At 33.9% G+C, this 72,089-nt stretch overlaps 3 protein-coding genes across 7 annotated transcripts; 2 read left to right on the forward strand and 1 right to left on the reverse strand.

Annotated features, from left to right (window-relative positions):
* The first annotated feature begins 8,145 nt into the window (after positions 1-8,145).
* LOC107951110 (rho GTPase-activating protein REN1) lies at positions 8,146-24,452 on the forward strand. Of its 5 annotated transcripts, none has more exons than XM_041085564.1 (24): positions 8,146-8,360; positions 8,626-8,685; positions 9,091-9,132; positions 9,274-9,351; positions 9,977-10,013; positions 10,220-10,296; positions 11,273-11,343; positions 11,454-11,532; positions 12,089-12,233; positions 12,616-12,735; positions 13,483-13,560; positions 13,950-14,005; positions 14,097-14,166; positions 14,549-14,633; positions 15,042-15,285; positions 15,971-16,195; positions 16,804-17,016; positions 17,200-17,249; positions 17,515-17,575; positions 17,659-17,742; positions 18,108-18,221; positions 18,309-18,472; positions 22,975-23,043; positions 24,044-24,452. In XM_041085564.1, exons 2-24 carry the CDS (start codon positions 8,647-8,649, stop codon positions 24,063-24,065), a joined length of 2,223 nt encoding a protein of 740 aa, XP_040941498.1. In that variant the 5' UTR covers positions 8,146-8,360; positions 8,626-8,646; the 3' UTR covers positions 24,066-24,452. The 5 variants fall into 5 exon arrangements, 4 of the variants coding, with proteins under 4 accessions (XP_040941498.1, XP_040941496.1, XP_040941493.1 ...); XM_041085559.1 differs by having other exon boundaries at positions 8,147-8,360; positions 18,315-18,472; positions 22,992-23,043; XM_041085557.1 differs by having other exon boundaries at positions 8,148-8,360; positions 22,992-23,043.
* Positions 24,453-31,393: 6,941 nt separating this feature from the next.
* Positions 31,394-34,189, reverse strand: LOC107951113 (putative DUF21 domain-containing protein At3g13070, chloroplastic). The gene is made up of 2 exons (XM_016886046.2): positions 33,210-34,189; positions 31,394-31,876 (listed from the first exon to the last, which is right to left on the reverse strand). Exons 1-2 carry the CDS (start codon positions 33,477-33,479, stop codon positions 31,844-31,846), a joined length of 303 nt encoding a protein of 100 aa, XP_016741535.1. The 5' UTR covers positions 33,480-34,189; the 3' UTR covers positions 31,394-31,843.
* Positions 34,190-51,177: 16,988 nt separating this feature from the next.
* LOC121211116 (rho GTPase-activating protein REN1) lies at positions 51,178-54,055 on the forward strand. The gene is made up of 4 exons (XM_041083419.1): positions 51,178-51,279; positions 52,330-52,482; positions 52,937-53,092; positions 53,558-54,055. The coding sequence occupies exons 1-4, from the start codon at positions 51,178-51,180 to the stop codon at positions 53,687-53,689; spliced, it is 543 nt and encodes a 180-aa protein (XP_040939353.1). The 3' UTR covers positions 53,690-54,055.
* The last annotated feature ends 18,034 nt before the right edge of the window (positions 54,056-72,089 follow it).

The raw sequence follows: 72,089 nt of genomic DNA on the forward strand, positions 1-72,089 counted from the left end.
TGATAGTAATATAGAGATGGGTAAATCCTCAGTAGCATCCAAGAAGTCTAGTTGGAGAAGGTTTATTCCAGCGAATCAGCCTGTTAATTGAAGGTGCAAAAGGGTGGGTGGGAAGTGGAAATTTCTAGAAGTTGCTGATGATAAAAACGTTGCAGAAGTGTCATATGAAGATGGAGAAAAAAGGTTGAAGATGGAAGATATGGTTGATCGAGGTGAGGTTCTAAAGGGTGTAATATTGGAAAATCCAGAACAAAATAATGTACCAAGCAATTTAGAGTCGGCGACTGCCAATAGGTCAGCCAACCGTGCACAATGAAAAACTTAGGCTGGAATGTCCATGGGTTGGGGAGTCCACGGGCGGTACAGAGGCTGCGGCATTTACTCAAACAGCATAATCCCCATATGATCTTCTTAATGGAAACGAAATTAGACAAAAAAAACGAATGGAAAGAGTTAGAAGGAGCTGTGGTTTTACGAGTGGAATTGAAGTAGAAGCTGAGAGGACTCGGGGAGGATTGTGCCTAGCATGGAAGGGTGACGTTAAGGTTGATGTGAAGAGTTTCTCAAAGTGGCATATTGATGTTTTGATTCAGGAAGATGATATCCAAGAAGAGTGGAGATTTACGGGGTTCTATGGATCATCATATCTAAAAAACAAGAATACTGCATGGGATTTGCTTAAAAGATTAGGCCAAGAACATAATCATCCTTGGCTTGTAAGTGGCGATTTCAATGAAATTTTGTATTCTTTTGAGAAAAATGGAGGAGTACAAAGAGATCAGAGGAGGATGGAGGCATTTAGGGAGGTTTTAGAGGAGTGTCAATTAATGGATATTGGATATTCGGGGGTTTGGTTCACATGGGAAAGAGGAAATTTTCCAGAAACAAACATAAGGGAGAGGTTGGATAGGAGGTCACAAATGAAAAATGGATAAACTTATTTCCAATGAGTAGCATTCAACACCTTCCTTATTCAACATCAGATCACTGTCCCCTCCTCTTTAATACAGCAAGTGATACTATTACCAAAAGAAGTCCAAGATTTCATTTTGAGGCCTAGTGGACCATGGAGGAGATGATCGAACGAGCAATCAAGGAATCTTGGGAGTTTAGCTCAGGACTGTTACTTGAGAAACTAGAAAGATTACAAGTTCGATTGGAAAAATGGGCAAGCAACATTAGAAGGAAGAGAGAGAGTCTAAAACGAAAGTTAACCAAGGAGCTAGAACATCTGTTGGAGAAGGAGAGGGATGATGAAACGTTAGCACAGATTATTGACACGAAAATTCACCTCAATTTGGAGATCGACAAAGACGAATTGTATTGAGAGCAAAGAGCTAGAGCAAATTGGATCCAATTTGGGGATAAGAATTTGGCCTATTTTCACAAGTGTGCTTCAGCTCGTAGGAGAGCAAAGACAATTTCTAGGTTGGTATTGGATGATGAAAGGGAAATTACAGAGGAGTCAGAGATTAATAAGAATGCCACTTGGTTTTTTCAGGAGCTATTCACGACAAAGGCAAGTGGGGATTCAATTCATTTGTTAACATGCATTGGAGGGTGCATCTCTCACAAGGAAAATAAAGTTTTATTGTCTCCCTTCAGGGAAGAAGAAATTTGGATTGCATTAAAAGGGATAGGACCCACCAAAGCACCTGGACATGATGGGTTTCCAGCAATGTTTTTTCAAAGGTACTGGCATATAGTAGGGAAAAAAGTTATTGAGTATTGTTTGGGGATTTTGAATAACAACGAGGAGGTTGCCTCATTTAATAACACAAACATTGTGCTTATCCCAAAACTCCTAAGGCCCACTAAACTTGTGAATTTTAGGCCCATTAGTTTGTGTACAGTCATGTATAAAATTGTAGCGAAAACTATAGCAAATCGCTTGCAAGAGGTTATCGGCAGATGTGTCGACAAGGTACAAAACGCTTTTGTCCCAGGGTGACTTATTTCAAACAATGTGATTTTAGCTTATGAAATTTTGCACACATTTCGTCAAAAGCGTATAGGGAAAAAAGGGCTTATAGTGGTGAAGCTTGATATGAGTAAGGCATATGACAGAGTTGAGTAGGGTTTTATAAAAGAAATGATGTTAAAAATGGGGTTTGCAAACAAATGAGTGGGGCTCATAATGAGGTGTATTTCAACAGCTTCTTATGCGGTCATTATTAATGGAAGGAGGGGCAAACTTTTTCAACCTACTAGGGGATTACGACAAGGTGATCCACTGAGTCCGTTTCTTTTTCTTATATGCAACGAGGGTCTCTTATCGTTAATGAGACTTGCAAAGAATGAGGGTCTGTGGAAGGGTGTAAAAGTGAGTAAGAGAGGGCTAGAGATAACCCACTTATTATTTGTAGATGATTGCATGATGTTTGGTGAAGCAACAAAAAGGGGAGCAATGGTCTTGAAAGACATACTCAAGGAATATGAAAGTTGTTCGGGTCAATGTGTGAACTTCAGTAAATCTACGATTTTTTATAGTTCGAATACTACAGAAGATAAAAAAGTGGAAGTATCTTCATTGTTAGGAGTAAGGATCTCAAAAAATCCCGAAAAGTATCTGGGACTGCCTAATATGGTGGGCATGAGGAAAAAAAGAGTCATTCCAGAATTTATTAGATAGAGTATCTGAGCATGTGGAAGGTTGGAGTACCAGACTGCTCTCTCAAGGGGAAAAGAAGGTTTTTATTAAATCAGTATTACAGGCTATACCAACCTATGCTATGTCTTGTTTCCTTTTACCTAACTCTTTGTGTGGGTTGTTTGAAAGTATTTTTGCTAAGATTTGGTGGAAAAGGGGTTTAGGAAGAGAAGAATTCATTGGTGTCAGTAAAGATACTTGTGTTGACCAAAAAATGAAGAAGGATTGGGGTTCAGAAATATGTCCCAGTTCAATATAGCTCTTTTGGCTAAACAAGGGTGGAGACTTCTAGTTAATCCGAATTCTTTTGTAGCACAAGTTTTGAAAGCGAAGTATTTTCCAGAAAATGATTTTCTTAATTCGCGTTTGGGGAATCGAAGTTCGTATGCATAGCGTAGTATATGGGTGGCCAAGGGTTTATTGGAGAAAGGATTGATTTGGAAGGTTGGTACGGGCACGAGTATTTCAATTAGAGATGATATATAGATTTCAGATTATAGGAATTTAAGATTATCGAATGCTAATTTTGATTTGCGCTTTGATACAGTTGTTGAGCTAATCAATAATAATGAAAGAATCTGGAATAGAGAATTGATAGTTAATACCTTTCCAGAAGATGTAGCTGAACTGATCCTTCGTATCCCTTTGGCGATGGAACCCCAATCAGACTTCCTGGCTTGGAACGAAAAACCTTCGGGCGAGTTTTCAGTTTGGAGCATCTACAAACTATTACAAAGTGATGATCCTAGAGCTTATGTTGTACAAAATGACTATAGGGATTTTTACAAAAATCTTTGGTGCCTAGATCTACCTACTAAGATTAAAATTACAATCTAGAGAATCGCCTAGAACTATCTACCTACGTGGGCAAAATGTTACTTAGGAGACTAGCAAATAACTTAATATGCCTTCGATTTGGCTCGGAAGCAGAAACAATGGACCATCTATTTCGGAAATGTTCTTTGTCAGTGGCAGTGTGGGAAGCATTATCTATCTCTAATTTTACACAGGGGACAAACTTAGAGTTTGAGCAGTGGCTTACCAAAGTCTTTGATTCTCTCCCTCGGGGTCTACGCAGAATTTTTTGTGGGGCACTTTGGGCTATCTGGGAAGATCGTAACGCTTGGATACATGAAAACACAAATAGATCAGGTTAGTAGATAGCAACATCTGTTAAAATTTTTTTATATGAACTTGATGGGGCTGGTAAAAATACCTATAAGGCTCATAAGGTTGATGTTAAATGGAATCACCCACCTGGGCAGGCAGTAAAAGTAAACTTTGACGGGGCTTATGATACGAGGAACCACCAATCGGCGTCAGGGGTCGTGGTCAGAGACAGTAAGGGTCATGTTCTCATCTCTTGCACAGAATTTCATAGAGGAGTGGCTTCTCCTTTTGATGCGGAAGCCATCACTTGTCGAAGGGCAACCCAGATTGGTCTTGCAATGAATCAACCAGAAACCATTATAAAAAGTGATTCTTTAACAATAATAAAGAAGTGCAAGGATATAAATCTAGATAAATCGCAAATAGGGGCTTACATACACGATATTCACGAGATGAAGTCCAGGACCAGAAATGTAACAGCCCTAATTCGACCCTAGTCGGAATGTGGTTTCGGGACCACAAAACCGAGTCATAAAATTTAGTTAAAATTTTATTTGCATATCTTATATGTGTGATAGTACTTGTACAAAAATTTGATGTTTTAATTTTATATTAGGAATGTGAATTTTGCTTGAAAGGATCTAGTTGAAAGACTTGGAAAATTATGATAGGTAAATAAGTAAGGACCAAATAGTATTAAAGTGGGAAAGTGTTGTCCTTGCATGTCAAATTAGCCAAACTAAAGCATAGTCGCCGGCCATGCTATGGGTGGAAACATGTCTCCAACATGTTATGCTAGTGATGTATGTTAAGAAAAATAAAATAATGAGCATGGTGATTAAATAATGAAAGGAAGGGTGATGAAAAAAAAATAATATGGTCTCATCCATACCCCCTTGTTGCCGTGAATTGAAGAAAGAAAACAAAAAAAAATGTTCATTCTTGAACATCTTTGGCCGAATAGAGGAAAGAAAGGAAGGGGAAAAGCTTGAGAAAATCGGCTATGGTGGTTTGCTAGACTAAGGTATGTTTGATGTTGTCCTTGAGATGCATGCATGTTTTAGTAATTGACTTGAGTTCTAAATAGCCCATGTTCAAATCTTGAATCTTGTTGGTAACATGAGCAATCGGTCATGAGAAAGTGTTCAAGAAATGGTTGTTGTTCATGTTATTTGGATGAGAAATAGTGAGTTTTGTTGTTTCATGTTAAAGTTAGGTGAATGATGATAGAGGAGTGTTTGAACTATAAAAAGAATTGGCTACCTTGTTATGAGCTAGGGCCGAATGTGAGTTTGGTTGTGTTTGAATATTACATGCTTGGTAGAATGGTGGATGAAGGTGCCGAATGTATGTTGGATTGATAGAGTCTCCAAATTGATTTTATGTGTGTATGCATGACCGAATATACGTGGTCACATGAGTAAGGAAATGAGTTATTTGATATGTGGTAAAAGTTAAGTACTAAATCGAAGGTTGCTAAAATTGCCATTTCTTTAGCCGAATATGTGTTTGATCAATGAAGGAATTGTTGAAGAATATAGGTGAACTTGGTGAGAGTATTCGGCTTAGTGTATAAATGATATAAAGATTTTAGGAAATTGTTTTGGTTAGGTGTATGTATGATTAAGTATATTCGGCAATATACTTAAAGTGGGTACATGATATTACATTATAATTATTGAGCTTAAGTATATGGATATGTGTATATGTGGTCATATAATGACATTTTGGTTTGAAAATTTAATGATATGTGATTGCCGAATGTGATAAATAAATTCATGTTATTGGGTTAAATATTGAATACTCTTATTTGTATTATTTAAGCTCAAGAACCTAAAGGAGAGGCGTCCAACAAGGGGAAATCGAAGGTCATCGAGTAGCCGACTCGGAATTATTTTACCCAACATAAAGTAAGTCATTAAGCATATAGTTGGTATTAATTCAAATGGTCATAACGTTTATGTAATGATGCTGAATGGAATGAATAAATATATATATATGCATGTACGTATGTGGTGATGAAAGTGTTGAATGAAAAGAAAAGAGGTGAGATGTATTGAGTTGTTGATCTCGGCACTAAATGTGCGGGTATAAACATTTATGACCATGAGATTGGCGCTAAGTGTGCGGGTTTAAATTGTGCAGCACTAAGTGTGCGAATTGAATATGTAGCACTAAGTGTGCGAGTTTGACTATGTAGCACTAAGTGTGCGAGTTGACTATGTAGCACTAAGTGTGCGAGTATGATTATGTAGCACTAAGTGTGCGAGTTGATTATATAGCACTGAGTGTGCGGACTTAATATGTTCTTGAATCATTATGGACACTAAATGTGCGACACTATTGAGTCGATCACGGACAGCGGATCGGGTAAGTATCTTGAGCTCATGGCTAATAGGTGCTATGTCTATATTTGGAGTTGAGCTTGGTAAGTTTGAACCCATGTGACGAATATACTTGAAGTCACGTACATAAGATTTATCGTGGAATGGGTGAAAGGCCGTTTAGTTGTATGATTGTAACGAAAATAAAATGATTTATGAAAATGCCTCGAATATCCTATTGATGAGTATATGGAATGTGAATGCATGATTTGGTATGAGATTGAACCGATAGGTCGGAGGAACTATGGTATGGTTCGGTATGGATGGAGTAACTAGCCTCGTTCCATTTTGTTTCCTCTTGTGATAATGTTATTAATGGATGGTAGTGTATTGCTTATGACTTACTGAGTTATAAACTCACTCGGTGTTTCCTTGTCACCCATACTAGGTTTCTTGGACTCGTCTCTTTTTGCGTGGTCGGGCCGTCATCGAAGTCATCACACCGGATAGCAAGTTTTGGTACTTTCTTCTTAGTTGGCTTAGGAGAACATTTCGGCATGTATAGGCTATTATGTTGTGTTTGAACTTTGGTATGTAACCTTTTAGCCATGCGAAAATGGCATAAATGTTCGGTTGGGTTTGGATTCATACGTTAGGTCGCAAATCTTGATAATTCGACCTTTTTATGCCATACGTCATGGTTGATTATTTTGGTGTTAAAATTCATGATATGGCAATAGTGTAGTAGGGGGAAGTTTGACAATGATTAGCCTTTGGCATGGTTAGTCATGATCATAATTTGTGATATGCATGATGAATTATTAGTTAGATCAAGGAGTAAACACGAAGTGGGCATAGTTGCTTTCGTAACAGATGTTGGCAGCAGCAGTGACATGAGATTGAAAAATCACTAAAAATAGTAGGAGTGGAATTAATTGATGAATAAATTATGTAATCGAAGTTCGATGAGTCTATTTTCATATAGAAGTAACGAAAGGATCATATGGACAGTATGTTAAGAGATAATCAGGTTCTCGTGGGACAGGGCCAGAACGGCTTCTGGATTCCCTGCTCCGACTTTGGAAATTCATTATAAATTAACCAGAGATAATTAGGAGTCATACCATATATGTATAGATTCCTCTCTGAGTCTAGTTTCTATAGAAACAAACGGCATCAGTATGGAAGTTCTGTACAGGGAGATATCCAGGTCGTAATGCGCAAAGGTCAGTGTAGTCGACCCCAGTAACATGGGAGACTTTGACTAATAAACTGTACTAATTGGCCCGACCAAAAATTCTGGAAAAAAATATGTAGATGGGAATATGAGTCTAGTTTCAGGGAAAATTCACAGAACTGGATTTTGAGTTCCAGAGCTCAAGATATGATTTTTAAAGCGACTAGTACGCAGATTGACAGCTTGTCTGGAAAAATTTTAATAAGTGGTTTGAAGTCTGTTAACACCTCGTGTTCGACTCCGGCGACGGCCTCGGGTTCGGGGTGTTACAAGAAAGATAAGATTTGTACATATCCGGAGATCAGCGAATGGACTAGCTCACACTCTAGCAACAGAATCGCTTAAGAGGAGAGAAGAGATGCACCTGGTAGAGAGCATCCCCAACTACGCAGAAGGCATTATGAGAAGTGAGAGTGTTCAAGAACTAAATTGAAGAAATGAAGAGTAGAGAGGAAGGATGAGAGTTTCAAAATGAATCTGAACAATTGACTTTGAGATTAGACCCCCTTGGTAAAGGACGTCGCCGTTAAAGATTGAATTGACAGTTGAGATGGAGAGTCAGACGTCAGTTTTTCTAATTGGGCAAGAGGGCAATGGTTTTTTAATGATTTCTTTAGTTTTTCTTTTTTAATAATATAAATTGTTTTATTTTCTTACGGGCCTATATGTGTTGGGCCTAATGTTTTGTTTGATTTATTTTGTAGACTTTATTTTAATCTATCTAAAGCCCAATCTAATTTTGATTTAAAAAAAATCTTAAATATATTTTTTGATTTTTTCAATTTGAATCGAAATTTTAGTCACCCGGGAAGAATTACAAGGGAGTTTTTTTTTTTGGAGGAAAAAGTGAGTTTAAAAAGCGCTAAAGAACAGGGGCGACGTGTACAACTGCCGCACAATTCCCCCCATTGAAGGGAGCGCTTTCAGGCTTTTCCTTTTCTTTGACCAAACGGTGTTTCCGTCGATCGAAGAATTCCGAGCCAAATCCCTTTCACAAGCAAAACAAACAACGATGAAAAATAAAACAGACGAAAATCATGTTTGTTCTTATCTTTACGCCTCTTCCGTAACTTTTTTTATTATTTTCCATTATCCATTTTCCTCAAATTACGTTTCAAATTTACGTAAAAAAAATTTAATCTTCTTTTTAAATGTTTTGCGTTATTTTGGTTTGAGCTTTGCTTCATTTTTTGTTTGTCTAAATGTTGCAAATAAGTGGCATTGTTGAAAATGAATATTGCAAGGTTTCCGCGGAGGCTGTTGATCCTTTGATTTTGTGACTCGGTTGAGATTTTCTTTTTCAGATTTTGAGCGATTAAAGGAACATGGCTACCAAAAAGAATGAACCATCTCAGAAACAACAGGTTTTGATCAATCTATCTCGAATTTGTTTTTATTGCATTAATTTTCTAGCTCGTTTCTAGAAGCCTTTGATATTCAGAAGCAGAAAAAAAGAGAGAGGAAGAATTGCTTTTTTTTAAAAAAAAAAAATTGTGGTAAGAAAGTCCTAGCAAAAAGGAAGAGCCATTTCAAGTGAAACAGGTTTTGATGTTTTTTTTTTCATTTTTGTTTTGTTAGTTTTCTATTTGTTTTTAGAAGAGTGTGTGATGTTCAGAAAACAAAAAAGAAAAAAAAATGTTGTGGTTTAATAGTAGGAGTTTTACATTATTGTTTTTAATGTGGATTATTTAATTATTACTTTTCGGTTCTCATAATAGTTTTATGGAAAGTTTGGACTGAAATTCTGTTTAATTTCTCATTGTCTGCAGAGGATGGTTTCCAAAAAGGATGAGCCCTCTAAAGGACATCAGGTGTAAATCAGTCTTGCCTTCTTTTCTGATTATTTTGAAGTAAAGGATTTAAATATTCAGTGAACAAAAAGAAAAAGGAAAACTTAAATTCTGATTTTTGAAGGAGGTTTTGTGCTGAAAATCATTTTGTTTTCTCTCAAGGGAGATGCTGCAGTTGTGGCTTCTCCTGGTCCTCTTCCAGAGGCTCCACCAACTCCAAAATCTCGTGTCAGAAACTCGGTAAACTTCTCTCTCTTTCTCCCTCTCTTTTAATCGTTTTGTAATGTTCTAAATTTGAGTTGTTGATTGAATTCCATAAATCCTTATATTATCTTTTTTGAATGTATCAGACATGCATACATGCCTTATTCGGGAATGTTCAATTTTTTTTCTAAGTTGTATTTTGAAAGCGGTATCTCTATACTCATGAACTCAAGGACATGGGTACTTCTAGAAAAAAATGATGAGCCAGAGTAATATAGCTACATACATCTTTGTCATCATTGAGGTCGTGTTTACAATCATTTTTGTCTACCATTTGTCTACATCTTATGTGATTTGGATTTCAATTAAACCTTTTGGACCATTTTATGGAAAGGTTTCCTATATAGCAGTTATTCTCGTTGGATAATATGAAGCATATTGTGGCTGTTACTGACCACAATAAGCTTAGATTTAAACTCTTAAGTTACCACGAGGAATTTGAATGCTAAAGAATGAATTGTTCTGTATTTTAAGTCCATTGCTAGATTTTACCTTCCTGAGACCATTGCTTACATTGTTCTGCATTCACTGTTTCTATTAAGCATGCAATTTATGAAGTTGTAGAAGTTAATGCTTTTTAAGGTTTAAAACTTCCTTGCAGGTTTTAAAGAGTGGGCCACTTTTTTTATCTACCAAAGGTTTGTTTATTTTGCTTGGTTTTATTACACTTCCCAATTTAATTCAGTTGCTCATTTGGCTTTCATTTTGTGAATCACAACTTGTACTCACATTTTACCAGAAAAATATACATTACGAGGTTCATGCTGAAAATCAGACTCCTGGGGCTTGGATTCCTCTGGGTTATTTTTTTATTGCCTTTTCCCTATTTTTCCTTTGATTACAGGAATTGGATGGACATCATGGAAGAAAAGGTGGTTTATTTTGACACAAACTTCGTTAGTTTTCTTCAAAAGTGATCCTGTAAGTATTTGGAACCTATCTGATTGTCAGCCTAAACATGATGTATGTGCTTGTTCATCCATTATTACATTGTTTTCTTGGCACAATTTAATGATCCTAAGCAAACTTTAATACGACTTTAAAAATAAAAAAAATAAACAGTGAAGTGATACGAGGTCAATCAAAGTGATGTTGTTTTCCTCACTATAAGATTTTAAGATCTTCATGGCCAGGGGTAATGCTTGTTTGTTACAATTGTCTTTTATGTTTACTAGTTCTCTCAATCAAAAAGGTGAGTGAAAATGCAAATTTTGTCTCAGATGCAGCGGTCTTGTTACTGGTTTTACGGTTTTTAGGTTGTCCGGAAAAAGCCCAAGGAAACTGGGAAACATGACAAAAAATTAAGTAATTAGTATGGTTCTAAATCAAGGAGAAATGAATGCTCTAGAGTGACTCATTAGCAATCTGTAGAGATTTACTTATTTATTATAGTAAAAGTTGTTATTTAGATTAAAAAAAGAGTGGGTTGTTAATAAACATTGCTTAATTTGACAACTGTGGTATTATAGTTTGATATCAGTCCATTCGCTGGTTCTTCGATTCTCCAGCAGAGTGACCCTAAAAGTGAGAGATGGACCCCCTATTTGTAATTGGGTGAAACTTTATTTAGTTGCACTATAACACATATGGGGCCTGTTCTAAAGGGTGTGATATTTGGGAGCTTCATCTCAAAGAATAAAATAGAAAAATGATTTAACATTGCTTGGGTTGAGGAAAGGACTTGGGTTTGGATATTGGGGAAGAACTCCAGTGCGCAGTCCCTGAGGCAAAAGTAAAATTCTATATGGATTGATATTTATTGGTTAGATATTATTATCTTGGTGGTATCTTGTTCTCTTCTCTTCACATACCATGCCTGGATCATATCTTTTTCTCTTGCCGCATTTTTTATACTTAAGATTTTAAACAAGTAATGTGATATCATTTTACTTCTTAGAATGCCATTCCTCAAAAGGAAAATGAAGTGAATTTAATTCTTGGTGGCATTGATCTCAACAATTCAGGCAGGTAGGCTTGCTTTTCTGAATAGATTGTCAGTTCTTAATCTTTTCTTCAAGTTGCAAATATTACAAAAGTTGAAAGTGTTACTAACTCATGGAACCTTTCAAAATTTCTAGTGTGGTTGTCAAAGCTGATAAAAAACTCTTAACTGTACTATTTCAAGATGGTCAAGATGGACGGACGTTCACACTTAAGGTGCTTCCTCCCTATTATCCATCTATATAATTCTCCCATGATTAATTTTTTTTCCATTTTGTATCATACTTTCTACTAAATTGTTTAGCTGAAATGGGTTTTTAGATCCATGATTCTTTAGTTCTATATGTTTAAGTTTGATAAATAGTTATTAGCTTTCTGTTTGAACAACATCAAACATTGAGATTCTGCCAAAATAGTAAAAGATCTTATATCCAAAGACGACCAGATGCATCTAACCAGCAATAAGTTTTCTTGAAAAGCAGAACACCTTGTTACTGAGCAACTGATACCAGGTGTTACCAGAATGAAAATTTCATTCTTGGTGTCTAGTTTTTATTGAACTTAATGTTTATTCCTAGCTGAAAAGTGATAGCATTCTTTTATCGTGGGAAACATATTATTAAGGAATTGGTTTGGCCACATCACTGATTTTGAAGGCAGAAATACAGAGAGAAAGCATCGATTATGTGTTTATCTGATATTATGGGAGAATTCAATGCTTAATCAAAATGAAAATCAGATGACATTATGGTTTCTTTTGTTGGTGTTGCAGGCTGAAAGTTCAGAGGATTTGTATGAGTGGAGGGCTGCATTTGAGAATGCCTTGTCACAAGCATCAAGTTCTCCTCACGTTTTGGGGAAAAATGACATCTTGGGGAATGAAAAAGCAAACGCAGTTAATGGTTCTAAGGACCCAGGTAAGGTTATGCAGCCATGTCTTCTTGACTGTGGTGAAACTTTGCACTAATTGTTATTCTAGTTCATCATTTTTATCTATACTTCTAATTAAAACACCAAAAACAGTGCATACTTTATAATTTCATTTTTATGATGTAATATAAGCAGAAAACTTTATGCATGTTACAAACTGGGAGCCTTAGTTGTCTGTTCCTCCTATTCTTGTTTCACTTGACGCTCTTTTCTTCTTATTTTTCTTTATTTGTTCACTCTGTTATGTTTTTTTACAAGCCTGTTGAGTTCTTCCTTGAATGTTCCAAGTTACCAAATTTCTAACTTTGTGGGCTGTTTTGATTTATTTTTACTCATTTGAGGTATTGTTGCTTCTCTTTCTCTTTGTAGTGAACAATAAACAGCCTGTGAGATCTACTGTCTTAGGCAAACCAATTTTACTTGCACTAGAAGATGTTGACGGAGCTCCAACATTTTTGGAGAAGGCTCTAAGATTTATAGAAGAGCATGGTGAACTTTTTTTGTTAAATTAATTGTCATGGTCTCATTTAAGTATTATGCTATAGTTTTAGTTGCATATGATGGCTAACTGACTAATCCTTATATAGACTAGTGAATCTATGCGCATGTATTTTTATTCACTCACCTTATTTGGATCATCAAAGAAGCAAGACAAAACATCAGTTGTTCACGCAAGTAACAACCCAAACTAAGAAAAAGGACACAATTCAAACCCCAAAGCTACAACAATTTCTAATTCCTTGGGGGTGATGACTAATTTAGGGGAATTGTCAATCTTAAGCTAAACAAACTCCCTAATTAAAGTAACAATAAAATCAAGTCTGTTGAATACAACACTATGCTGATCCCCTTCTTTCTAAATAAAGGATATATGAGTTATCTGCACGAGTTTAAGAATATTGGTAGCTTTGGACTTGCGATCAAGATTATGGATGACCCATTGCAATTCAAAGGACTAGTCTCTGATCCCTCTATGAATACCAGACCCTTGGATGACAACATTCTGAAGTTGCTGTGAAACAAGAACAGAAGAAAAGATGGCTGTGATGTTACATGCAAAGACACATAACAAAAAGTCAGTAGCAGTAACAAAAGAGCTGCTTCAAGAATATTATAGCATCTAAACTTCCCTTTATATTTTTTTCAAGAATTTTCTACGTTGTTCAGTGATTTAAGTGATTTGGTATTTGTATTCTTTAGGCCTATTTTTTTTATCATGTTAAAATTATTTAACAGGAACCAAAGCAGAAGGGGTCTTACGACTAGCTGCTGACGTTGAAGATGTTAAGCGTCGAATTCAGGAATATGAAAAGGGTTTGTTTAGACACACTCTGTCCTCGACTATCTTCATTGTTTTACTTTTATTTATTTTTATATTGGTTACAACTACCATAGCTGCTCAAGGCAAATAATGCTATCAACTAATGCTATCAATACTTGATGTGGAATTTCACATTCAATACCATAGCTTCATTGTTCTTTTCTTACAATTTCTGTGGAATTTCACATTCAATACTTAATGTTCTAAGGCAAATAATGCTATCAACTAGTTTTGTTAAACTTAAATTTTAATTGATATACATGCAAGGAAGATTCTTTACTTATTGAATAGGGAAAGCAAAAAGCTAATGCTACTTTGAATTCAACATCACAGTACTTGTTTGGTCTTTTTCTAACTTTTTAGGTCATATTCTTTTATGCAGGAAAAACTGAGTTCTCTCGTGAGGAGGATCCACATGTCATTGCTGATTGTATCAAGGTATACCTTATTAGTTTCCTCAGGATCTTTCATTAAGTTATAACATATTTTGGTCCTAAGAGTGTATAGTTTTCTTCATGCCATTTTCCAGTATGTCATTCGAGAGTTGCCATCATGTCCTGTCCCTGCTTCATGCTGCAATGCGCTACTAGAAGCATACCGTAAGTTTTCATTGAAGTGTTTTTTTTCTCTATCTTACCTTGTAGTAAATTGAGTTCGTGAAAGCTTTACTACAATTGGATTCTTGATGCTTCCAACTTTAATGTGAAATGTGTTGGATAATCCCTATTGGACTTCAATATGATGTGCTTTATTATTCAATAATCTAAATAAAATAGGAAGTTCATCTTCTTACATTCCTGTTTTAAGCATCTATGGGTGAAGTTCTTGCGTTCTCTATTCTCAATTGGTTAGCTCCCTAAGGGATGTAGTGGAATTGTCCAGTATCAAGAGCTCTATGACATCATGTGTCGGATGATTTACCTATCTGTATGACTTTTGGACATTTTCTTTTGTTGCTATTGAACATCATAAAATAATTAGGAACTCTGGGTGGTGATAGAGTCAACACTATGCGTGAAGCAGTATTGGACGCGTTTCCTGAGCCAAACCGTCGCCTACTACAGAGGTAGTTGATTCATCACTTCACTCTTTGCCTTTCTAAGTAGTATGCTTTTCATGGTACAAGTTATATTTGACATGCAATTTTTATATTATTTCTTAAGCATTGTGGATTCAATGAAAAGAGAGTTGTAATCCCATTTGTTGGTTGAGATAAGAATATTTGTATATTACAGATGTAAATGATAGCTATCTCTTAACTTTCTGTTAGTTTTCAGTACTCAGTTGATTGTTGTTGAAAAATCATGGATGAAATACCTCTAGAATCTTTTTCTTCTTGTAGGTGCATACATCTTGGAAAAATAATGGAATTCAATCTTACCTTCACAATTAAAAAAATGACCCCCAGTTTTTGCTGTGTTGGCTTCTACTTGCCTTTTTCCGTACTTATCATTTTTATGTTACTTTACTTCAGAATTCTAATGATGATGCAAGCTGTGGCTTCTAATAAAACTTTAAATCGGATGAGCTCTTCAGCTGTGGCAGCATGCATGGCACCCTTGATTCTTCGCCCTCTTGTATCTGGTGACTGTGAGATTGAAAACGATTTTAAATTGGGTGATGATAGTTCAATTCAACTGCTGCGAGCAGCTGCTGCAGCCAATCATGCTCAAGCCATTGTTATAACATTACTTGAAGAATATGATAAAATATTTGGGGTAAGCAATATTTCTTGTCTTCTTTTTCACAACTACTTTTGATATGACATTGTGTAGTCACTATACAGACAAGTATGTACTCCTCAAAATTTATGAGCTGTAATGCTCTATCTTTAGCTCACAAGTGATATGTTCTATTTTCTATTTGTTCTTTCTGAGGAAACTTGATCATTAAGTCAAAATTTGTTTGTCCTTATGTGTATGTTCTATTATTGGTACAGAATCTAATGAATAAATTATGACTGTCTAACTGTGGAATTTGAGTATGAGTTATTGTATCCTTTTATTGATTCATCTATACTTCAACAATTAGCCTGCATTCTTTCTGAGAATGTAAGCAAATAAATGTGAGATCCATCATAGCTTGATTACTTGAATATTTTTAAGTTTTATAAAATTAACAAGGGTCTAGCTAATGTGTGCCTATATGCACTGGTTAAATGTAGTTAAATTACTAGTTAATTAAAGTTTTTTGCATTTAATGCACTGTTTTCACTAAATTCAATAGCAGAAAATGCACTAATTTCATAATTTTCCCTTAAATACCACCTTAATTTGTGCCATTAGATATTGACTAACGTTTCCTACTAACAACATGCTTTCTTTTTCCAAGGTCCAATATTTTTTACTTTGCTTTGGATTTACTTTTTTAAATTATGATTATAGCTCAACATTTTGTTGGCAGGAAGGATATGTTTCCCCCAATTTATACTATGGAACGGAAGAGAGTGGAAGTGAAAGTGAAAGTGAAAGTGAAAGTGAAGGTGAAACTGAAAGTGAAGAGGCAACTGATGATGACTGTAATGATGCAACATCTGGGTCTAATGCATACTGTGATAGTGACTATGTAGCAAGTGGAACAGGCAGTAGGAGCGGTCACTCTATTAACAATGATCTGGATGATGATAAGGCTTGTTCCTCTACCTTCTTAGAATGGCATTTGGATTGTATTTTGTTCATAAACTTTAAAGATGGTGGAAGTAACAAACTTAATACACAAGTTGGAACTTAAAGCTTTCACTGCCAAATTTCATTTACCTTTCTCTAATGCAAGAAATGTGCTGAACTCATGGATTTTTGGATCTGTTTTCTCATACCACATACTTTAATGTTTTTGTAGTTTGTTATGCTCCCTCTGTCACCACCTAGCAACTCAAGGTTTATTTTATTTTCATCTCTTTATTTGTTTTCCCCTTAGCATGTACCTTCATAATTTGAACTTGATTTATTGCTGAGAAAGAATGCATTGCAATAAAATTTGTAGCATCATATATTGGAATCAAATATATAGTTCTCTCTCTTCACCTTATAGGAATAATGATTTGTTCTCCTTTGTTGTTTTTTATAGGTAAAGGCATTTTATTTTAGTATAGCCATATGTTGTTACATTTTGTGGTCCCTCGGTTTAGATTTTGAGGATCATTTTAGTTTAACATAAATAAGGTGAAAATAGAAATACATCAATAGTGAAAAGATAACATACTATACACCTATATGAAATGAAAAATAAAATTGCAGGATTCTGATTATTCGAGCTCTAGTTCTGAGCCCTCTATAGCTGATGGTGATTTAAAAGCCACCAAGAAGCTTTCAAGTTCACTTCACTCTTCCCTGTCTGAAAATGATTTACAAAGGAGTGAGGATAATCAAAGTAACAAGAGTTCAGCAATAGAGGCTGTTTGCGAATTTGGCCATAGAGCTAAGCGTCCCACTGTTTGGGGATGGGCAATTGTAAGTGTTAATTTTCTTTATTTATAATGCATTCCATTTTGGCCTACTTCGTTTGACTCTCTCTTAGCTAATAAATATTTCCAAGCATTCATTCTATTACTAACTTAGAATTTCTCAAGTTGGTCTATATGTTTATAATCTTGTAACAACTAATTGTTTAGTTTTTCTGGTTTGCTTGTCCAGGCAAAGAAGAAGCTTTCTATGGAATCTATTCATTGTCCTTCTAAAGAAGAGTAAGTGATGTTCCCTTGATCTGTATAAAGAAGTTTTGCATACATTTTCCTGGATATTCTTGTGTATACCATAGAGGACCCAATACCCACTTAAAGTTCCAAGCACCTTTTAATGTCTTCTTTTGTGCTTAGGATGAAGCAATCTATGCTTTGCATAACATAATTTTTTAAACTAAAATGGAAAAGGCAACAATTTAGATGCAGAAATTTGTTATTTTAATAGATAATAACTCTATTTCTTTTACTTAATTTTGACCCAATTTAGGGCTGAAATAGAGAGGATCAAGGCTGAAAAATCTGACTTGAAAAAGGGACACACAGAAGAGGTTCAGCCAAATGCACCCTTTCTAATTATTATTATCTCAACTTGTTTGGAGATTTTTCATGACAAGTCATCTTTGCAGTACAGATCGAAGGTAATCTGGTTTATGAAGCCTGCTTGGAAAAACAAAAGAAGATGCTGCATGGGCATTGTCAAGCTCTTCAGAATGATGTATGTTTGAGGAGATTTATTTTTTTTCACTTTTGTTTCAGGAGTTATGCTAGGCTATGTATCTGAAACAGTAATGTTAGGCTATGTATCTGAAACAGTAAAGATGCTTACTTTGATATTTAAAAAAGTATTAAAGGCAACATATTCCCTTAAGCATTTCTTTGTTTCCTCTTAAATATCAAATCTTTTGCGCATGGTTAAAACAAGCTCAAATTTTGGTGCATTTGAAGCATACAAGTCATCATTGTTTATTTTTTTCGTTGTGTTATCCATTACTTGCACAAAGATAATGAGTTTTATTGTTGATACTATGTTAGTCTTATGATAATAGTGCAGTCTTGATTTCCTCTTGATTGTACTTATAGGTGACAAGACTAGCGGAAGAGTTGCATAGGGAAAGAGATAAGAGGACAGCTCTGGAAGCTGGACTTACCCCCTCTCAAGGAACCGTAGCTCTCCCAAATACGGTTAATGAAAAGGTAGCCAATGGCTTACCTCAGATTTAACTAGTATATCTAAATTTTTATTTTGCATCAATCTTTTTTTAACTTCTTATAATGATAAAGATAAAGGCAGATATTAAGGACATAGCTCAAGCAGAGGCAGACATAAACAATTTGAACAAAAAGGTTGATGAATTGTGGATGCAGCTGAATCAACTACTTGAGCAAAATTCTGTTTCCATGAATAACAGGTCCAATCGGCATCAACCAAATCATCAAGAAAAAAGGTAAGCTTTCTTTGGCTCTATCTTGGAATATCATGATTGTTAGAAACTGAATGGGCAGGGGAAAAATGAAATATTAGTAAAGAATTTCTCACTTTTTTGAAATATTTCATTAAGTAGAGTTGCAAACAATTGATACACCTCCAATTGGAAAAGAAAAAGAAACCAAATAACTCTATAATCCCTAATTATTAGCTGCTAATAATAAAAAATCCCTATCATTTTGCCATGCACTACTATTAATTAGCTAACACTCTCAACTTGCAAACCAAATCATGATAAGTTCTTTTGTTGAATCTTTTAGTGAAGATATGAGCTAACTGTTTGTCAGATGTCACATGAACTAGTTTTAAAGGTCCAATAGTCAATTTTTCTTTGATAAAATATTGATCAATCTCAATGTGTTATGTTCGATCATGTCATGTTGAATTAGATTTTGAGCAATACTGATGACAACTTTATTATCACAATACAAGGATAATTTGTTTTCTTCTAATAATTTTAGTTTCTCTAGTAATTTTTTTAATCACAATAGCTCAGAAACTCCTTGAGCAATTGACTCTATATTTTGTCTTTGCATTTGATCGAGCAACCACACTTTGCTTTTTACTCTTCTAGGTGACTAAATTTCCTCCCACAAGGGTGTAATACCCAGGTGTATGTTAGAGTATAGCCAAAGACCAATCATGAGATGATTGTAATCATATACTCGTTTTATCTTGTTTATTAATATTAGGCATTGCCATTATTATTTCAATTTCTTTTTCTATGTATATAAATAAATTGAATTGTAATAAAATCTTAAGAATATATGATTATTCTTAAAAAGGTTCTTAGTCAAGTATTTTGTGGGCTTGGACAATAATAATGCATTGAGACTAATGTGTAGTTGATTGATGACAAAGAATTGTCATTGACATAGGGATGTTAAAATTAATACATAAGTCTGTTAGAGAACATATTGAATTGACCCGTTATGAGTATGTTTCTTGGATTATTATGTAATTGTCACAATATTACTCATAGTGATAATTATGTATATGATCCTCAAACTTTAGATCATCATTGTCTCAACATTGTGAGTTGGACGTAACAGGTTCTATTATAAATACTGATGTTGGATATATCACAATCCATGTAGTGGGATATGGTTGATCAAGGTAGGATTTATCCCTTCTACATAATGGGAGTAATATCTTAGGTCTCTTGATGGAGTGACACTAGAAATGTGTGGTCATACTCGAATAAGTTGATATGAGATATTACACTTATTTGTTTATTGTAGCATGCTCAGAAAATCAAGAAATATGAGATTGAATTATACAAGTGTGACTATTCCATTACTTGTGTCCAATCTAGATATTAAGGATAAAATGATACAATCCATGAAAAGATTATCACAGAAAGGTTATGTCGAATAATGACTTCTTCTAACTTAGGTGGCAATGATGCATTGCTAGATGCCCTAATTGTTTATAATGTTAGAAATGTTCTAGTATTACTACCAACATTACAAGAGCCAACAGAGTCATAGTCTATAGTTGAAACGAACTGAATCCAAATACATTTGGTATTTTATTTAGTTATCACATGAATTAAATTAATTGTTGAATTAATTTAATTTGATAGTTAAATACTAAACACATTTTATGTACAAACTTGTACACAAATAGAGAATATAGATAGAATTAATATATGAACTTGATTCATACAAAATATTAATTTTATATATTTTACCGAATTTATTAATATAAATAGTTAATTATAAAAAACATGAAAATTAATATTCTTTTGGAAAGAATATAATTGATATATGAATTTGATTCATACAAAATATTAATTGTATATATTTTATTGAATTTATTAATATAAATAGTTATATTAATTAATTTCGGTCAAAATATAAAAGATATGAAAATTAATATTTTTGGAAAAAGTATAATTCATTTTTCTAACTTTCCATTAATAAGGGAATAGTTTTATATTCTTTTGGAAAGAATATAATTCTTTTTTCTAACTTTTCATTTGTCTTCTCTATTAATAAGAGAATAATCCTGATTTTCCTTTTCAATATGTGATATTAAAGAAAATAAAATGATAATAATCCCTTAGTCTGTTAAGGTTACCAACTTAATAATTTAAAAGGTTTAGTAACCGTTTTTAATTCTCTCTGAAATGTTCAAGAGAAAGTAATTGTTTGTTTTTGATGCGGTGGAATACGTAGAGGTTGGGACATTTTCGTTGTGGCTTGGAATCGACATCGAATTAGCAATATCCTTGATTAAGTTCTCAAATCTAGTCCATCCAAGCACCCATAATCTACCCTTGAACATGTTCTCTCTTTTAATGAAACCTTCCAAAGTAACAAAACTAGACATCATAGGCATCATCTCTTCTTTTTCATTCTCCTCCTGAGGAGGTGATTGGTTTATGCCAAAATAAAGTTAGTCGTCTTTGGAAGTAATGTCCAAGTTGACAAAGTATCTTCTGGATGGAGGATGATAACACTTGTAACCCTTTTGTGTAGGAGAATACTCGAAAAATATACATTTTAGGACTCATGGATCCAACTTTTTGACATTTTGAGTGTGAACAAAGCAAAAACACAAAAACCTTTGGAGGAACAATATTAAAACCAAGTGTTTTAGGTGACGCGTTATTGATTAGATATGTGGCAGATAGAATTACATCTCCTATTAAGGTTTTGGAAGATTCATTGTGAATATCAAAGAGTAGACAACTTCCAACAAATGCGTGATCCTTTTTTTTTGCCACTCCAATTTGCGCACTAGTGCCAGGGAAAGTAGTTTGGTGGATAATTCCTTAGGATTGCAAGTAATCATTAAAGCTGTATTTTGCGCCATTATCTGTTCTCAAAATTTTCACATTAGCGTCAAATTGAGTATTAATTATCTTCTGGAAAGATTGAGAACGAGAAAGAAAATTTTTTCTTATTAGATACACTGACTTTAGCCTAAGCAATGAGATAATTCAACTAGAACATTAGAGTGAATTATTATAAAAGGAATAGTACTTCTATCATTCTACAAAGGGTAAGAGTTTTTGGTTTGTTTAGCATATTCACATGCATCACAGACCAGTGACTCAAACTGAATTCTTGAAAACAAATTAGTATATGTTTTTTCTAGAGCATAAAAAGGTGGATGCTCTAACCGTCTATGCCACTGTGTTATTTCTTGTTTAGCATCTTTATTTTTGCTAAAAAGGGCATGACACTGAACAGAGTCTTGATTCTCCTCCAACATTTATAAGCTATCATGCACTCTACCAATCCTAATCCTCTTCCCCGTTTGAAGGTCATAAAAGACACAATGATCAGGGGAAAATTCAATGTAGAATTTTATTAATGGCACTAACTGATAAGAGGTTGACAGGAAACTTAGGAACATTAAGCATAGAAGATAGTGAAATATTGAGAGTATAGTTAAGAGAACCAGATCCATCTATGAAAGTAAAGTAACCAATTGCTATTTGGATACTATCTTTTATTTAGCATGGAGAGTAGTTAAAAAGGTTTTTTTGCTCTAGAATCAATGATCCATGCTTCAGTATCAATGTGGGCATTAAAAGCACTATCTACAAAAATAAATGAACTAACTGCAGCAGTCCTTTTATTTGTCATTGCAATTTTAAGAAAAGCAAAGAAAAATATCCAAGCAACAAAAAGGATTTTTCCGCAACAAATTAAGGAATGAACAGTACCCCAAAATCAATAAACAATACTCAAAAAAAAGAGAAAAACAATACCCAAATAGCCGATAAGCAATCCCTTTTATCCACACCAAACAAGGTCAATAAAAGCAAAGGGAGGCCAAAAACACTCCAATAAGGCCAATGGAGATGATTGGAAGTCCAAATTCTGGCGGTGTAACTTGCGCCGACACGTAGAGAGGTGCACAGAAGACGTTGGTGGCATGTGAGACTCACGTGCTTACTGTATGGTTTTAAGACTTGCAGGGTAGGTTGGCAATGGTGTGTTCGATGAGGTAAATAGACAAGCTTAGGTGTGTGAGTACCAAATTTTTGGAAAGTTGAAAAAAATTTCATAAATCTGGAAAAAAATTTCATAAATCTGGTATTTAGCTTTCATACCATGTTAGAATCTGAATGGGCAGTAGAAAAAATTGAAAGATTAGTAAAGAATTTCTCTCATTGTAACGAATTCATTGAGAAGAGTTGCAAGCAATTTATCGTCCATATAACTCTATAATCCTTAATTATTAGCGGTTAATAATAAAAAATCCCTATAATTTTGCTATGCACTACTGTATGATACTTGTATAAAACATTTGTTTACTGCCTATTTAAGGGTTGAATACTTGTCATCCTTGCGGTGGTTTAAATTTGTTTACATTGAAATACATCTGGAGTCTGGCAAATGTTAACTCGCCAACTATTCATGCTTCAAATAATATCGTCCTCTTTAGATGCATGTATATATATTTTCAATTTTTATTTTTCTCTTTTTTGAATATACATTTTAGTTCTACTCTTAATACAGGAAGGATAAGCCAAAGGATATTGAAGCTACTTTTAAAAAGTCAGGAAGCAAGGTAAACTCACGTTCATTTAACGCACCATGAGGTTCTCTAGTTTTCCTAGAAATTGTATGGAATCAGTTCATTTTCCTTAAAATCCATCCCTACCTTATTCTTGAATTAGTAAGTGTTTTTACTTGTTACTATGGAATAATATTAGTTGGGAAATTCAGGTATTCAGCTTTCCTAAAAGTCATTTGAAGATAAATTCCAATAAACAATCAAATGGCGATTAGACCACTGCTATGTCAGTGCATAGACCTTAATGGTTGTTGTATATTTATGTACAAAGATTCCAGATCCTATGGGTTTTGAAGGATGTGATCAGTTTTCCTTTTTTGATGAAGTTGAATTTCATATTATCTTAAGCTCCATAATAATAAATTTTTTTTATGAGTAATAAACCTTATGCAACATATTTTTTATTTACAGTATAGGTATTTGTTTGACACCAATATTTTCATCTTTTCGAAGTTTTCTCATAAATTTGGAGGGACATTGTAGTGTTATATACCATAATCTATATCTATATCTAAATACGTGTCGAATATGAATGCTTATGAAAGAAGCTATAGAGTAATATAAAGACACTAAATTTATGTATTGAGGATATAGAAAATTGCAAATTGAGCATGAACTATCCAAAGTTGGCTGGGTTTCTTTTCAATCAAAGTTGAGCTTGATTTGAACCCATTTCGGCTCTTTCTCCTCCCTGTCTCGCTCCTCCCTCTTCTATTTAACGTTTCTATTATGCTCCTTTTCAAGGGAAGTTTTGCATATTAAGCATTTAATTAATGCTAATTTATTCAGGACAGTGCATTTCTCTTTTGGTTGTTAAGTGATGTCATCAAATTATGATTCGGACTTGGGGCTTTACTTTTTTTTCAGCGCTCAAGTTTAGACTTAAGCTTTGGTTACATTTGAGATAATGAAATAATCCTAATATAACCTCTTAGGTAGTTATGGATGTTATTTGTTTTAATGAATTAACAAAACCAATATTTTGACTTAACAGGATAAATATGCGGACAAAGTAGAGTGCGAGAACAAGAAGCAAGAACCATCATTGACAAATAAACAGAACATCAACGGTATGCATGCAGCAGAGATAATTGCAAGGAAGCCCCTTGCTTCAAGTAATGTAGACAAATCTACTATAAAGGGTGAGGTATGTTCTATTTTGTTTTAACATGGGCACCATTGTATCAAGCTCTAATGTGGTTCACTAGAAGAATGAAAGTTTCTTTGATTCTGAGATTAAATTACCATATTCTTTCTTCATTTTAGAGAACATATTTGTTTTATCTGTTCTTTGAGAAACTAGAACAACAAACCAAACTAGCAACATTGTATGTTGTATGTAAACTTGTTGGATTCGGAAACTTAAAAAAATTAAATAAAGCATTTCCAGGAGATTATTTTAAGAATAGTTATTTCCCTTCTATGTGTATAATGATTAGAAAACTCTATTCTTAGGATACAATGCTTTTACCTTGAATAGAACAATTTGCATTGCACCCTTGAATTGTTTACCAGATTGAATCCAAAGAAACTAAGGAAAAGAATGTTTTGCAATAGTATTCTTGATTCAGAATTGGATTCTACAGCTCTAATCCAAGGCCTCTATTTATAGTGTACCAACAGATTCCTAAGTGCCTCCTCCAAGAAGTAAAAACTGTGTTTGGAAATTATCCGAGTTGACTCATTTATTTGGATTTTTTTATTACCAAATCAACATATTTATTCATCTTAAAAGGAAATGTTTAATAAATAATTTTAAAAAATTAAATTGTTAGTAACAACGATCATATCTTCTTTTCTTATATTATTGTACATGTATATATTTTATATAAATACGACTATTTTGATAAATATATAAAGGAAAATTATTTGATACACTGTTTGTGAAATTTTTTAGATTTCACAAACAGATTGAGGGTTTAAGAAGTTTATTATAAAGTGTAGTAAAAAAAAATTTAAAATATTTAAATATATATGACATTTGTCACACCCTCAATCCGTTTGTGAAGTCAAAAGAACTTCACAGAAGATGTATCAAATGATTACTTATCTTTTAAATATGTTCGTATATATAAACACAATTTTATCCTGAAGGCATACTATATATATATACTATATGTTATATACAACAATGTGATCCTTGGGGTATTTTCTAGAACCTCATTCCTTGCATTCTTATGATACTGCTCTTTTTTTTTGTAATTTTGTGATGTTGAATTTATTGATTTTTCTTGAAACATTTGATAGTTTGGCCTTCTTATTTTTATATGACTATTTAGTGGTTTTAACAGCTAATATTGTCATTCATATGCGTTATTATGTTTTAGCTTTTTAATCGCATTCATTTTTTTTAAAATCCAACTCTACCTTTTTCATGAATTTGTAAGTGTTCGTACTTCTTAGCATGGAATATGTAGAAACGATTAAAAAGGTACTTGTTTTGCAAACAAAAATTATGATTAAAATAATACTTGGAAGTTTCAACAACGAAATCAAAGATGCGAAAAACGAAAAGATGAACACCAAGATTTTCTTACGTAGTTTGGCCTCAGTCTATGTCTATAGAGCCTTGCTTAAAGCAATGATCCACTATCTTTCTCACAGTACAATAAATGATTTAAGTCTTAACATTGATTTAATACTTACCAATTTAGCGACCTCATTGTTGTACAAAGACTAAATCACTTTTCCTTTAAGCTTTCCCCTCGAAAGTTTAGTTTTGCAACTCAAGAGATTCTCTTGGTTGCTTACAGAAACAATGCACACATAAAACTTTCTTCACTCGAACAAATTTGTACTCTCTTAATCTCCCAATCTCTCTCGGTTACTCTCAATGAATATATTCTAACTTAGATAGAACTTCCATAAGAGTTTTGATGTATCAAACTCTAGAATTTGAATCTATCTCCAACCAAAGTTTCTTTGATTCTAAGATTAAATTATCATTTTGAGTCTTCATCTTAAAAAACATGTTTGTTTCATCTGTTTGAGTAATAAATATAATTAGATATATTAGGACTAGAGTAAAATATACTAAAGATTATGATATAACATTCTTAACTTTCGTTTTCTAAACATGCGCGTCTTCTATATAAATAGAATCATGTTTTTAAAAACTAGAACAACAAACCAGGGTAGCAACCAACATATGTTGTATGTAATTTTGTTGGGGTCAGAAAATTAAAATAATAAGGGAAGGTACTTTCAAGAAATTATCTTAAGAATAATGATTTTTCCTATGTTGCAAATTGAAAATTTTCAAGAAAGTATTCAATAAAACTGTTCTTCTTTTATTAAGTAATGAATTGAATTTAAATAGAAAAAAGACTTACAACATATCTTGGGAAATAATTCCCTTATTCTAGTCAACTACTTGTTACAAATTCCTTGCATAATTATTTTAAACCACGTCATTTCACAAATTGCTTGAGCCATTGATCTAAATTCAACCTTTGCACTACTTGCTACAACACTTTGTTTTTTGCTTCGCCTAGTCACAAAGTTTCCCCAAACAAATGTACAGTACTTTGATGCAGAGTTTCAATCTGTTATTGAGCCTGCTCAGTCTGCATCTGTATAAACTTTAATTCCTCTTTGTTCGGATTTCTTGAAGAATAAGCCATTGTCAAGTAAAATCTTTAAGTATCTTAGAATCTAAAACATTGCTTCTTCATGTTCCTCCATTGGGGAGTGCATAAATTGACTCACTAAGCTTTTTGCAAAAGCTATGTTTGGCCTTATATGTAATAAGTAGATTAACTTACCAACTAATCTCTGGTATTGCCCTTTATCAACTAATCTTCTTTCTTTATTCCAAAATTTTACATTTGGATCAATTGGTGTGTGTCAGCTAGGCGACAACCACTCACCCCAGTCTCCTTTAAAAGATCAATCACATATTTTTTTTTGAGAAACCATAAAACCTTTCTTTGATCGAGCAACTTCCATTCCAAGGAAGTAATTTAAAGTACCCAAGTCATTGATCTCAAACTCCAATGCTAGATGCTATTTGTTTGAATCATCCTCATCAATGGATTATCTAATCATAACATTTGTAACATTTTTATTAGAAGCATACCCAACAAAGACATTTTTTTGCTCCAGAATCTAATTTTCATTGGTTGTAAAGATGAATAAAAACACTACATCAAAAAACTCGGAGGGGTAAATTTATGATCAACTTAGAGTTAAGAAAGTTATCTTTAAAAAGACTGAAAAGAGTTCTATAGTTTAGAGTTTTACTAATATTCTATTAATAAAATATGTAGTCGTTAACAATGTCTCTCCCCAAAGATAACGTAGTACCTGACTAGTGAACATCAATGCTTTATTTACTTCCAAAAGATGATGATTTTTTCTTTTTGCAATCTTATTTCGTTGTGGTGTATTTGTACAAGAGCTTTGGTGGATTATTCTATGTTCGGTTAAGAAAACGTTTAATTGGTCACTAAAAAATTCCCCACCATTGTCACTTCGAAATATTTTTATTTTTACACCAAAATGTGTTTTCACCATAGCATAAAAAGATTGAAACACATTTTTAACTTCAAACTTATTTTTTAATAAAAACACCCAATAAATGAGAGTATGATCATCAATAAATTTGACAAATCAACATTTTATTGAAAAAGTTGAGACTCTTGAAGGTCCCCAAACATCACTATGAATTAATGAAAAAATTTTGGAAGCTTTTTATTTTTTAGGTGAAAAAAATGACCTATAAAATTTAGCCAATTCACAAAATTCACGGTGATATGAATAAGGACTTTTATTCTTAAACAGATCAAGTAACAAATGTCCTGAATAGTAAAAATTAGAGTGTCCAAGCCTATTGACAAATTAGAACATTTTCAAATCTAGAAACATAGTTCAAACATAGAGTAGTTGTCGACTGACTAAGATGGTCGTCATAAAAAAAAGAAATAAATTTCACCAGATTCTTTAGCACTGTCAATCATTTTTCTCAAGACCATGTCCTGAATTTTACACATAGATGAGTCAAATATAATACAACAATTCTACGATTGGAATAGTTTGCTAATAGGTATGAGATTACAGGCTAGATTTGGCACATGTAAAGTATCATATAAAACCAGAGAAGGTGAAATGTTAATAGTGCCTTTCTTGGCTATTTTCGAAAGCGACCCATCTGCTATTTTGATCTTTTTATTGTGAATTGAAAAATGGAAATGACTACGAGTCATGTGATCACTAACTCCAGAATCAACAATTCACGTGTTTGTTTTACAAGGCTTGATACTGAAAAAAATAGAAAAATTAGTACCTAATTTGGAAAAGGAGCAAGGACTATTGGATGGGCTAGAAATAGAAAAAATTTATTCGAAACTATGGTGATTGAAAAAGCTTGTATAGATGCTCTGGTTGTTCCTTAGTGAATGGAGACGCTTTCAGGGAACTTTGTTGCTCATGATTTTCATTAGTAGTTTGGAAAGCTCTGCTATCCCCAGATTGTGAACCACAACCTTTGCTACTCTTCTTTCTCCCATTCGTCAGTTTCCCATGGAGCTTTCAACTCATTTTTCGAGTGTGCCAATATTTTTTTACAGTGGTCGCACTAAGGTTTCTTCCTTTTTTTACTGTCATCATCATTTTTAACAGTCACAAGAGTAGAATTATCATCGTTAACTTCAAATCTTGGCCATAACATTACTTTTCTCATAGTCTCCTCCCTTATAACCTTAGAAAAAATCTTATGGATTGTTGGAAGCAATTTTTTCCTTAGGATCTGAGATATCATTTCATCAAATTCTCTATTTAAACTAGTCAGAAATAAATAAGTTCGCTCACTCTCTTCTTTTTTTTTATAACTTTTACACTATCTCTAGGACACTCATATTCATCATTATAACATTGATCTAGTTCTTTCCAAATAGACATCATCTCGTTATAATAAAAACTAATCTCCTTTCCCCTTTGCCTGACCTTCCAAAGTTTTATTTTTAACTTAAAGATCTGTGAAGCGTTTTCTAAATCTAAATAGATGTCTTTCACAACGTCCCAAATATCTTTAACAGTCGGGAGAAAAAGAAAACGTTTACCAATGAACGCTTCTATGAAATTAATAAGCCACACAATTATCATAGAATTTTTTGACCTCCACGTGCTCATCCCTGGATCACCCACTTGTGGTTGCTCGAATTCTCCAGTTAAATGACTTAGCTTGCCACACCCATCAATTGCTAACTTCGCGGACTACGACCATTTAAGGTAATTCTTGCCATTCAGTTTGTGAGATGCCAGCTGAAAAGAGAGGTGAGATGCCTCTGCCCCTGGAGTCATTGCACTCTCGGTAGTTGATTCAACAACAAAACTTTCTATCTCTATTTGGTTGTTGGATCTCTTATCTCCATTGAATGTTGTTTTAACCATGGTGTTACTGGAGATTTAACCTAGTTCAAATGCCATGAAAGTTTTCAAGAGAATATATTATAAAACTGTTTTTTTTTGTTAACTAAAGAACTGAATTTAAATAGAAAAAAAACTTAAACATAACTAGGAAAATAATTCCCTTATTCTAGTAAACTACTAAAAGAAAAAAAAATATTTTTAAAAAATCTCAATTGAGATTTATCTACCTAAATAACTTAAAATATATCTCAAAATATATGGGGCTTCAACACGTATTTCAACATAAATTGACTCTATTCTTAAGATACAATGTATTTATCTCGAGCAGAACAATTTATACTGCAACAGTGAATTCTTTAAATTAGAATGAATTCAAAGAAACTTAAGAGAATGAAACAATCTTCTGTAGTAATATTTTTTATTAAAAAATTTATTCTTCAACTCTAATCTATGGCCTCTATTTATAATACACTATAGATGTCTAAGTGCCTTCTCCAAAAAGTTATAACTTTTACCGTATGTTTGGTTCACTATAATGGAATAAGACTATAATTGAATAGGGTTGTAATTGAATAGAGCTGTAATGGAATAGATCTGTAATTAGTAATTCAATTGTTTGGTTGAATGGAATGGAATAGAGTTGTAATAGCATTCTTTTGTTTGGTTGAATGGAATAGATGTTGTAATAGTATAAGGAAAAAGACTTAAATGACCAAGGTACCTTTAACAGAATTTGTTTAGGTAGATGATTATTGTTATTGTTATTAAATTTTAACAAATTTATTGTTAAATATGTTTTAATAAAAATAAAAATAAATAATTTAATCATATTTTAATATAATTATTATTAAACACAATTTTATAAAATAATATATAATTTAATAATATTCTTAATATAATTATTATTATATGAATTAAAAAATCATAATATATAATATTATAAAAATAATATATAATCTACTTTATTATTTTTAAACTGCAATACATATTTAATGTCCTAAAATATCATTAATGAAACAAATAATTTAATTATTCTATAATTAAAAAAAACAAAGTATTAGAAGTATAAATAGCTTGTGATTAAAAAAATCTTGACACTAAAATAGAAATAATGATATAATTTAAATGTTAATTTATGAGTTAAGTAATAATTTTAATTGATACTTTGTTACCTATAATGAACATTATAATGTTACATTTCACATTTTCATTTCATTTAATTGTGATAGAAAAAATGTTAAACACCACATACATATAAACTATTTTTGAAAGCTAGATAAGCTTTTCGTAGCTAATCTATTAAGCAATTAACTTTTCACCAACATAACTAAGTTCGTTAGAGTTAGAACAAAAAACATGGAAGCTAGACGGTTAGAATACTAGCTTTTCACACACAGCAAAGACGCCACAATAACATTAGCATTTTTGCTTTCATTGACCATACCATACCATATATAAGATGGTTCAGAAATTGATCCACCTTACATATTCGAACTTGTGGCATTAATTAGATGATGAAACATGATTGTTCTATATAGCACCACATGAAGTATGAAGTAGTGGAAAATAATGAACACATTCTCCTTGAAGATCATCCATTGAGATCTCAAACACACAATGCGTGTGAATCCTTCTAAAGCAATCTTGGTACCTTTAAGTAACAAAAAGCTCTAAAAAAACAAACTATCGAGCAGATAAAGAGCAATAGAAAATAATTCAAGAGCTACTCTGATCCAAGACAATATATTCCACAACAGATCGAATCCATTTACCAAACTGAATTTACTCAAGAGCATCAATAATTAACATATGAAACTATTTTACTAATTCACGAGCAGCAAAGAAATAACTAACCACATTCACATCACCTCAAATTTTGATTAACAAATTTAATGTATTGACACTAGAAATAGCAAAAATGAACAGACTGAAACTCATTCATCAGACTAGATCATCAAGTAGCTGGCAGCAGATATCTAAATAATTCTTGAGTTGCACTTAACAAAGACATAAAGCATTAAGGTTCTTTTACATTTCTCCAAGCTCAAGCACGTTGAATATTAAACTACAACAAAAATTAATAAACATCAAATGACAAGAAGGAAATAGCATCACCATTGTCAATGGAGATTCCCATTATATTTTTAGTTTTTAAAGGTCACTTTCTCAATATAGGAAAATTCTCAGGACATGTATCATTCTTGTGATTTCATGCCAACCTAGCTTCACCAAATCTCTAAACTTGTATCTACAATAGGTATGCTGGAGAAGTACTCACATGCATCTCCGATTATGCACTTATTAGCCATCAAGTTGAATTTTTATCAGTATTGCCTTCTTGATGTGCTTTAGAAGAATATTCCTTTTTATCCATAATCTGCTGGATACCTTCTTGATGTCCTTCTATGAAACTCTTAAGAGCATCTCAATATGCAGAAGCCTTTGTCATGTATAACTTCTGTAAAACAGGCCTCAAAGTCTCCATCCCTCATTTTGCAGAATCGTTATTAAATCATTTCCATAGACAACATCACAACAATGTAAAATTTAAGAAAATAAACTATAATACCAGGAAAATAAGAGAGAGAAAAGGGTGAGAGGAGAGAAATTTGGCCAAAAAAATTTTAGTTGAAAATTTAATATCTTCCTTAACAACTGAACCTTAGCCTGGTGAAGAAGGGATTCACCAAAAATATGCTAATGGAAGTGTAAAATATAAGACTCGAACACAGGTGCCAACAACAAAATAAAACAAAATGTAGTCACAGATGACTCTGAGCAGCAAGGGGAAAAAGAAATCAAAGAATAAATTCCATGCTACCTCCAGACAAGTTCTATAAAAAAGGAAATTGAAATGAAAACCTAACTGAACTCAAACATTATGGGACTTTGATCCTTGACCTCCATAAGATGTCTCAAGCATGAATCTAATGTAAACCATCAAAAAATACAGTTCTACAATCCAGTTCTAATATAGCTTCTTCATCACATAAACCATCCAAAAATACAATACTACTTAATCAAAATGCAATACTACTTAATCGATACTACTTCAAAAGGCTTGCCTAATGGTTTGACCAAAATGCAATACTACTTAATCAATGTAGACTTAGATTTAATAGTTGAAATAGTAAATACTTTTAAGTTGTTCTCTGGCTTATTCTATAAATTATTTTTCTCTATTATTCTTTTTCTTTGTTTTCCTTCTTTCACTCACCTTTCTTCTCCCTTTTCACTCTAAGGTGGTTCCATCTATCTTTCTTCCTTTGTTTCTCACCATTAACAGTTTGCTTCCTTTTATAAGTTACAATGATTAAGCTCATATCTAGAAGAGATGATTATCATCCAAATTCAACCATGATAAACTAATAATAAGCAATGGAGTTCATATAGAATGTTCACATGGCAAACCAAAATTTAATCTTATATTAACTTAAGCCAGATATCTCAAATCAACAAGGAATCTGCATAACAGTCACAAAAATGAAAATCAAAAGACAAAATCTATAATACTAAGATAAGTGAGCATTGGATATGAGTATAGGTATACTCATTTTTTTCGAAGTTTTTCCATATATTTGAACAATGATACTACATATTTGTGTCCATATATGTGTCAAACACAGGCATAAAGAGTTGGTAACATAAGATGGTATTTATAAACTGACTAAAGCATCTACATTCTTTTCAACTTGCAACAATCCATATCCTATTCATGTTAATTTCCATAACAACAAATATGCATTTATAAGTATAAAAGCTATCAAACCTAGGGTCAAAGAAATCATTACCTTCCAAGGCCATAATGTAGTTATAGCAGTCTCTGCCATCGAGAAGAAAGCTGAAAGACCCAAAAAAATTGTCAAAACCAGATCTTGTTCCTTAAACACTTTAAGAATCATAGATGCCTTAGGCCAAGCATTCCTCAACAACAATATGCACTGCCCAATAACTCCATAACCAGCATTAGCCACTCCGTCTACAGGAAAAACTCTTTTGCATCCAAACACCAATACATCACAAACCATTGCCACCAAAATACCCCTTTTCACCAAAACCATTTTTTATCATTCCTCACACCTTTATTTTCTTCCTTCAACGATCCCACGTGACCAAAACTACCATTTTTAGGGAATCCAAAAGCTTTGAAAGCTTGGGGGTTTGAACAGGTGGATATAACAGGAGCTGGGTAGTGATTGGTTTTAGGTAAAAACTTTGATTGGTTCTTCAAATTTCGATTAAAAAACATGAAAGATGAGGAATTTGTTGAATAAATAAAAATAGGTCGACTGAAAATTGAGGATTCAAGTGCCATTTTTATCAATAAGAATAAATCAATAATTAAAAAAAAAAAAGAAGATCGAAACTTGTTTAAGCCAAAAAGAAGAAGAAGGGATTTTCAGGTTTCAAAGGAAGAGTCGTTTGGTGAAGGAATGATTCTAGTTAGCTGCAAGTGGGATGGCAATATATTGAAGAGAGAAAGAGTTGAATAAGAAGAGAAAATACAGACTGGGTTCGGAGGAAATGGGATAAAAAAAAGGTTTAAATTGATAAATTGGGAATTTGTTGATATTACAGTGGAAGGAAGAAGCATGAAAAAGAAAGGAAAATATTTCAGACGCGTGAAAGAAAGGATAATGGTGAGGGTAAAATTGAAAGCTTTAACTAATTTCTTACCCACCCATTTCCTGAATCGTCATTTTGTGGGGAGATCACCGAATGCTAAACAGCATTTTTGCCCTGAATAAGCCTGTATGGAATAGAGCTGTAAAAGCTTATTACACCCAACCAAGCAATAGTTTAATAATGGGTCCACTGAATTGAGCTGTAATGCATAGATAATACAGCCAACCAAACATGCTGTTAATGTTTGGAAGTTTATGAAGTAGATATGGTTATTCAAATTTGTTATCACCAAACCCTTATATGTATTTGGCTAAAAAGGAAATGTCTAATAAATAATTTAAAAAATTGATGTCATTTGAAATAATGGTATAATCTCTCTTTCCCTTTCACATATGAATAATATATTTTTATTGTATATGCTATATATTTTGTTAAAAAAATGAATATTTTTATTCTTATTGAAAGTCGAACTCAAGGCTTCCTGCTTATCACATGAGTGCTCTAAACAACTGAACAATACAATTGTCTCTGCACATTTTTTAGGTAAGTTATTTATTTGAAAATACACTGTATATTATATATAACAATTCTTTACTTATTTCAAATAAAACTCTAGGTTATGTCTCGTTCTTTAATTGATATATAATAAAATAGATTGATATATAGTAAAATAGCCAAGACTACAACTTTTAAAATGAAAGTAAAACGTAAAGTAATATTTTCTCACCACAAAGTTAGTCTTATATCTGAAAGATAATGCATTAGAAGGCTATGCGCTGCATCTTGTATATAGTGAGTACTTTAGGATTTTATTAGTTAACCCATAAGAAGTAGCATTTGACTTTTCTGCTTGCTTAGGCAAGCTCATCAAAAGTATGCATAATGTTTTTTTCACTTATTTGATTATAAGCTACAAGTTTTGTTAAGATTATAAAGAAATTTATGTAGTTTACGTTCCTTATTCTTTTGACTAAGAATTCAGTAATTTTCGAGTTGATCAATATAGATTCCTTCATCCAACTCGTCATTTAGGAATACAGTCTTTTAAGTCCATTTGTGATGTATCACTCCAATATGGAGTAGATAGCTAATATGCAATTTTTGCTATTGTCAATTGGGAATAAGTCTTCAATCGTCTGTAATTGTTTCCATTTAATCCTTTGAGCCTTTCGACATTGGTATTTTGAACTTTTACGATCTCTAGATTCATGGAATAACAATTTAACTGTTCTAGCTAGACTACAATCCTCTGAAATCCCTACCATCAAAACGTGGGCACTCAAACTTGAAATTTCTTCCCGCTGAGTCCAACGTACTAACCCTCGCCCAAATGGCCAGATTCAACCATAGGAGATAACAATAGGTATTAATTTGGTGGAAATTGTTGAGGTGTATCACGAAGTATCCCTTTACCTTTGTCTGCAGATGAACCATGAGCAGTTGTTGGCACATGCCCTATGTACTGCTCAAAAACATTTTGAAGCTCGGCTCGAATGTCCCCTTTTATCTCCTCATGAAACTCCTTGAGACGAGAGTCTATTCGAGCATCAACCTTTGCTAGGTTGATTTGCAATTGAGAAAGATCCTATTGCATAAGCCCCATGTCCTTTTGCAACCTCGTCGTAATTTTGTCACCGACCATCAGAATTACTGCAGCTTTGATGCCCTTGTTACCGTCGAAAAATTCAGAAAGAGAATTTAATAGAAAAAGAGTAGGAAGAGAGGACAGAGCACGAGAGAGAAGAGAGAGAGAATACGAGGAAAACCAATTCTTTTCATAACCACCTCCTATGTCAGGTAAGTGGTTAAAAAGGAGAGAGAACAGATTCTCACAGCTGTCATAACAGGCCCAAAGCTCCTCGTTTCATTAATAGGTCCCTCTACCCTTGATAACCTTCCCCCCAAAATGTACCGTATTATTAAACGGGTTCAAAACCCAGCGTTTACAACTAAATTAAAAAGAATATGAAATTAATTGAATTTCAAATAAGTGACCGTTGTTGACCGATTTTTGACTTTCATTTTGGCCCATAACATAATATATTTATAGTTGTATATCTATCCATATTATATATAATTATGATGATTTTGGTGAATATATAAATATATATTTTATATATAAACACAAAATTTTATAATAAGTTATTTATTTGAAAATATACTACACATAATATATATTATGTACAACAATGTGATATTTTGGTATTTTTCAGTGGATGCAAAAGACACCATAGTTGAACCTCGTTTCTTTGCGTTTTTGTGATATTGTTTTCTTCTAAAATTGTGTGATGTTGGATTTATTCTTTTTTCTTCAAAACCATGGTAGTTTGGCCTTCATATTTTTCTGTGCTTATTTAGTGGTTTTAAAAGCTAATGTTGTCGTTCCTTGACATTCTTGGGTTTTGACCTTTCTAACTGTATTCATTTTCTTTAAACTCTAATCTACCTTTTTCTTGAATTTGTAAGCATTTCTCATAATAGTAGTTGGCAACTTAACTTTCTTGATAATGATTTGAAGAAAACTTCCAATAATGAAATGGTGATTAAGCCACCACTATGTCACTACGTAGATCTTATAGTTGTTTTGTATAGGCATAGTGATAAATATAACCATTAACATTTATATATAATATCAATTTTATTTTTATTTTAGCTAAATTTAGTCATTAATCTATTAAAAGAGTCAAATAATTTTTTTAATGGAAATGTTGATTAGAACATTAATTTTTTAACGATGTTGACATGGCAACCCATATGACAGTCCACATATATTTCATATTGACGTGATACTATTTGTCTTATATACCATTTCAATAAATAATATAAAATTTATAAAAATATTAAAAAAATCAATTCAAAATTTTTAAAAAATTATATAAAAAGTTTAGGAATATTAAAAAAAATTAGCATGAAATACATGTAGATTGGCATGTGGGCTAACATGTTTAAAATTTTAATGTTTTAGTTAGTATCATTACTAAAAAATATCATTCTAGTTTTTTTAAAGGATGATGGTTAAATTTCACTCCTTTTAAAAGGTTTGAGGCCAAATTTAGCTAAAAAAAAAGAGAATAAAAGCCAAATCGATAAAAGATATTCAAACAAAATAATAGAATGAAAGAAGAAATAAAAAAAAATGAAGAAATAGAATAACTTTGTTGTATATTGATCTATCAAAGAATACATATATACACACATACATATTAGGGTTTATTATAAAATGAAAGAAAAAATCTAATCAAATCTAATTCTTATAAATTCACTATGTAATCTCCTTTAATTGTACTATACAAATTTGCACATTCTTTAACACCCTTTCAAGTGGGAGCATAGATATTGATCATGGTTAGCGTGTTACAAATATAAGCAATCTGCAGTCCATTCCTGGTGTCGAAACCATTTTTAAATCAAGTTTTGGAAAATGAGAATCGACTTTAAGAAAAACGAAAACGGGAGTCGCCACCAATCTTTTTAGGTGTGATTGGATCACCTTATAAAATGTTTTGTTTTAAAACATTAATTTTGGTCTACAAAAGTCGAGAAAACGGATTCAGGAGTCGGTTACGTACGAGGAAGGGTTAGCACCCTCGTAACGCCCGAAAATTGGTACCTAATTGATTATCAAATGTCTTTAATATCGGAAATTTAAAAGTTTTAAGATGCAAACCTCTTTTAATTAGAATGTCTCAATTTTGAAAACTAAGGCTCACTTATTTCGAACGAGTTAAAACATCACATCCAGTAAGTTAGGACGCAACATTTTAAAACCTTCGAAACTAAGCTCGTCTTTCGAAAATTTCTATCTCGAAACAACAAAATGCCATATCCAGTAAGTTAGGACACTATGTTTTGAAATCTCGAAATAATTGTTTAAGTTTTGAAAACTCAAAATCACTTAGAAGGGTGCTTCATTATTCGAATTCAAGGAGAAAAGTCGCAACCCAGTAAGTTAGGGCACTACCTTTCTCGAAGTTTCCAAACATCAAGCATTGCCTTTTATTTTTTTTAAAAAACATTGGAATATTATTTTAAATGACGTTTTAGGATGACATATTAATGCATCATGAAGCATATATGTACAAAATATTCTAACATTTCCATACAAACATAAATAATATAATTAAGACAAAACTAAATAACATGAACATACGTTTAATAAAAAAAATCATACTAGGGTAAATATAAGATAATAAACAAATAAAAACATGAGTAAACTAAAAAAAAACATAATACATGCAAAAATTATACAATAATATATATCATAAAATAGCACATAAAAGAAATAATTAAATATAGCATATAAAAAAAATGAAACTATGCACAAATGAGATAAATGACATACACTAAAAAAAATGAATAAATAGAACATTTACAAATTATAAAAATATAATGCAATAGTTCAAAATACATGAAATAATAATATAATAGATATGCATGCATAGAAAATATATATTTGAAAATAAACTATATAAAAAGGTTAAATATTATAATATATAAAATACATAATCAAATGTATAAAAGATAGGAATAAATATACATATTTCAAAAAATGAAGAAATTAAAATAAAAAAAAAGGTTGAAAAACTAAGATAGACGAAGAATAAAATAAGATCAAACCACAGAGAGTAAGAATGCAAGAGGGAGAGAAATTTGAGTGAATGCTCTCAAGAATTCTTATTGCTTCCCAAAACTCCAGTGATTTACAATGAAGGAAGATGCCTCTATTTATAGTTGAACGTCCTCAAATTCAACAGTACAGATCAATTACATCAACGGTTAAGATTAAAAGGTATCTACATATTAAATCTCTAAGATTACAAAATCATATCTTCTAAGATTGCAATCATATCTAAGATTGTATCATATCTAAGATTGCATATCATTGAAGATTATATTTCCATATAAGTCAAGCTTGTAGATAGACCTTAAATCTTTTCAAGTAATGGGCCATTCCGATTGGGCCAAATTATATGTTTGTAATTTTGTACTGGACTTGGACTTTGTTTTATTTTTATTTTTTGGGGGTTTATTATTTTAAATACTGAAATGGGCCGGGCAAAAATGGGCTATTACAGCTGCCCCTCTTTGCTCATTGTCGTGTAACGAGAGTAGAACAAAGACTATAAAAGGACCCATTTTGCCCGGTCTCATCAGTTTCAGACTTCATGGTCCTTAATCTGCTCCTTGCAAAGTCAGTATTGTCATGTTGATATCTTCGATCTGCTCTCTGCCGAACACAAAGACGCCAAATCTGCTTCTTCGATTTGTTCTCTGACAATACAGAGATGCCAAATCATCTTAGATTTGCTCCAACGTAAGCACGTGAAAGCCAAATCAGCTATGTCTTCGATTTGCTCCTTGTAAGCACAAGGATGCCAAACCATCTTGGATCTACTTCAGTATAAACATCCGAAGGTTAGATCTGCTATGTATATGTTCTCCGTCAAAGTGGAGATGCCAAACTTTGATTTGTTCTCTGACAATACAGAGATGCCAAATCATCTTAGATTTGCTTCATCGTAAACACGTGAAAGCCAAATCAGCTATGTCTTCGATTTGCTCCTTGTAAGCACAAGGATACCAAACCATCTTGGATCTGCTTCAGTATAAACATCTGAAGGCTGGATCTGCTATGTATCTGTTCTCCATCGAAGTGGAGATGCCAGACTTTGATTTGTTCTCTGACAATACAGAGATGTCAAATCATCTTAGATTTGCTTCAACGTAAGCACGTGAAAGCCAAATCAGCTATGTCTTCGATTTGCTCCTTGTAAGCACAAGGATACCAAACCATCTTGGATCTGCTTCAGTATAAACATTTGAAGGCTAGATCTGCTATACTTTAACCTGTTACCCTACTGCTTAGGGGGTTAAGGCGCATCTTCGATCTGCTCCACTACTGTTTAGGGAGATAAGATCTGCAGTTTTGACCTGTTACCCTACTGCTTAGGGGATTAAGGCGAGTCGTCGATCTGCTCCACTACTGCTTAGGGAGATAAGATCTGCAAATTTAACCTGTTACCCTATTGCTTAGGGGATTAAGGTGAGTCGTCGTTGATCTGCTCCACTACTGCTTAGGGAGATAAAATCTGCGAACCTGTTACCCTACTGCTTAGGGGATTAAGGCGAGTCTTCGATCTGCTCCACTACTGCTTAGGGAGATAAGATCTGTAAATTTAACCTGTTACCCTACCACTTAGGGGATTAAGGCGAGTCTTCGATCTGCTCCACTACTGCTTAGGGAGATAAGATCCGCAAATTTAACCTGTTACCCTACTGCTTAGGGGATTAAGGCGAGTCTTCGATCTGCTCCACTACTGCTTAGGGAGATAAGATCTGCAAATTTAACCTGTTACCTTACTGCTTAGGGGATTAAGGTGCTAAATTTTGTAATTTTCAATCAATCTTGCTACATTGTCCACTGGGGAATCCACCTATAGAATTGATTTCCTGGAATTTATGTTTATGCCAAATAATTAAGATGCCATGATCGAAATGAGTCAAATGCTCCTAATTAAACATATTATGATGCAAAATGTTTATGAAAATAACTCCTATTTTGGACGTCATCACTCATTCATCTATCGAGCTTTTCACATCGTTCTTTTCGACATATCAATCATACTCTGCTCGTATGCCTCGAATCTTCTCCATCAATTTGGTCTACCGTACCATTCCCCGAATGTTACGACCCACTGAAGATGTTTATGAAATGATCCTTTCTTAAGATCAATATTACTTAAAACGTCCAACCACCTTTTGGACTGAAGAAGAAAACCTCACGAGTATCTCCAACCCATACATATGAGAATTCCTTAAACAATTTTCTTGTTTCAGTTTCTTGTATTATCTAGAAATTTCCAGAGTAATATGTAAAACTTCATTTGTGAAGATATTTTAGTTCATCTATCATTATTTCAATGCAACATGCTTTATGAATAATGAGAGATAAATAAATTAATCCTGAGGATAATTAGATTTGGATAAATTATTGGAAGAAATGCAAAAAGATTAACCTGAGAACATATATTTGCGAAGAAAAAGAATCCAAAGATAGTAAATAGGACAAAAATCAGATGCCCTAGATATCGCCGCTTGAGCGTCTATACACCAGCTCCATGAAGACTTTTTTGAGTTCAACATGTGTTTAAAAGATCCAAAGTAATTCGTTGATGCCTCGATATGTAACATACTTCACTTCTCATCGAATCCGGTATAGCAAGGTCAGTGCATGACTTTCCAAATTTGAGCTGCCCTTTCGAGTTTTCTTCTCAAAACCCCTTTGGTCTCAAGGCGCCCTTTGCGGGTTTTCACCTTGGCCTCTCCATTTTTTCTTTTTTCTCTTTTTTCTTTTTATATATTTTTTTATCTTTTTCTTTTCTTTTTTCCTTTTTTTTGAAATAGAAGTCCCAAAGTGCCCTTTGCGGGTTTTCATTTTGGCTTCCCTTCTCCTTCAGACAAAGTACTCCTTGATCGAGTTTGAATTCACTGGATCAGATAAATTCTTCCTATCCATTTCTTGTCAAAATCAGTGCACCTCTAGAGAAAGCCCTCTTCGCAACATATGGCCCTTCCCAATTCGGCATCCTTTTGCATGGGAAGGATCTCTTTCAGCACAAGGTTTCATTTATGAATTTCTTTTGGACGAACCTTCTTTGTCATAAGTCTGTGTCATCCATTCTTGGTACATTTGCTTAGGATGAATACTTTCAATTTAAGTTTACTAGAGGTATTCAATTTTTGACTCCATTAAGCTTGGAGGAAAAATCTTGATTCATAAACCCCTGAGAAAGGGATTGTCCCAGCAGCAGTCTTGGCTGTTGTTTATCAAACCCTACAAAAAGATGGTTCAATGATTCTCAGCAGACAAGAATGAAGTTGCTGACTTTATCCTTCAACCTGAAAAGCTGAGGTACAGAGATTACTCCCAGAGCATACATCCCACCATGACTCGATGATGTTTCTGAAGCATCCCTAATCTTCATAAATTGCCCCCAACTATGAAGCTGCCAAATGAGCGTAGCAAATAGGAGCCACAAAAAATATGGCTGTGGTTCTCCTTTGATACATATAGGATAGAGAATGAACAAACTCTTGCAGATCATCAGCTGAAAACCTAGCTTGGTCTAAGAGAACATGATAGTGGGTCTGCCTCGTGATTCCAATCATTCCAGCATGGGTACCAAGGTAGAAATCATTATTCTTTGGATGGCATACTTTTTTGTCAATGACAGTACCATGTAGCACATTGTCAGGAGATCCTTGCTGAAAAAACTTGGTATGATGGGTTTTCGTACAACAATAACCACAATCTTTAGGGTTCCACTACTCGTCAAGGAACTTGCAAGCCTCAATAACTTGATCAAAACTTAATTGAATTGAGACTTGCTAACCCCATCCCTGAAAATAATGATTTGACCAGGTTTCCTCTTCCCTGAACTTGTATAGAAGTCTAAGAGAGCTTCCTTCATGATACCGTCATCCACTTTGTCAGAAACTAGTTTTGAAGAAAGAATATATCATTTTAAGCTTCAGAGACTGTGTACGGCTTGATGCCCCATAGTTGGAAATCAATGGCCACCGCCTGGAGCTAACCATCGCAGCTATTGACGACACATCAGACTGCTCAAGAAAGCCAAACAATGCACCCATTCCAAGGATGATAGTTGGAACCTTTGAAACAACTAGAATTGAAGGTGTTTTCCCCAGCGTAAGCATAGAGAGTAGGCGGTAGTTTCTTATGCCAATTTTTACCAGTCTCGGTCATCTTCTGTAATTTGTTTTTTTCTTCTTTTTCTTTTCTTTTGGCAACCTTTGTTGTATTGTGGTATGACGCATTATCTTTGAAAAGACTGCAAACTTTTGGCATTGTGCAGTTATATATAATCTTTTTTTTTGAAATGGATGACTTTTGACTTTGTAATATTGGCATATAAAGCTATCTCCCCCTCTTAATGGAGTAGTTGACGTCCACAAAGATAAGTCATTGTCAGCTTGAAACTTTTGACGAGCTCGGGCCCATAACATACATGCCCCATAAGTCTTGACTCCTTTAAATTTGGCATTCATTGTACAACTGATACGATCCCTTTCCATAGTGAACCAACAGTGCCCCAAAACCTTATGTTTATTCTAGCAATTGCAAATCCTCCTGCATGCGTCTTTGGACCACATTTTTGAATTCCCATAATAGTCTCAACAAGGTCTTGTTTTGTCTCCTCAGCTAATTCCAATTTCGCAATCTTTCCTTCCTTTAAGGCTATATTTCCTACCACCACTTCATGGGGTAAAAGTTATTTTCAACAAATTCAGAAACAAGTCACAGTTTCTGTCACCTTCAAAGTACTGAGATTCCTCTAAACACATATCGCACTTAAAAAGAACTCTGAATCTGTAGTATCGTTGCCCGTGTCATTGATATCTAGGGATCTATGATTGGCACACAAAAGAATATACAAGGAATAAATGAATTCAAGAATGACTATTTACATGAAATGAAAATTTAAAAAGAATGTCAAAGGTCAAAAGAATCAGAATAAAAGAATATTTACTCGGATAAATAATAAAAGTATGTTTTATTGAAAATAAAAATGTCTGAACATGAGCCCACTTCTCAAAAGAAATCTCATTACACCTAGGCTTTAGAGCAACAAGAGTGTTCTGAATATTACTCCGTAAAATTCCTAAAGATTACAGGAAGTTCTTCTGTAGTCCAATTGTTTAAAGAACTTCCCGGTTCGTAAGGGTGAATGCCCTCAAGGTTTCTTTGTTCACTCCCTTCCTCATGTATGACATTGATGGGATGATTTTCATTTCCAAACACCCCCTTCTCCAGGTAAGCTATCCCTCCTAACACAAAAGTCGGGGATATGTAAGGGAACGTCGTTAATTCCCATTCAACTTCTTTTTCACTCAACCGTGACCCTCTTCTCTCTCTCTCTCTTTCTCTCTCTTTATAATAACTTCAACTAATTAGGGTCTTTTTATAATTTTGAATGCAAATGATGCAATGAAATGCTATAAGATGCAAATGAATGCAAAAGGTATCGATCTCGATTCAATCTCATTTAGAAAACTTTATTTAGAAAAAGAATATCTTTACATATAAATGGATTACAAATACGATTTCGCCCTAATGCCTAAAGTTTTAACAACAAAACAAACTCTTGGCCACGATCAGATTGTAGCTCATATTGGTGCTCAATATGTCAGCCTGTGCCGCCAATGTCTGTAAATAATTAGTTGCCTCCTGAGTTTGAGCTACGACCTCACCTGTGGGGTAATCCGTGCAGCTAAGGGCACCTCTTCCAATACCTGTGAAGTTGTTCTGATTATTTTGAGATAGATTAGCGAACAGGTAGGTATCCCGTTCTGCAGTGTGCTACCTTAAAATAATATCCTATATGCTCAATGTTTCTTGAGAGCTTTCAGATTTCTACCCACGCAGAGCATCCTGTCTCGGTACCTTCACAGCATAGCTAATCTCTAAAGGTCTTTGTATGATACGGTATTCTTTAATTGCTTTTTTTCACGCTTACTTGAGCTATCCAGACTATTGGGGCTTGCATTTCCATTGTTTCTGATAAGTACAACAGTAAACTCAAGCTTGTTGTTTGGTAGCGGTCCTATAGTAAATGACTTTTTTACCATCATAGGCAAAATTCTTTCCATCCAACTCATTTTTGTAGGTCTCATGCACTCTATCAATCACTTTCCTTCCAATACCCTTACCATCCACATAGCAACCGTCTTCATATGAAAGAGAAATGCTATAATGGTAGAAGTGTCCATCGATACTCCCACACTCACTTTGAATTGCTCATCTATCCTCCTGTCAAGCAAATACTGCAAGTCCCCTTAGTTATTGTAGAACAACTACTTGGCTTCATTACTCCATTGATCCCATATTTCCTTTAACTCCTGGAGATTATTTTGCGCCACGCTGATGCGAGTGTAACCCCATAATTCTGATGTGTATCCTTCAGCGTTTCCTTTGACCATTTATGGATGTTAACGTTGCCCTCCATTCTATCAAGAAGTCCGTTTCCATTCTATCAAGAAGTCCGTTCTCCATAATAAAACTTTCTAACTTAGAAACTGACCGTGAATCGATACCTTTTAAATGCAAAATGACATGCACAAAAGAAAGAAAACAGTCAGTATCATATGATATTAATTAACACAAAGATAACCTAAGTATAATTCTATCTATATTGAGCTCTCACTGTTTTTCTATATGTGGTTTGATTCTAAAGTTTGAGGTACCCGAACCAGCAGATTCCTCGATCCTCACCCATTATAGGCTCTTTTGAATCGAGTTCAGTTCAGGGGAATACATTTCCCTATGGCTACACGGAGATGAAAATCTCACGAAACCATAGGTACGGATGTATCCCGAAAGTGATCCCCTATCCTGCACGGAGGCGAAAACCTCACGAAGGTGTAATTTCTCACTCGCACTTAAGGGTGTGACCACAACGGTCATGCAAATGCAATGCGTATCAGAATATATAACATATGCAATAATACAAACACATGTAATGCAAAGAGGATTGAATTTTAAAATTTTTCAAATTTTCGACATTAAGAAGAAAGGTAATCAATTATACGGCTTGACTCTCTTATTATTCCCCAGCGGAGTCGCCAAGCTGTTGAAACCATTTTTAAATCGAGTTTTGGAAAATGGGAATCGACTTTAAGAAAAACGAAAACGGGAGTCGCCACCAATCTTTTTAGGTGTGATTGGATCACCTTATAAAATGTTTTGTTTTAAAACATTAATTTTGGTCTACGAAAGTCGAGAAAACGGATTCGGGAGTCGGTTACGTACGAGGAAGGGTTAGCACCCTCGTAACGCCCGAAAATTGGTACCTAATTGATTATCAAGTGTCTTTAATATAGGAAATTTGAAAGTTTTAAGATGCAAACCTCTTTTAGACATGCACACCGGTAGGAAACCGGAAAAGAGGAGGTGAGTCTATCGGACTACTTAAGTACCAAGCTCCTTTCAGATCCAATCCTAGACATGCACACCGCCATTGCCACACCTTAACGTCATGTATATTTCTAGGAAACCGATTTAATTAAGTCATTTTTAGGAAAAGTGATTAATTTTGGAAAATACTTTCATTGCGGAAGCTTTGCTTGTTGTCGTGTTATTTTGAAATCAATTGTTGTTTTTTTTTGAAAACGCGCCCTAAAGTTATCCAATTTCAACAGTTAAAATAAGTAATACCTATCTTAGTAATACATATTAAAACCATCAAAAATAATTAAGCGGCCTTATTACATTTAAAAATCCAAACCACAACGTAAATAATAGGATGTCCAGTTCACCAGAAGAAAACCAAACTTTCAGAACGGGTGGCCACTCCGAATTCCCTCACAGCTCTAAGCCCACTATGGTTGGGGATTTCCTGCGTGGATGAAAATAAAAGGGGTGAGTTTGGGGAAACTCAGTGTGTAAGGAAAACCCATTCAAAGCCCAAGTCAGCTCAAGCCTATTGGGCCTAAGCCCATTCAGGTAACAGTGGTACTAGACCAGAGCCTTTTTCAAATTACAATAAACTGGGCCTTAGCCCTTTATTTAGATAACAGTATGTCCCATAGGCCCATTTCAAAATACATGCAACATCAATAACATATGCAAGCCCATTTGGGGAGACTACTCAACCCACCAACCACTACACTCCACCCGTACCAGCCCTACACTCCATGTGGGGAATAGCTCAACCCGCCCAGCCCAACACTCTACAGTTGCAGCCTTGCTGCTCAGTTAACAATAAATTGAGGCTTTCCCGCCCAGCCCAACACTCCACAGTTGCAGCCTTGCTGCTCAGTTAATAATAAATTGAGGCAAAGCCTCCAGTATTTGGACAAGCCACTTTCAGTACTTCCTCCGTCAATATCCCAATCCCATGCATCAGATAATAACAACATGGCATGCAATAAATAACAACAGTCAAACATGCATTTAGGTCAATTTAACCCTAGGGGTATTTCGGTAATTTATCTACTAGGGGTAAAACTGTAAATTTTCCACTTTTAAAGGTATTTTAGTAATTTATCTATTTTAGGGTTTTTCATGCATATTCCTACTTTTCACGTACTAATAGAATCACGTACCGAGGGTTCTTACTGAATTGGGCCCGTTGGCCCATCATTCCAATTTTGGCCCATTAAGCCCAAAAATATCGAGGGCACAGAAATCATGCACTTTGCAGTCCAAATTTTGCAGCTTACGAAAAACATTAATCGATTTACCTCACGAGCATTCGCACACTCGCAAATCTACAAAATACCGATTTTCGGCATTTCGGCTTTTCGACTTTTGCCGATCCAGACTAAGAAAGAGGGTGTTAGTTACACACCTGTTTGCAACGATATGCTGACGAGATCCACACACGAACCGCTTACAATTGTATTACTAACACGTTAATCTAACTATTCAAATACAAACTACATTTTAACCCCTTACAATATTCGGCCAACCACACCTACAGATCATAGTAAGCTTATAAGAAAACAATAAGCAACTCATTAACAAATTTTTGTCAATGTTTACCACATAATCATAATTTCACTGCAAGTTGTCTTCCTGAGCAATAGTCATTAAATTATTTATAACTGGAGCTACGAAACTCCAAATCAAGTGCCGTTAATTTTCCCTGAAAATAGACACATATATATTCTATCCATAAAATTTTTAGTATTTTTGGTATGGCCAATCAATACCAGATTTTTCTTAAAGTTTCCCATGTTTCACTGTTTGACTAATCTGACCACTCTTTATTACGAATCAAATTTATCATTGTACAGAATTCAAAATATGTTCTCATTTATTCCATTTGAAACTAGACTCATTAAGCTTTAATTACATAATTTATGCATCTTATAACTCATCTCCCACAATTTATGGTGATTTTCCAAAGTCACGTTACTACTGCTGTCCCAAGCAGATTTATTACCAAATCACTCTTTCACACCTAACTTGCATGCTTGTTATTTAAACATGTATATCACCAATCAATCATCACATATATATGATTTTACTTAAGTATAATCTCCATTTCATCATTTTAAAGCACAACATGTTAGCTGATTTTTCCCCTTAGTATCTAAGGCACATGCATGCTCATTTGTTTGGCTCAACTTCACTTATCTTCCATTTTTCATCAAAAGAACATGAAACAACCATTTCCTTCATTTTAATTCATGACTAAATGCTCACAACACAACTAAAAACCAAAATATGCTTCAAGAGTTAAGGTAGAATCAAGAAGAACTCATGAACATCAAGATAGAAGCAAACTACCATGAACTTACCTTCAATTTTCTTCCCCAAGTGACCGAACATTCAAGAGCTTTCTCCTCTCCTTTCTCTTCTCTAACTTTCGGCTATGATGAACAAAGATGGACAAAACTTTGTTCTTTTCACCCCTTTTTCTTTTAATAAAATTTCATATTTCATCCATTTAATTCTTTAATACAAAAGACATGAAATGCCCATCATGGAACATTTACCTAAACCATTATCATGGAACATTTACCTAACCTATTATCATGGAATATTTACCTAATCCATTATCATGGAACATTTACCTAACCCATTATCAATTTGTACCATGAATTATGGATATCAAGTGCTCATATTGTCTACAACAACATGATGGCTGGCCACTTCATGTAAAATGGGAGGTTTGTCATGCAAATCCTCCTATTTTGCACTCCTATTTATTTGGCCACTTCAATTTAGCCTATAGCATTTTCAAACATTTTCACATAGGTTCTATTTCATAATTTCACCCCCTTTTTCTTATGGAACAAAAATTAACTAAAATTGCCGGGTTCTATCTTAAGCTTGGGCCTTCTAGAGGCCCACTAACATAATTAAACCTATGCCAACATTCACAGAATTCCCGAAAATTGGGGCATTACACTTTTGGTATATTCAATTCCAAGAAAATACCTCAAGTGTCTTAAGTCTTTTGTTTGAAACTAAGTATGAAAGAAAGATTTCAAAGTCAAAATGTTGGCATCATCACTCCCAGTAAGAACAATATCATCAACATAAACTACTAACAAAATCATGCTTGTCTCTAAAAGTTTGTAAATAATTGAGTGATCAAAATTATTTTTCTGTAAACCAAAATCTTGAACCATACATAGATTCTGAAAGACGACAAACCTTCTCACTCTCTTCCTAAGCAACAAGCCCGTGTAGTTGCTCCATGTAGACTTCCTCCTGAAAATCCCCATATAAAAAGGAATTCTTTATATCAAGCTGCTGTAAAGGCCATTCATATATAGTCGCCATAGATATAAACAATCGAACTGAAGCCAGCTTAGCTACTAGAGAAAAAAGTACCAGAATAATTAACACCATAAGTCTAAGCATGTCATTTACCAACAAGATAAGCTTTTAGTTGTGCATGAATCCATCAAGATTAACTTTGTCGATAAAGATCCATTTACACCAATAGTCTTTTTACAAACATGCAAATCCACCAGCTAAAGTAGTCATTTCCTCTATCATTGCATCACGAAAAACCAGGATGGGATAAAGCCTCCCTAATAGTTTTAAAAATCGAAATAATATCTTAAGATGCAATAAAAGAGCTAGCTATAAGTGAAAAATGGTCATAAGAAACAAATGATGAAATGGGACAAGTACATTGTTGTTTACTTTTTTTAAGGGCAATGAGAAGATTAATACTAGGATCAAACTGACTAAAGGTAGGATCTTTCGTCGAGGAGACTGGTAAAGGACATGCATTTGAAGGACCTTGTTGTATTGAATAAAAATGAATAATTTGTGGTCAAGTTGTTTGATCTGATATATTTGTTTCTAGAAAACTTATTAGATGGTTCATAGTATAAACTAACATATCATCATCATATGGAGAACTACTATAAACAAGCGATAAAGGAAAAAGTGGTGTATTTTTAAGAAAGGTAAAATCAATAGACATAAGATATTGATTAAGATTAGGGGAATAACCCTTCCAAAGTTGACAATAACCAAGAAATACATAACTAAGAGACTTTAGGTCCAATTTTGTGACTTATGGATTAACATCACCAACAAAGCAAGTGTTACCAAGTATTTTAGGCTCAATAGGAAAGAGAGGTTTAGAAGGAAAGAGATTACAATAGGGAATACCAATATTGAGTACAAAAGATGGCATACAGTTAATAAAGAAATAAGTTGTTGAAACCATATCATCTTAAAAGTGTTTTGGAACACTCATTTGAAAAAGAAGGGCTTTGGCTACTTCAAGAACCCCATCTTTTCCTTCTACCACTCTGTTCTGAGGAGTATTAGCATATTAAGATTGATGAATAATACTATTTTGAGTCATATAAGATATAAAGGCATTAGAAAAAAATTCTGTTGCATTGTCACTTCGTTAAATGCGAACAAAAACATTAAATTAATATTTAATTTTAGTATAAAAGGAACATAATATAGAAAATAACTCAAAACGATTTTTCATTAAATATAATCACGTCACATGTGAATAATTGTCCACAAAAGTAATAAAATAACGAAACTCAAATTTTGAAATAATAAGACATGGACTTCAAACATCATAATGGATTAACTTAAAAATAAACTCACTCTTTTATTGACTAAGAAACGAAGAAAGACGATGGTGCTTAGCAAATTGACATGGCTCATAATCTAATAATGTTAAGCCTTGAAACTAAGGACAAATTTTTCAAAGGATGGATGGCTTAACTGGCAATGTACCTCAAAAGTAGACTGCTTTCTAGATCAAGCAACAGATCTTGGCACTTGTGTATCAAGAACATAAAGACCTCCAGACTCACGACCCCTACCAATAATCAGCTTTGTTGTAATATCTTGAAAAAGACAATGATCGAGAAAAAATGAGACAGAGCAATTTAGAGCACGAGTAAGCTTACTAACAGGCAATAGGTAAAAAAAGAAATCAGATAGGTTTAACAAAAAGTTTAGAGAAATAGATGACGTAAGATTAATAGTTTCAGATCCAAGGACACGAAAGGTTGACCCATATGCTAAAACAAGTTAGGAGTATTTGCATGTAGTTTAAAGGTTAGGAGTATTTGTATGTAGTTGAAAGGTGGAGAAGAGATTTGGATACCCCCATGTCTCCTGACTACAACTATCACCACCCTTGTCACGACGGTTTGTTCCTTGGGTCTTATTACCACCAATCACCAGTGCACTATTATAAGTCTGAACAGAATGTGAGTTTTTAGTCCACAATATTCTCGTGAAAGCATCTTATAATGACGAAACTTTAGAACCCAAGGGAATATGAGATTTGGTAGCCTCGAATTTTGAAAGAAGACCAAAGAGAAAACTCATAATTGTCATTTGCTCCCACTAGATTTGTTGCACTTTCACGTCTGAACTAAATGGTAATAAAACATCGAGTTCTTTATACACTTTTGAAATCCATAAAATAAGCTATGAGAGACTTGTCTTACTTTTCTAGACGATAAAATGCCTGACACACCTCATACGTACGAGAAATATTCTCATTCCCAAAATATAAATAATCCAAGTAATTCATTAATTCTTTAGCGAATTCACAGTGATTAATTAAGAAAACTACCTCATTGTCAAAGTGCAGATAAGCTGTAAGTAGATTAAGAACATTAGTTTGAAATCCCTTAAATTGAGAGATTTTATTAGGAAATTATTTGATTATGATTTAGCTTCCTATTTTTCCCTTTTGTAATCGCTTATATAATACCACGTGTAAAGGTAGATGAATAGGAATTTCAGAATTATTTTCACTTACATTGTCTAATAGTGTTATATCTTTATATACCTGTGTAAATATGTTTCACATACAAATATCTTCAAAAGTAAAAATAAAAATTCAGAGCAATATAGAGAAAGACACTATATTTATGTACGGATGATTTGAAGCTTTCCCAAGTTGGCTGGGTTTCTTTTCAATCAAAGTTGTGCTTGATTTGAACCCATTTCAGCGTGTTCTCCTCTCTTTCTCGCTTAGTCTTTTGTTTTTTGTTATGTTCTTTTTCAATGAGAGGTTAGCATATTGAGCACTTTTTTATTGCTAATTTACTCAGGACACTGTATTTTGACTGTTAAATGATTCCATCAAATTATGCTGGTACTCAAGGCTTTCCTTTTTCAGTGCTCAAGTTTAGACTTAAGCTTTGGCTACATTTGAATAATGAAATAACCCTAATATAATCTCTTAGGCAGCTATTGATGTGATTTGTTTTAATGGAATTAATCAAATTAGTATTCTAATTTAACAGGACAAAAATGTGGACAAAGTAGAGTGCGAGAATGAGAAGAAGCAAGAACCGTCTTCGGCAAATAAACAGAACAACCGTATGCATGCAGTAGAGACAATTTCAAGGGAGCCCCTTGCTTCTAGTAACGGAGAGAAATCTGCTACGAAGGGTGAGGTATGTTCTATTGTGTCTTAACACGGACACCATATCGTATCAAACTCTATAATTTGAATAAAAGTTTCTTTGATTCTAAGATTAAATTACCATGTTCACTCTTCATCTTAGAGAACATGTTTGTTTTATCAGACAGGGTAATAAATATAGCTAGATATATTAGGATTAGAGTACAATATATTAAATATTACAATATGATATTCTCAATTTTTGTTTGGATTAGGGTATAATATATTAAAGATTACGATTTAGTATTCTTAATTTTTGATCTCTAAATTATAAATAGTCGTCTTAATTTTTGCTAAGTGATGTCATCAAATGCTTTGTACTCAAGTTCAAACATAAGCTTAGGCTACATTTGAAATAATGAAATTATCTTAATGTAATCTCTTAGGCATCTGTGGATGTGATTTGTTTTAATTGAACTAAAGGAACCAGGATTCTGATTTAACAGGATAAAAATGCAGACAAATTAGAGTGTGATAATGAGAAGAAGCAAGAACCATATTTGGAAAATAAACAGGACGCCAATCATATGCACGCAACAGAGACAGTTGCAAGGAAGCCCCTTGCTTCAAGTAGTGCGAAGAAGTCTTGTACGGAGGGTGAGGTATGTTCTATTCTATTCTTACAGAATTCTGATGCAGTTAGTTCTCTAGAATTTGAATCCATCACCAACCAAAGTTCTCTTGATTCTAGATTTAATTACCATGTTCTCTCTTCATCTTAGAGAATATGTTTGTTTTATCATTCCATTAGTAAAGCAATAAATGTAATTAAGCTGTGTTAAGATTTGAGTACAATATGTTAAAGATTACTATACGATATTCTTAATTTTTTCCTCTTCTATATTTTAGAAACTAGAACAACAAACTAAAATGGCGACAATGTAATTCTTCGGGTATTTTCCAGAGGATACAGATGCTATAGCTGAACCTCATTCCTTCGCTTTCCTTTGTGATTTTGCGATGTTGAATTTTCTCTCTTTTTTTTTTCCCTTGTAACACCATGATACTTTGGGGTCATATTCATTCGTCCCTATTTAGTGTGTTTAAAAGCTAATATTGTTGTTCAGGTAGCGAATTCCACAAATTCGGCACTGACAAAGCTGACAGCACGGCTCAATTTTATGAGAGAGAGACAAAGCCAGATTGCAAAGGAAATGCTAGGTTCAGTGAAGGCCAAGGTTCAATTCAATCTGTTCTAAGCCCGGGTAAAGCCGAAGGACCGCAACCTCTTCAAGAAGTTCAAAATGAAGAGAAAGCTATTGCACCAGATATTTGCAAATAACTCTACAATCCAAACGAAGGGTTTGGATAAGAAGGAAATCAGAATCAAACTGGAGATCTAAAAATATTTAAATCAGAAGGCCATGGTGTTCTGCAGTGCAGAAAAAGCTCAAGACTTAGAAGATTAGGCCTTCTTTGAATCACTGGTGAGATTAATTACTGTAATAATGAGAAGATGGGGTGTGTATTTAGATTTAAACATAATTAAAACTGTAAAATAAGAAATGAAAATGATTATTAAAGAAGGTTAAAAATGATATATAAAATAAGTTTTAAATTATTTTATTTTTATGAAATTAAAAATAGGTAAAAATTTAATTTTATTTCATAAAATTTTATCATATTATTTTAGATCAAATTAATCACGTATTTAATTGCAATTATTCAATTAATAGTACTTTATATATAGTTATATATTTTATTTTATATCTATACTCATTCCATAACTTTTATATAATTAAGTATTCAAATACCACATCTCATATTCATATTAACTTTTTTAAAAATAATTAAAAAATCAATGAAAAAGACTAGAAAATTTAAAACCATAGAAGTCGAAAATTATAAGTGGACAAAATGGTATTTAAGCTGCAAAACGCAGCACCAAAAAATTGGCTGGACGTTTAAGGTCCAGTGAAAAAGATACCACCTTGATTATACAAACAAGTTGCTTCAGTGAGATTACACACAAAAACATCACAAACGCACTGAAACAGTTTATTTATCTCCTTGCGAATTTTATTTCGATTTTCGTAAAATAATTTTTGAAAAATAATTTATTTTTTTAAAAAAATTAATATTTTTTGAAAGAATTTTTGTAAAATATATTTTATTATTTGACAGATTTTTTTAAAAATATTTAATAAAAGCTGTTTTCAATTAAATAAACAACATTTAAGATTCTCTTAATTTTTCATTGTTTAACTAAGTTTATTTTATTTCTATAAATTTGTATTTTATATTGTTCTTCGTAAAATAAACATGACATAAATGTATTTGAATAAAATTTTTTATAGCACAACATTTTGTAATAATCAATGTCATATATAAATTTAAATAATAAATAATGTTTAATTTAAATTACATATATTATATATGTGAGAGTATATATTGACACATTAGAGTTGTAAGGGATAAATGAAGCTAAGCATAATTTGAAATATTCATATTTTTATACTAGGTTGAAATATTCATATTTTTATACTAGGTTCAAATATTCATGTAATTAAAAGATTCATATTTTTATACTAGGTTAAAATATGTTATAAGTCATTGTACTCTTCGTAAATTTGAAATTTAGTCCATCTACTTTTATTTTTGGGCTAGTTCTACTTTTTAATTCAGTTGTTAGCATTATTAAAAATATTTGTTAAATTCATGTTCATTATAACATTATTTTTTTAGTTACATGGATACCGAGTATTTTTTATTTAAAAATATGACATAAAAAATTGATAAAATTTTTTAACAATACTAACAATTGGATTTGATTTTCAAATCTAAAAAGTAGAGGGGATAAATCTTTTAAGATAAAATTACATGGACTAAATTCCAAATTTGTGAAGAGTACATAGGCTTATAACATATTTTAACATTTATATTACAAAACATTTATTATTAATGTATTTATAATTGTAATATATATTTATTATTAAAATATTAATATTGAAAATTTTTCAATAATATATGAAGAATATTATTTAAAATTATCATTTTTAAAATTTATTATTAAAACAAAATTAAAATATTAAATAATTTATTATATGGTTAGATATAAATAATTAAATATGTATGTTTAATAATACTGAAAATTATAATATTTTATTAATTTTAAATATTTTTAAAAATAAAAATAAAAATATATTATTAATATAATAATATTAAGTTTGACTTAAGTTAATTTTTATATAAAAATAAAATTACTTACAAATGAGTTGTTTTCATATCTTAATTTCATCCCTTGAGTTTCAGTAGGGCAGCTTTAATTTCTTAAAATGACTTTGTCGGATATTTTAGAAATATTATGATTTAGTCCTTAAATTTTGTTTTGGAATTAAGTGAGCTTTAAATATCGTTTTGCATCAAATTTTTCACAAATGCTTTAAAATAAAATGCTCAGGACATAGGTTGGTCCAAATTTATGATTTACATATTTAACGTTTACGTTGTGTAAAAATAATGATTTTACCCCAAGTCCTTTTTCGTTGAATTATGATCATCGAAGCATGTTTTAAGATTGTTTTATTAAAAAGTACTTATTTAAGCATGTTTTAAATTGGTTTGATGGTTGGATTGCGGTGTGTTGGTTGACCACTATGGAGAGTCACTTCGATGGCTGATGTGACGTTCAAAATTTAGGTGTTGGTGGGATCATCCTGGTTAGGTTTGGGCACCACATTTAGTGATATTAGAGTCAAGTTTACAAAAACTAGGGTGGCAAAGGCAAGTTTACAAAAACTAAGGCGGCAACACTAGGTTTGAAAAAATAGGTTGGCCAAGGATTACTAACTCTTGAGTTTTCAAAAATTTTTGAAAATTAAAATGATGATTTGATTTTAAAAGCAAAATCGAGATTTTTTTAAGCGTTGGACTATGATACCCTTGTTGAATTGCTTATCTTGAGGTAGGACCGAGAGCATATTGCCATCTGTTAAATATTTTATTTTGTAGGAATTTGCCTTGGATCGCTTGACATTTCTCACTCATTTGTGTTGTTTGTTTTCTTTTAAAAGCTATAGTACAGTCGATATGCCTTCTAGGTGTATTAGAGTTAATGCGAATGTACCCACTCCTCCAAGTTATTCTGCACCAGAGGTGGGTATGGAGCCTTTAGTATATGCTATGATGGGAGCCTTTCAGCGTATTGCGGGTGGTAATCCTACACCTGCTCATCAGGGATTGCCACTTGAGCATCATATGCTTTGGGTGGACACGAATTTAGAGGAGTGAAAAGAGCTGATTCGACCATCACCGAGTATTGGTTGAAAGTGTGGAGAGGATCCTTGAGTAAATGGATTGCTTAGATGAAGAGAATCTGGGTTGCATCGTATTTTGTTAAAAGGTGAAGCTTATTGATGGTAGTGCACTATCAAGAGGGGAGCTATTCCCGATCATTTGACATGAGACTATTTTCAAAAGGCATTCAGGAAGAAGTATCTAGATGAGCAGTATATGGATGTAAGAAAGAGGGAGTTTTTATATCTAGTTTAGGGTAGTTTGACTGTGACGGAGTATGAGTCAGAATTTTTGCGGCTCAGCCAATATGCTTTAGAAATGGTCCACTTTAAACGAGATAGATGTAAGAGGTTCCGATTCAAATTGATTCAGGATATTCGTGTGTACTTGGTTGCACATAGTGCTGAAGCCTTCGATGAAATGGTGGAGAAGGCTAAAGTTGTAGAGGAAGTTCTAAATGAGCCACTGAGACCGGATATGACTAAGTCTAAGAAAAGGGGCTTTGACCAATCGAGTGATTCGGAACGACCGGATAAGCGGAGCTGAGAATTGCAGAAGTCTAATAGGAGTACATGACACGAGTTCTAGTCAAGCCAGTCTTATCCACAGAGTACAATAATGGTTACTTTAGGGTTTCCATCTGTTTGGCTGATGTGCGAGTATTGTGGTTGTAAACAATCGAGAGAGTGTTAGAAGAGAACTAGAGCTTGTTTTCTAATCTGCCATAAATCATACTATTATTTACATCCCTTATTACACATAATTATAGCTTGTTTAATAGTAAATCAAAGCATTTTAGTATATATTTAGGTTGTCATACTTAAACTAGTAATTTATATTTTATAGTAGTTTTTATTACATTTTATATATCTAAATAAGGTTATATGGTCTTGTAGGTCAAGTTAGGAGCTAAAGATGCTTATTTGGGCCAAAACTGATGCCTATGCCGTGACATCAAGATACTGATGTCTCAACATCGAAGATAGAAGCTAAAATCAAGTTTTGGAGAAAAATTGCCTTTGGTGTGGCGACATCGGACTTTAATGTTGCAAAACTGCAGGCCTGCGTTGTAACCAACCCCCTGCGTAGCCCAAAAACTCCTGCATTACGTTTTGGAGGGAAATTAGGTGTATTTGTCCTAGTCGAACTCTAAGGACTTCAAGGATAATTTAGGCACTTTAATATCTCGAGTTTAGCCTATATACAGGCCATTGTAATAAGTTAAATACACAATTTCGGGGTTTTGATTCTTAGGTTTTTCTTTCATTCTTAGTTTTTTACTTAGGTTATTTTATGTTCTTGTAATCGAAAGATCCTATTCCAAAGTGAGATTTTCACGAGGGGAGATTGTTCCAAAACAACACTTTCATCGATAAATCCATGAACAACTCTTTTCCTTATTCTTTTCTTTATATTTCTTTCTTTAACATTGTTAGATGAATGTTTGCGTAAAGATTAGAATCAATTTGTACTTTTTATATATTTTGCATGATTCAATTGCTTTAACTTAATTAATTGTTTGAATGATAGAGTTTCTTAGCGGATCAGTTGTTTGGGAAAGGAAGAACATGAAACAAACTATAACAACCCGATTTAGGGCCTAGTTGGAATAATGGTCTCAAGACCAAAAATTCGGAGTCTAATAAATTATTTTATAATTATTTAGATGTTATAGCATGTTTTAAAAGTACATGAAAAATTTGGTGAGTTAATTGTGACGTTTGTGAGCCCAATTGTGAAAAAAGGACTAAATCGCATAAAATGCAAAAGTCCTATTTTGATAGCTAAAAGTGCCAAATAGCTAGAGAACCTAAATTAAGGGTCTTTAAAGGGAAATTAGATCCTTTAGGAGGCATGGCCGGCCATAGGAGACAAATGTGGTCAAATATTCAAAGTTTGGTAAGTTAGGTGGCTTATTTTGACTAAAGTAGAAATAAAATAATCAAAGAATGATATCATCTCTTTCACCTCTCCTTATTCACCGATTTTACCAAAAAAAATAGGGCTTCGGGAGCTTGAAATTTCAACTACTTATTTGACTCACAAGTAAGTGATTTCCATGCCCTTTGTTGATGATTTTTGCATTTTTGAGACCCGTGAAGCATAAGCTTTCTAATGAGGGTACTATTTTTGCAAAATGATTAAGAGTTTAGGCTCTTTCCATGAAAGGATTTGCAATGTTTGCTGAGTTTTTATGAAAGAAAATGAGTCTTGGGTGTATTATATACAACTTTTGTGAAAGGTGTTTGCATGAAAAAACCTAAAAGGACTATTTTGCATAAGTTGTAAAATAGATTATAAGTGTCTGAAATAGTGGGAATTTAGAGTTGCTATAAGAGTAAAAAGGGTTCGGCTAGGCTTAAGATGTGAAGAAATTCGATAAAAATTGATTTTCGAGCTTAGGGGTAAAATGATCATTTTGCAAAAGTCTAGGGGCAAATTGGTCATTTTGCCCAATTATGATTTGTAGAGTGCCTAGATAAGTGTATTTTTTTATTATAGATCAAGAAATACTAAATCCGAATCTAGACCGGGGGAAAACCAAGCAAATAGACTAAATCGACTAGTCGCAACATTTTGTAATCCGAGGTAAGTTGTATGTAAATAGTACAACTACATTAATAATATATGTATTTGAATTGTATTGAAATTATTATAGCATAAATTTCTTGATTGTGGGAATGAGAAAATGTGATGAGAATAGAGATGGTAGAATTCCCAATTGAACCTTAGGAAATAAATCGGATATTCATGCCATGACGATTGGGTCACTTGTGTGAGCTAGCGTAAGACATGTCTGGGACATGCATCGGCCACATTATGAGAGCTAGTGTAAGACCATGACTAGGACATGGCATCGGCATTGAGACGAGTGCTGGTGTAAGACATGTCTGGAATATGCATCGACTACGAGATGTGTCAGTGTAAGACCATGTCTGGGACATGGCATCAGCACCTAACACCATGTTTGAGGCTAAATGAGTATCCAATAATGTTTCAAATGGTTCAACGGTGAAAGTAAGATTTCAAGTTAACAAGGAAGTATAACCAGGTTGTGAGTGGTATAGCTACCTATATGGTATGTATGAAATGTGAGCTCAATATATGCTATATGAGGTGTATTGAATATTGATGAGTAAGTTTTGCTTATGCCACTTGTGTATTATGATACTTGTTGATGACTAGTAAAGTTATATTGCATATTTATTTATATGCAACTTACTAAGCTTTATGCTTACTCCCTTTCCTTTTTCATTTTCTTATAGTGTCGCCTATCTAGCTCAAGGACCAAAGAAAGTCAGAGATATTGATCACACTATCAATCGAAGCATTCAGTATAGTTTGATTTACATTTTTGAATATGACATGTATAGGGCTTAGACTTCACTAATTTTTGTGTCATTGAGAACTAGCCAAATGTGTTGGCTTGGGTTGGAATCCCTTCATTTTGTATTAAGGCTTGAATGATGGTAAATATTCATTTTGATATATACAAATGAAGTTACTCTCATGAATGAGTAATTGCTTAATTGATATGTAGTCTACTATGACTGATTGATTTAAATAAGTTATTCTTGTATTGGTGTAGTTGCTATTATGTAGGTTGTGTAAGTAAAGGTGGCAAATAGGCTTGGTAAATAACCTTATATTGTCCACACGGGTAGACACACGGGCATGTGTCTAGGCCGTGTGTGACATACGGCCTGCCCTATGGGTGTGTGGTCCGAGCGTGTGTCCCTTACACGTAAAAATTTCAAGTCAGTATGCATGATAGTAAACACACGAACAGAGACACGGCCGTTTGTCTCAGCCTTGTGATGAACACGGCCTAGCACACGGGCGTGCGCCATGGCGGTGTGACATTTTGGGAATGCTGACGTTAGAAATAGAATGTCCATGTTTTTGCACACGGGCTAGGACACGGGCGCGTCATGGCCGTCTGAAGGACACGGGCCAAGGACACGGGTGTGTGCCAGGCCGTGTGAAAGCCCCTGTAGGTGTGCATTTAGAATTAATTTCACATGGGTGGTGGACACGAGCGTGTGCCTTGTTTCAAAGTAAAATTTTCTATAGATGGTTTAAGGATACGGGCTAATCCCGAATAGTTTTTAATGGTCGATTTTGGGCTCGTAGACCCAAATTAAGAAGCTTAAAGTAGAAATTGATAAATTTCTAAAATGGGACCAGTGACTTGGGGAACGTTTTTGTGCATGGGATTGAGTTAGATAATGCTTCGTATTCTGCTCCGGCGTGGGTTATGGGTATGGGGTGTTACACAAACCCTAGGCCTGACAAGCTTAGGAAGTCATTTAGGTAGGAATTAACCTAAAATTGGTATGGCTTATCCGTGAACACCTTAACCTCGAACTGGTTTGGACTGTGAGGTCAAAAGATAAGTAGTTCTTGCTGACTCATTATTCTAATGGAAGATCGAAAGATTCTTCTAGGGTATCGACTAGTTGATTGATTAAAACTCTACTTTAGTAATTAATTAGGTAAAACAATTGAATCTAGGCTAAAAGAAACTCGTGTAGTCAAAACAAGGAATAGAAAAAGTTAATATAGGAACCTAGGAATAGATTTAGGTTTAGTTAAATTTATTTAGTGTCTTATTATTATTATTATCATCTTGATTCTTAATTAACACTACTAATTTGTGACTCGAGTATATTAGTAATTATTTCCCGTAATTGGCTTGATAATAGTTTTCCCCAAATTGTAATCCTTTAGGTATGATCCTTAGAATACTTACCAAGTGTTTCGTTGTAAACAAACTATATTACAACTTGACCCGTATACTTGCGAACACCGCTTCAAATCTATATCTTTAGTTGCAATATTCACATTCTGGACGTTGGTACATCCAGAGGCAGTCATTTTTGGCATGGTTTAAAGGAGCACTTGTCGAGGGATTGTCCGAAGAGGATTAACGTGTCCCAGACACATAGTCTTGAACCTACCAGAGACCAAGGCAAAAGTGGTAGTGACAGATGGACTGGGTAGAGGATAGTTGCGCACACCATAGTTGTTTTGAACGAATATGGAGGACTAGCTCGGGTCTACGCAATTAGAGAATCACAGGACTGAGATACAAACAACGTGACAGTAGGGAATTTCAAGGACGAAATTGTTGCCTATTTAACAACCCACACCGTCCCTCCCCTTTCATTTTCTCTAGTCATTCAAAATTTTCCCAAACACCAAATTAGAGCTCTTTTTCTGACATTGATTCATCCTTTTTGAATATTAAGTTTCCTAAACACAAAATCCTCATTCAAATTTAAAGATTAATCACGTTTTCATCCTTAATTTCTCAAGATATCTTTACATGTTTTAGCTTGAATTAGCTCCACAACTCGTCAATTTTGCAAAATTGAGGTGAGATTCTAACTTTTAGTGATTAAACTAAGTGATTTGTTATTTCAATTCAAGTTTTAAATGATTTAATTAAGATTTCAATAGATTAGTTGATTTTTGGCTTGAAAATGGTGGACCTATATTACTTAGTTGAGCTTTGGTTTTAAAGTGATTTCTAACTCATTTTGATCTAATCAAAAGGTTTTTAAGATCGATTTAAAAAATCCTTTGGTAATTTAAACAAATTGAAAGTTTTCCCTTGCTTGATGTCTAAATAAGCTTGATTTTTTCAGAAAAATTAGATCCGTGTAGTTAGATAAAATTGATGGTTTATATCTATAATTAGATGATATTTAGGATGGATGAAGTTGAAATTTAAGCTTAGAAACGAGATTTGAGTCGTTAAACATCTATTTCGACAAAACTAGCTAAGTTTTCAACATAGAATTTAGTAGCTTGTGATCTATGATTTTGGTGGGATTTAAATATGTTTGATGTTGTTTATAATTCCTTTTTATTATTTTTAATGTGTATGTTAAGTGTCAACTCAATTGGGAACCTCCATAAGCAAGACAAAGGCAAGCAAAAGCTTACTTGAGCTTTGTTATGCAAGCAAGTTGCTAAGGTGAGAAGTCTTATGTGCTATAATTGATGCACAAATTAGTGATTTAAAGGGGGCTTAAGTGGTTAAATGATCTAATCTAAGTCTTAAGAGTAAGTGTTCTTACTTGAACTTTGACATTTTATAAGTAAGCTTACATGTGTTGTGATATGTTCAAGTCTGTGATGTGAATATATGTGTTGAATATATGACTGAATATGCCTTGTGAATAGTAGGCTTTATGTACACACATTTGAAATGAATATGTATTTGGGTCATTGAGCAAAGTATTTGCACTTTAGGTGCATTATATAAAAGTGATAAGTGTTAGGAACATGATGAGTGAGAGTGCATAAACCAGAAAATTAACGTGTGAAATGGATATATTGGCCTTGTGAGCCTTCGAAAACATTGGATATAGTTGGCATGTCATAGGATTTGCGTACTCATATATGTGTTTAATGTTGTGACATGTCAAGGGATAAGTGTCACACCCCAAAATTGGTCCTAGAAGTTTCAAGGGTATTTCAGGGATTTTAGCTCTAGTAAGCTTGAGAATTTCATTAGCATGATATTTGAAAATTTTTTTGACTATGGCTTTTAGAAAATTAAATCAATATTTTAAAATGAGTTTTAATGACCTTTAATTTTGAAAAAAAGACTGATTTGAAAAAAGAGTCAAAGTTTTGAGTTTTTAAGAGACAATTAGACCAAATTTTAAAATTCAACCAAAAAACTTCATCTCCAGTTTTATTTTCACGAAAGCTTTTCCGATTATTTTTCCTTGTCACCCCGTGCTCCTCCAAATCTTCTCATTCAATTTTATTTGCTGAACCTTCATCCTTTTAATTTCTATAATCACCAAGCCATAAACCTTCATAGAATTTCAAGAAAACACCCAAAACACCATAGATTTCTCCATTGTTGAATTTTTGAGTTCTTCGGGTTTTGATCAAATGCTCTATTTTTTATCATTTAAGGTAACGATTGAACTCCTAAATAGTTTTAAATTTTATTTAGTCTTTAAAACTAATTTTTTAGCCATTAAATTGCATGTTTTGAATAAAAAGCCAAAAATTAGCTCGTTAATGGTGGATTTCGGGATTTTGGATAAAAATGTGGTTTCAAAGTATTTTTCAATTATTTTTGACATGATTGGAAGGTTTCTAAATGTACTTTGAAGCTTTGTTAAAGATTTATAACGTTTTAATCAATTTTCGTGAAAATAGCCATAAACATGTTGAAAATTTTGATACCATGGATTGAGTAGTTTTGCGTAGTTTAAAAGTTGAGAATCTATCATCGGTGATTAATTATATGAATGAAATTAATTTTAGGTAAAATGATTAATTATAGACCGAGATAATTAGATTTTTAGTTTGATGTGTTGAAGGTTTCAGTTGCTTGAGAGCATAACTTAGGCTTATGTTTTTTATTATTTAAGGTGAATCCTTAGCTGATTGTTGATTGTGTTATTGTGTGAATTATTGTGTTGAAGCTTCATATTCATTAGGACCTTCTATGAGCTAAGAAAGGATAGTTGAGCTTTCAACGTCTAGGCGAAAGTAATTAGTGAGTGTTTGGATAAATGCTTGTAGTCGCGATTTATTGCATTCATTGGGAATTTAGAAGTAGCATAAACCCTTACTTTAAATTCTGAGTGTAAGTATTTCCATACTTTTGATGCAAAATGTGGTTGTGAGTTGTGAAATTGTGGACTAAAATGTAATGCTAATGACATGAGCTATATGCTTGTGATGACTGTTGACAAAGAGTAAATGTGGGCGTGTTATACATGCCTTATGACAATGATTAAATTGTGTTTATAATGCAATTATAAGAGGCAAAGTGCAAAAACTTGGTAATTAATATGTGTGTGTTATAGTGGATATTTTGGCCTTGTGTGTTTATGAAACTATTGGATATAGTTGGTATGCAATAGGACTGTGAGTACTCACATGTATGTGTTGTGTTTATGGGGCGTTAAGGCCCGTGACAAATTTGAAGAGATAAGGGAATGTAAGCTAAGCTTTATTCATTGGGATATGTTTGGTGTGTTGAAGAGTGATAGCTATGTAACAACCCGATTTTAGCTAAATCAAAACAGTGGTTTTGGAACCACAAATCTGAGGTCAGAAAATTATTTTAATATTATTTTTTGTGTTTACAGCATGTGATTATATATGTGTGAAAGTTTCGTGTGCTAATTTTATTGTTCAAGTGGTTAATTTGAATAAAAGACTAAGTCGCGTAAAATGCAAAAGTTGCATTCTACTTGTTAAAGTGCTTTAATTGCTATGAAATTTAAATTTGTAAGTCCTTTGTGGTTATTTGACCTTTGGTTAATGGGATGGACAAATATAGTCATCCATTAAGTGATTTTTAATGTTATAAGATAAGGTTAAAATGGTAATTAGTGAAATAAGGTTAATTAAATTAAACAAAATAGATTCATTAATCATTCTCATCTTTTTGCAACCAAAAATGAGAAAATAAGTTAGGGCTTTGAAGCTTTGTTATTTAGGCACTATTGTAGCTCAATTAAGGTATGTTCTTTGCTAAGTTTTTGATGATTTTCATGTTTTTGAGATCGTTGCTTCGAGCATTAACTACTCCGTGCCTTAATTTTCAAATTTGTTGATGGATATATGAAGAGCCATTGTTGAATCTATGTGCTTTGTGATGGTTGATGATGAAAAATGGAAGATGCATGATAGATTAATATGTTTTGTTAAGTGATTTTTAAAGAAAATACAAATTAGGGATTAATTGGTGAAAAGATGAAAATGTGGGGTTAAAAGTTTGAATAAATGAAAGATATGGGCTACTAAGGTCATAAGGGTAATTTTGCCAAGCATGGGTCTTATTGAATTTTGTGTATTTATGAAATAGGGATTAAATTGAATAAATGTGGAACTTTAGGGGCTAAAGTGTAAAACTACCCAAATATGTGTTTGTGGATTAAATTGAATGAATCAATGAATAAATGAGTTAATTTTGAAAGTATATAGATCAAGAACGAAAGAAATCAGATTTAGATCGGGGAAAATTAAAAGTTGTCGAGTAGTCGATTCAATCCATTCAGTGTATATACGAGGTAAGTTCATATGAAAATAAAATCTTTAAATTGAATTATACATGTTTAATTGTCATTGAATTGCTATGAATGTTGAACGAGCAAATACGAGCAAGAATTGACAGAGTTACGACATCTGAAATTCCCGTACGAAACTTTGGAATAGTATAGGATACAAATGTCATGAGATTAGGATTACTGAGATGTGATTACATGTAAAACCATGTTTGAGACATTGGTATTGTATTGTGATTATGTGTAAGACCATGTCTTGGACATTGGCATCGTTATTCGATTTCGTGTAAGGCCCTGTCTGGGACAGTGGTATCGATAAGTGATAACATGTAAGACCATATCTGAGATATGGCATTGTACGAGCTTTATGTGACTTCCGAGTATCCTTAACGATTCTGAATGGTTCAACAAGAAAATTCAAGTCGAGAAAGAATGTGTGAATGAGTTAAATAACTCAGGTACGTAGAAGATTCATACAAGTATTGAAAAGGGAAGTATTTGATGAATTCAATTTATGATATTGAAAATGTGTACACTGAGAAAGGTTTGTGAACTTGTATGTGTTTAGCTATGCTTAGCATATTTGCATTGATATGCAAATATTCATATGATGAATTTATTTGTATATGGCATACTAAGCTTTTAAACCTTACTTTGTGTGTTCTTTCCCTGTTTTATAGATTATCGAGGCTAGCTCGGACATCGGGGATCATCAGGAACATCGTCACACTATCGAACAACTAGTTGCTACTTTTGGTGCTTTGTAAATATGGTATATGACATGTATAGGCTAGAGATATGATGATATGTTCTGAATTATGATATTGTGACAGCCCAAAATTGACCCTAGTCGGGAAGTGGTTTCGGGACCACAAAACCGAGTCATAAAAATAATTGATTTCCATATTCTATGCTTATTATGTGTGTACATGAGTATGTGGAAGTTTCATTCTCCAATTTTGCCAATTGCATGAGAAATTATTAAATAGGGATTGATATGAGACATGGTGAAAATATGATAGGCTAATTTAAAATGGTCTATTAATGCATGTTGTGAAAATGATGGGTTTGCATGTCAAATTACCCAAAATTTGAGCTAGTGGTTGGCCATGCTATGGGTGGAAACATGTTGGGAACATGTTGGCCTAGTGAGGTATGTAGGAAAAAAATAAAATAAGGGGCATGGGCATAAAATAATGAAAAGGAGTATGATGAATACAAAAAAAAAATGTGTGTAGTTGTTTTCCCCCCCATTGCCGCGAGCTAAAGAAAAGAAAGGAGAAAATTTTTGTTCATCCTTTCTCATCTTCATTTAGCCGAAACTAGAAAGAAAAAAACAAAGAAAAAAAATGCTCATCCTTTGGTTCATCCTTGGCCAAAAATTTTAAGGAGGAAGGAAGAAGAAAGGTTGAAGAGGTTCGGCCATGCATGTAGCTAGGCTAAGGTATGTTTGATGATGTTCCATGAGATGCATGCATGTTTTAGTTGTTAGCTTGAGTTCTACCTAGCCCATGGTCTAAATCTTGCTATGTGATGGAAATGACACTCGGCCATGGATGCATCATTCTTGGTTGATGTTTGATGTTGTGGTGATGAGGCATGAGGATGAGTTAAGATTCGGCCTAGGTGGAGTTTGTGTTAATGCCATTGCATGCTAAATATGAAGCTTGTTAATGATGCATGTGATGGTGGCTTGATGATTCTTGAACCTCCTTTTTAGCATTTTGAGTGAGCACATATGTGCATTGGTTGCTAAATGGAGAAGAATCGGCTAGCAAGTTGTGTGCTAAGGCCGAATATAACTTTTGCATGTTAATGAGCAATGCATGTGTTAAATTGATGGAAAGGGAGAGGATGCTTTACTAGTGTGTATATGTGTGTATTAGCCAAGTTTTGAACTTGAAACAAAAGGGTGTTTAGTCAATACAAGTGACCATACTTGTAGAATGTATTAAGTGTTGAAATCGGCCCCAAAATAGACATGCATATTCGGCTAAGGGGGAAAAATTAGCTAAAATGTTGAGTTTGATTCATGATTCCGTACATATGTGACTTTAATGTCTAATGTATAAATATGGGCTAAGTGCCTTGTGTTCCTCTTTTCGATGCTCAAATGATTAAATCAATTTATTTGTTTAATTAAGCTCAAGAGCAAAGGGGAACTAAATCCGATAAAGGGAAGGAAAAAGTGGTCGAATAGCTATCGGAATCGTTCGACAACACCCGAGGTAAGTTCTTGAGTAAGAGAGCTTAAATTATGATGTGATTAGATCATGTTTTAAGCAAATTAAAATCATGCTCTTTGTGTGGCTATTGAGCCGAATTTGCAAGAATGATAAATGTCTTGTGTTTGAGTTTTGCTAACGAAAATGAAATACGAATGGGCCATGATTTATTGTTAAATGTGCATGGTTATTTGAATGATGTCCGGGCTAAGTCCCGAAGGCTTGTGCTAAGTGACAATATCCGGACTAATATCCGAAGGCATTTGTGCGAGATACTAATTCCGGGCTAAGCCCGAAGGCATTTGTGCGAGTTACTAAATCCGGGTTAAGTCCCGAAGGCATTTGTGCGAATTACTATAACCGGGCTATGTCCCGAAGGCATTTGAACGAGGAGCTATATCCGGTTAAATTCCGAAGGTACGTCATTTGGGAATGAATGAACTTGCTGTAAAATTCCAGTTAATACTCTCGAAACATCCCAACATTGAGGTATGTTTCGTATGTGCTTGAATTTAGTTGAGCCCTTACAAATAAGTATTCGCTCAGTTGATAAACGAGCTACCGGCCTTTGGCTGAGTTGATCTTTTGTGTATGTACATAAGGGTTGATAATGTGAAGCAAGTACGATATTGTAAATTTGTGCATATGAAATTATCCGTTTAGCTATATGAATGCTATACTTTTGTTGTGCTGGAATTCCTTGCTCAAAACTTACTAAGCATAAATTGCTTACTCCGTTTCATTGCTCCTCTGTTTTATAGATTTGGTTCTCCAGCTATCGGACTCGGGATCTTGAAGTCAAAGTCGCCCACACTATCAAAGCCCCCCTTTTGGTACAATTTTGGTTGAACTTCGAAATGGCATGTATAGGAGTACCCGTTTGTTGTGGGTCGTGGACCCTTTGGACTTTATAAATTTTGGATAGCCATGCGAAAATGGCTTATATGTGTTTGAGTATAATGTTATGATCATTTGGTGTGGATATGCTTGACAAGGATTGGCCACGGGAATGGTTAATCACTTTCATAAATTGTGCTATTTATGCAAAAAGGGCTAGTTGAATCATGGAAACCATGAAATAGGTAAAGTCTACCTTAAAGGCAGATGCTGACAGCAGCAGTGATGTAGATTTGGAAAATCACTAAAAATAGTAGGAATGGAATTAAAAAGTGAATAAATTATGTAAACAAACCTTGATGAATCTAATTTCATAGGAAAGTAACGAAACAATCATACGGACAGTATGTTAAGAGATATTCAGGTTCTCGTGAGACAGGGCCAGAACGGTTTCTGGATTCCCTGTTCCGACTTTGGAAATTCATTATAAATTAACCAGAGATAATTAGGAGTCATACCATATATGTATAGATTCCTCTCTGAGTCTAGTTTCTGTAGAAACAAACGGCATCAGTATTGGAGCCCTGTACAAGGAGATATCCAAGTCGTAATGCGTAAAGGTCAGGGTAGTCGATCCCTGTAACATGGGAGACTTTGACTAATAAACTGTACTAATTGGCCCGACCAAAAATTCTAGAAAAAAATATGTAGATGGGCATATGAGTCTAGTTTCAGGGAAAAATCACGAAACTGATTTTTGAGTTGTGAAACTCAAGATATGATTTTTAAAGCGACTAGTACGCAGATTGGCAGTGTCTGGGAAATATTTTTTATAAGGGGTTTAAAGTCTGTTAACACCTCGTGTTCGACTCCGGTGTCGGTCTTGGGTTCGGGGTGTTACATTTGATTGGTATCAGAGCTACGGTTTAGTCGATTCGAGGACTACCGTAATGCGTTGGGTCTAGCTATACATGCCATTTTATGTGATTACTTGATAGTGTGGTGATTTCTGACAATTGTAAATGTGTTTATTTATAGTAATGGATCCCGATCCCAACCGAGAGGTAGCTGATGATCTTGAGAGTGTAGCGCCTGCTCCCGCACAAGGGACAGCGCCGGCAGACTCTCAACCTAATGCTAGTAACCCGAATGATGAAGCTAGACAAGCTTTCTATAGCGTGATGAATGATTGGTTCAACTAATACATTCGAACTAATACGGCTGTCCCACAACCTCCATTCCCAACTAATACCACCCCCGCACCTACAATACCTCCAGTAACTGACCAAATAAGGTCAAATAAGCCCCCAGTTGACAGAATCCGAAAACATGGGGCTACTGAATTTAAAGCTACGGATAGCGACGATGCCGAGCAAGCTGAATTTTGGTTGGACAACACTATCCGGGTACTCGATGAGCTATCTTGTACACCCGATGAATGCCTAAAGTGTACTATCTCCTTGCTACGTGATTCTGCCTATTATTGGTGGAGTACTCTGACTTCTGTTGTGCCCCGAGAGCAAGTAACTTGGGAGTTTTTCCAAACTGAGTTTCGGAAAAAGTATATCAGTCAGAGATTTGTTGATCAAAAACGGAAGGAATTTCTTGAGCTTAAGCAAGGTTCCATGTCAGTTACTGATTACGAGTGAAAATTTGTTAGACTTAGTAGATACGCTCGGGAATGTGTTTCGTCCGAGGCTATCATGTGTAAACGCTTCGAGGATGGGCTGAATGAAGATATAAAAATGTTCGTTGGCGTTCTTGAAATACGAGAGTTCGTAGTACTGGTCGAGCGAGCTTGTAAAGCCGAAGAGCTTAGAAAAGAAAAACAAAAAGTTGATGTGGGAACTGGAGAGTTTCGTAGAAGATCTTCGGGAAAGTCTCTTCAACAGGCATCGAAGAAATTTCGAGATGATGCGGGCCAGTTTAGAGGCACTTCGGGCCTTTTTAGACGAGATCGTGATCGACCCCCTGTGGGTACACGAGGCACTTCGGTCGCCAGTGTTGGGAATGAACGTCGAGATAGAACGAAATGTCGATATTGCGGTAAATGGCATTCGGGGAGTTGTAGATTCCCTGACCGCTCCTGTTACAAGTGCGGATCAGTTGACCACTTCATTAAAGATTGCCCGAGGTTGTTTGAACAGAATGAAAATCAGAGTGGGAAACCGGGTGCTACCACTGCTCGAGGTAGACCATCTGGAAATACGGGCAATGCTAGTGGTGGTCAGAGAGGATCTAGAGATGCTACGACCAGATCCGAGGCTCGTACGCCTGCTAGAGCTTATGCTATACGTGCCCGCGAGGATGCTTCTTCGCCTGATGTTATTACCGGTACTTTTACTCTCTTTGATACTAATGTAATTGCTTTGATTGACCCCGGTTCTACTCATTCTTACATATGTGAAACCTTAGCATCCAGTAAGACTTTACCTATTGAGTCTACTGAGTTCGTAATTCGGGTGTCAAATCCCTTGGGTCGTTACGTGCTTGTCGACAAAGTGTGTAAGAAATGTCCCCTAGAAATTTGAGGTTCCTGTTTTCCGGCGGACTTGATGCTTTTGCCGTTTGATGAATTTGATGTTATTCTTGGTTTGGATTGGTTGACCGCGCATGATGCGGTTGTGAATTGCAAAAGCAAGACTATTGATTTGAGGTGCGCAAATAACGAAGTAATCCGAGTTGAGTCTACGGACTTGGAGGGGATGCCAGCTGTAATATCAGCAATGTTGGCCCAGAAATATGTAAGAAAAGGGTGCGAAGCATACCTTGCGTATGTACTGGATGACAAAGAATTAGACAAGAAACCCGAATCTGTGCCGGTGGTTTGTGAATACCCGGATGTTTTTCCTGAAGGATTACCGGGTTTACCACCTGTTCGGGAGGTAGAGTTTGGTATTGAGCTTGTACCTGGGACTACGCCGATTTCGATAGCTCCGTATCGTATGGCACCAACCGAGTTAAAAGAGTTGAAAGCTCAGTTGCAAGAATTGACGGATAGAGGTTTTGCTTGACCAAGTTTCTTACCTTGGGGTGCACCAGTATTGTTCGTGAAAAAGAAGGACGGAACCATGAGGTTGTGCATTGACTATCGTCAACTGAATAAAGTGACGATAAAGAACAAATATCCGTTACCGCGTATCGATGATTTGTTCGACCAACTGAAGGGAGCCTCAATGTTCTCAAAAATAGATTTGAGATCGGGCTATTATCAGTTGCGAATTCGAGATTCGGACATACCCAAAACTGCT

The sequence above is a fragment of the Gossypium hirsutum genome, chromosome A02 (genome assembly GCF_007990345.1).
Source record: "Gossypium hirsutum isolate 1008001.06 chromosome A02, Gossypium_hirsutum_v2.1, whole genome shotgun sequence".
NCBI lineage: Eukaryota > Viridiplantae > Streptophyta > Magnoliopsida > Malvales > Malvaceae > Gossypium > Gossypium hirsutum.

Coding starts and splice junctions, on each gene's coding strand:
- LOC107951110 (XM_041085557.1), top strand. CDS start 8,647: ATGGCTACCAAAAAGAATGAACCATCTCAGAAACAACAG. Junction 12,234..12,615: donor TAATGGTTCTAAGGACCCAG/GTAAGGTTATGC, acceptor TTCTCTTTGTAG/TGAACAATAAACAGCCTGTG. Junction 17,250..17,514: donor CATTGTCCTTCTAAAGAAGA/GTAAGTGATGTT, acceptor GACCCAATTTAG/GGCTGAAATAGAGAGGATCA.
- LOC107951113 (XM_016886046.2), bottom strand. CDS start 33,479: ATGGTTTTGGTGAAAAGGGGTATTTTGGTGGCAATGGTTTGTGATGTA. Junction 31,877..33,209: donor CTACATTATGGCCTTGGAAG/GTAATGATTTCT, acceptor CCTGTTTTACAG/AAGTTATACATGACAAAGGC.
- LOC121211116 (XM_041083419.1), top strand. CDS start 51,178: ATGTCTCCTGACTACAACTATCACCACCCTTGTCACGACGGTTTGTTC. Junction 52,483..52,936: donor AATCTGCTACGAAGGGTGAG/GTATGTTCTATT, acceptor CTGATTTAACAG/GATAAAAATGCAGACAAATT. Junction 53,093..53,557: donor AGTCTTGTACGGAGGGTGAG/GTATGTTCTATT, acceptor ATTGTTGTTCAG/GTAGCGAATTCCACAAATTC.